General features: G+C 48.9%; 5 protein-coding genes and 1 pseudogene across 12 annotated transcripts; 4 read left to right on the top strand and 2 right to left on the bottom strand.

Moving 5' to 3' along the window:
- The first annotated feature begins 8411 nt into the window (after positions 1 to 8411).
- On the top strand, positions 8412 to 9025 carry LOC109945891 (aspartic proteinase oryzasin-1-like; annotated as a pseudogene).
- A 2568-nt stretch (positions 9026 to 11593) lies between these two features.
- Positions 11594 to 21723, top strand: LOC100273316 (RNA binding (RRM/RBD/RNP motifs) family protein). Of its 3 annotated transcripts, none has more exons than XM_008678589.3 (13): positions 11594 to 11915; positions 12173 to 12301; positions 12382 to 12587; positions 13397 to 13603; positions 13700 to 13792; positions 13936 to 13974; positions 14540 to 14629; positions 14710 to 14812; positions 20105 to 20185; positions 20288 to 20364; positions 20540 to 20620; positions 20868 to 20959; positions 21293 to 21723. In XM_008678589.3, the coding sequence occupies exons 1-13, from the start codon at positions 11813 to 11815 to the stop codon at positions 21417 to 21419; spliced, it is 1428 nt and encodes a 475-aa protein (XP_008676811.1). In that variant the 5' UTR covers positions 11594 to 11812; the 3' UTR covers positions 21420 to 21723. The 3 variants fall into 3 exon arrangements, with proteins under 3 accessions (XP_008676811.1, XP_008676812.1, NP_001141229.1); XM_008678590.3 differs by having other exon boundaries at positions 11631 to 12082; positions 21293 to 21719; NM_001147757.1 differs by having other exon boundaries at positions 11674 to 11915; positions 14710 to 14767; positions 21293 to 21705.
- Positions 21724 to 22304: 581 nt separating this feature from the next.
- Positions 22305 to 26459, top strand: LOC100275912 (uncharacterized). Of its 3 annotated transcripts, none has more exons than XM_020551413.3 (3): positions 22305 to 22612; positions 23178 to 23255; positions 23378 to 23549. In XM_020551413.3, exons 1-2 carry the CDS (start codon positions 22409 to 22411, stop codon positions 23241 to 23243), a joined length of 270 nt encoding a protein of 89 aa, XP_020407002.1. In that variant the 5' UTR covers positions 22305 to 22408; the 3' UTR covers positions 23244 to 23255; positions 23378 to 23549. The 3 variants fall into 3 exon arrangements, with proteins under 3 accessions (XP_020407002.1, XP_020407003.1, NP_001315293.1); XM_020551414.3 differs by lacking the exon at positions 23378 to 23549 and adding an exon at positions 23764 to 26459 and having other exon boundaries at positions 22326 to 22612; NM_001328364.1 differs by having other exon boundaries at positions 22510 to 22612; positions 23178 to 23546.
- LOC100279345 (uncharacterized) lies at positions 23177 to 34056 on the top strand. Of its 3 annotated transcripts, none has more exons than XM_035966868.1 (4): positions 23177 to 23255; positions 29813 to 31009; positions 31122 to 31169; positions 33657 to 34056. In XM_035966868.1, exons 2-4 carry the CDS (start codon positions 30917 to 30919, stop codon positions 33705 to 33707), a joined length of 192 nt encoding a protein of 63 aa, XP_035822761.1. In that variant the 5' UTR covers positions 23177 to 23255; positions 29813 to 30916; the 3' UTR covers positions 33708 to 34056. The 3 variants fall into 3 exon arrangements, with proteins under 3 accessions (XP_035822761.1, XP_035822762.1, NP_001351503.1); XM_035966869.1 differs by having other exon boundaries at positions 23178 to 23255; positions 30812 to 31009; NM_001364574.1 differs by lacking the exon at positions 23177 to 23255 and having other exon boundaries at positions 30858 to 31009; positions 33657 to 33820.
- On the bottom strand, positions 23952 to 26240 carry LOC101061019 (uncharacterized). Its single transcript, NM_001279927.1, has 6 exons — positions 25142 to 26240; positions 24936 to 25051; positions 24654 to 24821; positions 24390 to 24517; positions 24201 to 24300; positions 23952 to 24075 (listed from the first exon to the last, which is right to left on the bottom strand). Exons 1-6 carry the CDS (start codon positions 26175 to 26177, stop codon positions 23974 to 23976), a joined length of 1650 nt encoding a protein of 549 aa, NP_001266856.1. The 5' UTR covers positions 26178 to 26240; the 3' UTR covers positions 23952 to 23973.
- Positions 27057 to 29784, bottom strand: LOC103655790 (L-aminoadipate-semialdehyde dehydrogenase-phosphopantetheinyl transferase). Of its 2 annotated transcripts, none has more exons than XM_035967481.1 (5): positions 29071 to 29784; positions 28783 to 28915; positions 28398 to 28633; positions 27660 to 27831; positions 27057 to 27506 (listed from the first exon to the last, which is right to left on the bottom strand). In XM_035967481.1, the coding sequence occupies exons 1-5, from the start codon at positions 29193 to 29195 to the stop codon at positions 27345 to 27347; spliced, it is 828 nt and encodes a 275-aa protein (XP_035823374.1). In that variant the 5' UTR covers positions 29196 to 29784; the 3' UTR covers positions 27057 to 27344. The 2 variants fall into 2 exon arrangements, with proteins under 2 accessions (XP_035823374.1, XP_035823373.1); XM_035967480.1 differs by having other exon boundaries at positions 28398 to 28636; positions 29071 to 29782.
- Positions 34057 to 60948: the final 26892 nt, after the last annotated feature.

Here is a 60948-nt window from a genome sequence, read left to right as displayed (position 1 = left end):
CACGCCAAGAAAGGCCTCACATAAATGAACGAAAATGGAGATTTGCAGGATAGAATTGGGATTCAGATGGGTCAAGTTGAGATGGTAGAAATCAAGGAGGCCGCGGAAAAAGGGAGAAATAGGAAGGCCAAGGCCGCGGAGAAGGAAAGGAGCATAAACAACGGACTCATGGGTGTCCTCAGTTGGGACAGTAACCCCATAGCAAATCCGCCAAGAACAGAGTTCTCGCGGAGGAAGAACCCCGATGGACACGAGATGGAGGAGCTCGGGCTCAGAGATGACGGACATGTGGTTACCTGCGAAAGGCAATTGGCTGTTGGGGTCGATTGGAGGAATCACCACAGCAGACGAGCTCGAGGCTTTCCTCTTGGGCGCCATCTCGATTCTACCGGCGAGCAGAGTGGGAGGCGAATTGCGGAGAGGATCTGGAAGCAAGAAAGCAAGAACTAGGGCACGGAAAGCAGAGGCGGCTAAAAGCGCAGCACTTGTGGGATATTCCTGAGCCAGATATCGTTTCAAAAAGTGCCCAGTCAGCACCCGGCGGTTATTTCCAAAACACCGGCGTGCCACGTGATCACCCGGCAGATATTTCCAGAACACCGGTGCGCCACCTCATCACTCGGCTATCATCCTCAAAGTGGCCCACGCAGCCTGCTATCACTCGGCGTTACCTCTAAAACGCTGACGTCGCCCTCCAGTCACTCGGCGTTACCTCTAAAACGCTGACATCGTCTTCAAGTCACTCGGCGTTACCTCTAAAACGCTGATATCGCGTTCAGTCGCTCGGCGTTACCTCTAAAACGCTGACGTTGCCCTCCAGTCACTCGGCGTTACCTCTAAAACGCTGATATCGTGTTCAGTCGCTCGGCGTTACCTCTAAAACGCCGACGTCGCCCTCAGGTCACTCGGTAGTTATCTCTAAAACTCCGACATCGTATTCAGTCGCTCGGCAGTTACCTCTAAGGCGCCGACGTCGTCTTCAAGTTAATCGGCAGTTATCTCTAAAAGCTCTCTGACATCATCTACAAGTCGCTCGGCGTCTACTTCTAAAATCATCAGTATGATGCCCGAGTTATTCACTTACTGTCTCAAAGGAATCAACTTCATGAAAAAGCCGGGAAGAAGAATGATTCAAGAACCTTGGGTTATGAATATCAAAGAGTAATCATTGCAGAGAAACCAACATCGCTTCATTCATTAAAGGGAAGATAACATACTTACAAATCAACTCTTTATGAGTTGATACTTCCCTATTACTACTACTACATTACACTAAACTACACTATACTACTCTACACTACTAAATACTACTACATTATTCTAACTATACTATACTAATATCTAAAAGACCAGTGGCATCTAGCCACTGGCCCTATTGCTGCCGCCGCCACTGCCGCCCCTGGTGCTGCCTCTGCTGCTGCCGCCACCGCCGCTGCCGCCCCCACCGTCACCGTCCTTGCTGCCGCTGCCGTCGCCCCTGCTGCTGCCGTCACCGTCACCGCCGTCGTCGTCGTCGTCCTCGTCCTCGCCGCCACCGTCCGAGTCCTCCTCATCCGAGGAGTACTCCGACTCATTCGAGCCCTCGAGCCCGGAGCGCTCGACGGCCCGGATGTACGTCCAGACCTCCGCCGCGAGCCGCTAGGAGTCGTCTGAGTCATCAGACGACTCACGCAGGGGGATGGGAGCCGGAGACCCCTCAGACTCAGAGGAGAACTCCTCCTCTGAGTACTCCGAGTCACCAAACTCCTCCGATGGAGGAGTTGGCTCACGCTTGCGCTTGTTGTTCTTGCCCATGGTGGAAGCAAAAGGGAGAGAAGAAAGGGAAGCAACAGAGAACAGCGAGAGATGTGAAAAAGCCGGAGAGACAATGGCATTATTTATAGAAGGAGAAGGCAACTGCTCACCTCCAACTGCGGTCACTGAACAGTCGCAAAGCATTCAATAAGCACTTCAACCCGTCTGAAGACACGTCAGGCGACTGACGCCGTTTCACGCAACACAACACCCATTGGGACTCCAGTCAATAGCGCGGAGGATATGATTACACCCGCCGTCACATCACATTACTACTCAGAAGCAGCCGGCTAAAACACTCAGCGTACCAAGCTGTCCCTTGCCCACACCCATTGGGGGGGGGGACGCCCAAGAATTATCAGTATATATTTTCAAAACGGTCACATCTGTGCAGGGCATGCAGTGAATACCTCAAGACAAAAATGAAATATCAGTAAGGATCAGAGGAAAGCCAAATATAGCCAGTGAAGTACAAAATATGGCCGACAGAAGCGACGTGAAGACTAGACAGAGAACGTCCATCAAATGTCCAATCAGTCGCAGAGCAAATAAATTACACCACCTAGCAAGATATGGATGGATTGCGAACTCGGCTGCAAAAGACAAAATACATGCTGACCTCTAAAGCATAATATTGATGACATAATGCTGACCTTCAAAGCATAATGCGGATGGCATCATGCCGATTTTTACAAGCAGAAAGGATAATCTTCAGCAAAAAGACACAAAAGGAAGACCTTCGAATGGATTATCCTCAAAAATCCACTTGAAGGTCGGGGGCTACACCCATTGGGTGCACCTTCGGTGCACCCCATGGATCATCATTCCAAGACAAGATAGTGCCGACTTCTAAGGCATGGGACAAGATTAAAGACAAGGCTGGCCCTCAACCAAAACACAGGTGTAAAAATGGAAATAATTTCTGGTGAAGACCTTCGAGTAGATTATTTTCTAAAATCTACTCGAAACTCGGGGGCTACACCCATTGGGTGCACCTCCGGTGCACCCAATGAAGTTCAGGGTCCTACAAAGCGAAATGCCGACCTCTAAGGCACAAGCACGAAACAAAGCTTCGGTTTACGAGTGATCAAAGCAGGAGGAGACAGTAAGAAGTCGTTTTCTTCAAATCGCCTGCAAGCTGGACCTGAGATCTTTGGGCTGATTACCTCTAAATTAACCCAAAGATCGGGGGCTTGTGGGGGACAGATATCCCCCGGGTCCACTAAAAGAGTAAAAGACCTCACGAAAGGCCCAAGGGCCCAATAAATCGTAAGGTCATTCTTTCGTGGGCCTGGGGAGGGACAATCAGCAAAGCAGATCGACATGAGGCCGGATTGATGCCAGCCCGGACGGCCCACAACGTTGAGCGAGCGACCACAACAGAGATCCGACTTTCCCGCGCTGGAGCCCCCATGCAACGGAGCCATGCGGGGATAGGTCGGCAGAACTACAGGGAGATAAACTCAAACAGTTCACTATCTTTTAGCTACACATTGTTATCATATCCACGTGTATTGCCCCACGGTCGAGTATATAAGGCCTAGGGGGCACCCCTTCAGAACGATCGACCCTACTACTTAGCCACCCACTCCAACTCTCTGCATTCTCAATTCAGAGAGGTCTCTTGTAACCTCATTCACCAAGCATACTCACTAGGACGTAGGGTGTTACGCATCTCTAAGCGGCCCGAACCTGTAAACATTGTCCACTGTCCCTCGTGCAGTCGGCACGAACCATTTTGCTACAGTCGTCGACACCGTCCTACTCCTAAAAACACCTTGAGGGGCAACCCCGGGTGTGCGGTCGGACCCAAAACACCGACAGATAGCAACTAACTAAATTTAGCAAGTCTATTTAGAGAACCATTGGAAAAACATTTTTCTGTCCACTTTTTACATTCAAGGTTTAGAGAGTTGTTTAGAGAACTATTGGAGTTGCTCTTAGAGACATTAGGAAGATGAGGATGGTCTCCTCAGGGGTGTTGAGAGATAGAGACTAATCTAGGAAGAGAAATAAAGGTAAAACTGTCAACAATGTCCTCATGTTGGTGTGGTTGTTGATGAGTTGTGCAGCTCTATAGACGTTTTGGTGAGGGTCCTACGCACAAGACCCCTCATGTGTATATATGCACAAATTTAATCTAGACCTTTCATACAACAACCAGCGACTGACATGCTTTACGAACAACACTTTCAATGCACATCTCTTCGTGTCTAGTTGCATATTGGAAAAATACACATTTTTCCTTATGGAAGTGAGTCTTTTTACCTGGTATATCGGTAGCAAAATGAGATTATCCACAACAGTTTTCTCTATATCGTCCCTTTAAATCTCACTTTTTACCACCTTCTAATCTCTCTAAATCCTAGTTTCCACAACGATTCCCTCTAAATCCATCCTTCTATGCACAATACACCATATTCCTAATATATTTGAGTTTGTTTTTTTGCATATATGTATTTTTTTATAGTTTAAAAATGATTCACACATATTAATTCCATGTTTAATTCCTAGTTTAAAGTATAAAAAATTTATAGCGAAATAACATCCTAAATTTAGAGGTAGGAGGATTTGTCCCTAAACTTAGGGTATCATTTGGGAACAACCATAGATTAAGGGTGCTCCTAGGGGACCTTTAGGTGGACTTCAACGACACCCTTCACCCCACCCCATGCTACCGTGGATTGGTCACCGACTTGGTCCAACAACGCCTCCTCGCGTGGACGAGGTCGCCTGCACTCGTCGTGAAAGGGGGAAGATCTACTATCCCGTTTTCGTTAATCAGTGCATTTAACTAAAAAATTACCCCTTTTCAAATTTAATTACCCGATAACAATATATTATGGTACTATAAATTGTAGTATTATTTAGAACTTAAAAATCGATGTAATTGTTAAATAGATCAGTTAAAGAGTAAATGAGAGCTGAATAGATGGAATGGTTGTAGAGAAGGCGAAATAGAGGGAAGAGTATTTCAGGGAAGATATTTAAGGGTCTTTTTGTTTGAGATTATAATACTGTCGGCGTTTCGAGACCGGGGGGTCCCTGGACCGACGAGTGAATTGTCGCCGAATGCCCCAGCCCAGATGGGTCGGCGCGAGACGGAGCGCGAAGGGGGGAAGGCAGCCGGAGGGAGACGGGCGTGAGAGGTGGAAATCCCGCAGCCTTCGTGTTTGTCCCGCGCCCAGGTCGGGTGCGCTTGCAGTAGGGGGTTACAAGCGTCCACGCGGGAGGGAGCGAGCGGCCTCACGCGAGCGCCGTCCCGTCCTTTTTGCCCCGCGCGGCCAACCCTCCGTAAGAGGGCCCTGGTCCTTCCTTTTATAGGCGTAAGGAGAGGATCCAGGTGTACAGTGGGGGTGTAGCAGCGTGCTAACATGTCTAGCGGAGGAGAGCTAGCGCCCTAAGTACATGCCATCGTGGCAGCCGGAGAGGTTTTGGCACCCGGTTCGTGTGGTGTCGTGGCCGTCGGAGGAGCGCCGGAGCCTGGCGGAAGGACAACTGTCGGGGCTGTCGAGTCCTTGCTGACGTCCTCTTGCTTCCGTAAGGGGGCTGAGAGCCGCCATCGTCATAGAGCGTGCGGGGCGCCATCATTACTTGTCTGGCGGAGCGAGCCAGATGGGACGCCAGTCTTGTTCCCCGTAGCATGAGTCAGCTTGGGGTAGGGTAATGATGGCGCCTCTTGTTGACGTGGTCGGTCCGTGCCCTGGGTTGGATGATGTGGAGGCTCCTCCGAGGTCAAGGTCGAGTCTGTCTTCCGAGGCCGAGGTCGAGTCCGAGCCCCTGGGTCGGGCGAGGCGGAGACTGTCGGCTGAGGCCAGGGCTGAGTCCGAGCCCTAGGGTCGGGCGAAGCGGAGTTCGTCGTCTTCCGGGGCTGAGCCCGAGTCCGAGCCCTGGGGTCGGGCGAAGCGGAGTTCGTCGTCTTCCGGGACTGAGCCCGAGTCCGAGCCCTGGGGTCGGGCGAAGCGGAGTTCGTCGTCTTCAGGGGCTGAGCCCGAGTCCGAGCCCTGGGGTCGGGCGAAGCGGAGTTCGTCGTCTTCAGGGGCTGAGCCCGAGTCCGAGCCCTGGGTCGGGCGAAGCGGAGTTCGTCGTCTTCAGGGGCTGAGCCCGAGTCCGAGCCCTGGGGTCGGGCGAAGCGGAGTTCGTCGTCTTCAGGGGCTGAGCCCGAGTCCGAGCCCTGGGGTCGAGCGAAGCGGAGTTTCCTATGGCGCCTGAGGCCGGGCCTGGCTGCTTGTCAGCCTCACTCTGTCGAGTGGCACAACAGTCGGAGCGGCGCAGGCGGCGCTGTCCTCTTGTCAGACCGGTCAGTGGAGCGGCGAAGTGACTGCGGTCACTTCGGCTCTGTCGACCGGAGGGCGTGCGTCAGGATAAAGGTGTCAGGCCACCTTTGCATTAAATGCTCCTGCGATTTGGTCGGTTGGCGTGGCGATTTGGCCTAGGTTGCTTCTTGGCGAAGACTGGGCCTCGGGCGAGCCGAAGGTGTGTCCGTTGCTGGAGGGGGCCTCGGGCGAGACGTAGATCCTCCGGGGTCGGCTGCCCTTGCCCGAGGCTGGGCTCGGGCGAGGCGTGATCGAGTCCCTCGAATGGACCGATCCTTGACTTAGTCGCACCCATCAGACCTTTGCAGCTTTGTGCTGATGGTGGTTACCAACTGAGAATTAGGAGTCTTGAGGGTACCCCTAATTATGGTCCCCGACAAATATGTTCTGGTTATATAATCTAACTTATTTTGAACTAACACTTAGTTTAAATAAGTTAGATTATATAATCTGGATAGATTATAATCCAAAATAAACACCCTCTAAATATGAATAGAAAGTAGGAATAGAGGGATTTGGAAGGAAATTGTGGAATCGTCCGAGAAGGTCTTAGACTATCCACAGTGTAGGTTACTTTGTATCCTCACTCTATTTACCTTATATTACAATCCTCCGTACTTATATCCCTCTATATCAACTACTACATATTATATTTGTTCTAATCTAGCTACTATATTTTCTTCCTCTACATAACATATGCTTTTGGTATCATAAGAGTTCCTTTATGTCGTATATAGTGAAGTAATATAGCCACTAGATCATACCAAGAGGTATAGCGTAGAGCGCTGCAACATCTTTTTACACTAATGTTTCCTGTATTTAGATTTTCCATCGAGAAATAGAATTAACGAATCCTAAGACAAAGGGGCGAGAAATGCAAGGCCACTCTTCTTTCTAGCTTTCTTAGTGGAAGTTTTCCCTACAAGGATGTAGATAACCTTAGGGCAACTGCAATGGTACCATGTCAGCTTTCTATAAAGAGTTTATGTCATTACCTATTCTATGTGGGAAGAAATTAAAAGAGAGAGAAGTCGCTGCTACCTATGAACCTGCACTAAGGCTAATCACAGTGAGGATTTCATGTCCCTATTTCCAAAAAATGCCACAACAGCTTTATGGATGAATGAAATACCCTCTCTCAATGGAGAGTTTCATCTCACTATTTCATATGTCAACATACTTTATGCTGCATATAAATAACCAATAGGATTTACTCAATTATATAAAGATGAAACAAAACACTCTCAGTGGAGGTTTCACATAGTTTCTAAGACCTTGGAAACGAGTTAACATGGTTTCATCCTCATGAAACTCCATGAAACTCTTCCTTCTTAAATGATGTGACATGTCATCAAAATAGCTGATGTGACAGGCTAATTAATACATGAAATACCTCATGAAACCTTGTGATTAGTCTATATGCAGAAACCGAAGTGGTATAGAAATGATATGCAATTATTAAAAACGGTTATAGATATCTCTACTAACTATTAAGAACCTATTGTAGACTGCCCCCGCCTCTACGCCCGCCAGCCATCCAGCCCGCACGCCGCAATCCCGCCGCAGCCGCCGGGAACGCCGCGAACCGCCCGTCCGCACGCCCTACGCACATCCACCCGCCCGCACGTCGCAAAACCCGCCGCAACCATGGCGAACTGCCCTCCCGCCCGCCCCAATCTCCGAGATCCACAGGGACGCAGGACGCTGTCGATGGCGAACCCGAGGAAAACCCACACCTCGGCTCCAGATCCGCCCGTAGCAGTCGTTCGGCTTCCGGGGTGTGCTGTGGTGGGGACAGGGGCGACAGGTGACGGGGTGGCCGAGTCGGGTCGGGGTGGGGGTGCGGGCAGGGCGGTGGTACGTACGGGGTGGACATCGGCAGCGGGCTTCTCTTCTCGTGGACTTACCGCCACCTTGACCGCGACTTGAATTGCTGGTTCGGTGTCTGATGCAGGCTCATATGCTTGTTGCAATCTGCTTTCCCCCGATTGATTCTTACGATTTCCAAGTAGTTTTGTGTTATCTTCTCTCTATCTCTCTTTTGGGGAAAACTGGGTTTCAATTCTGTTGGGCATCGACTCACCGGGTTTTGAGGTTTTTCGTGGGCGGTTTGATCCTCGATCGATCCGATCTATGGCAGGCTTTCATCAGATGTTGCAAAATCCGCTCGCAACCATAATCACAGCGTTATTGTAAGCCGCAAACAGTCCTTTTCTTGGTTGTACTGTGCTTTCCCCACTGATGCATCTGTTCGATCTAACCGGCCTTCGTTCCGGCTTGGGCTGCCGCAGATCAGCGACCATGGAAACCCGCGGTGTCGCCCTGCTGCTCCTCACGGCGGTGCTGCTCCAGGCGCTCCTCCTCGCGCGGGTCGCGCTGAAGAAATAGCCCGTCGACCAGAACGGCCGCGTCGCCGCGCGCCTCTCCGCCGTGGAGAGGCAGCGCCTCCTCCTCCGCGGCACCAACGCCCTGGGCTCAGGCGGTGACGACGACTCCGATGTCATCGCGCTCAAGAACTACATAACGCACAGTACTTTGGGGAGATCGGCGTCGGCTCGCCGCAGCAGAAGTTCACTGTCATCTTCGACACCGGCAGTTCCAACCTCTGGGTGCCGTCCTCCAAGTGTTACTTCTCGGTGCATCCTGGTTCCTTCCCTTGCCTAGCCGAGGTTTTCCTTTTTCAGGACTTGGATGTGTTTTGTGCTAAGACTGGAGTGTGCTTTTGTGCTAATGTGATGCAGATCGCTTGCTACTTCCACTCGCGCTACAAGTCATGGCAGTCAAGCACTTATAAGAAGAATGGTTTGACTCTTCCTTTCTTGTCTTGTTACTGTATTGTTTTCCCGATTTACTCGTTGTGGACTGAGATCTACATCACTTTCGTCATACGTTTGTATTTCCCAGCTGGATTTTGATTGTTAGGTACGCAATACTGCACATCCTCCTTGATGTGACGTCGACGGGATCTCATCTGTCTTCCCGTCATTAGAAGGTGCTACAGCAGTCCATGTGTTATTAGGGGAAATGCGAAAGAGATTGCGTAGAGGAATAAGGGCCAGGAAGCTGCTATTCTGCAGTTTGGCACGTTTGGTTTGGTGGTGAAGTAAGGAAAGGGAAGGCAATGCAAGAAACCTTGGCTGGCCATGGACTTGTCACTTGTGAGTTGTGATGGAGAAGCAGAAGCTCCTCTCAGGAACATGTTGGACCCTTCATGAAACTTCGCGCCTCCACCGAATTTAACGACTAGGTGATGATGGCCTTTGTGAACTGTGAATTCTACAAATTGGTGGCCCAATGGCCTTCTTGAATGAATTCTACAAAAAAAGGGAAGCATCTGGTCCCTTCCCCGGAGACGTTCCAGTCAAATGACGATCGAGTAAAAGCGTTGGAATCATCCGTCGTCCCTTATTGGATGAGGTCCCAGTCAGAGCAAATAAAATGGTTTCCGTTGCTCATTTGGTTGCCCATCCTTCTAACTCCCAATGTCAACGGAGTCGTACTGTGTTGTGGCCACGAGAGTGCTAGGACGGCACATGGCAATTGGCAAACGGCAGTGGCCGGCTGGCCGCCAACCGAATCAGGCTTGTGCGCAAGCCTGCTTTGCATTCAGATTCCAATCCGCTGCGAGCCGACTTGAACCCAGAACGCGAGCATCTCACACGAATCATCCTTCGTTGTGATACCAGCGATGACCTCAGCACTGTATGCTGCATCTCGTGGATATAATCAAGCATCGCCTAGGAATAGCTTCACACACAACAAAGTTCAAGCCGAAACCAAATCATACACAGGCGGCAGTCCAAGCATTATTCACAGAGCATAAGGACAATGGCAACTGACCACAGAATATTGTTGAATTATAACATCTCTGCAAATCCACCAGTGCAAACAAAGACTAGACCATACAGGCAGGCAAAAACGAAATACTTGTCGCAGCACAAGCCAGTTGCTACACCATTGTCAGTTTGTCACTAAACTTGGAACGACAAAGAAACTTAAGCAGGCACTGTAGCCACTAACTCCATATTACCTTGCAGTGGTGTAGCAACTAACGGTTGCCTTTGTAGCACCTAACAGAAACCAAAAAAACAATAATATCAGTAAGTGGTTGCAAACACGAGAAAGAACTTTTCAAATAAATGGGGTGGGATAAATGATCCCTATATAAATTATAACTGTGTAGCAAATTTGCAACAACAAAAAAAAACACTAAAAAACCAACAGCATATTCTCATTTACTATAAAATGAAACCATATAAACTTTTAGTATCAATTTATTATAATTCTAATTTCTAAACACAGAGCAAGAGAAATCTGCCCCCAACTAAAGATTATCCTGGTTATCTGCCAATTCCAACCAGGACAAAAAAAATTAACACACAAGAACAAAACTATGCCAGTTCCATGATCAGGACAGGGAAGGCGGCTAAATGGCAAAACAAGTTTATGTTTCCAGTTGGCACTTGGCAGAATATTTGAACAAACCAGCAAGTTTAAATGGCAAGCCAATAGGTTAGAAGTTATACTTCAACTGATCAAAAATACAAGTCCATTAACGACAAGGTCTACAATGTGATCCTTTTGACTATCAATATCCATTACAAATTTAAAATATATTTTTCCTTACATAGAAAAGAGTTGTATGTTATGGTGGTGCGGGGGAGGTGGAGGTGGTGCTCTGGTACTCTGGTCCGATGGTGGTGGCGCGGTCGCGGCAATGAACGGATGAGTGACGCCGTGACAGTATTGGTTCACTCACTACGCGTAGCACACTAGCACTGCAATATCGGGACCCGCTGGGTTGCTGGGGGCACGGGCGCATGACACCGAACTTCACATGCCATTGCCTATTGGCCATTCCATCGGGTTCACGATGACTGGAGCGAATCACAGAATGACTAGAGATTCTCAAAATTTTAGATGGCTCGATCTGAATTTGCAAGACTGGAGACGACATATAAGGCTAGACTCTAGAGACATTTCTAATTTACAAGCGTGAAAAGACCACATCAAATGATACTCCTTCCTTCCAAAACTCCTCCCAAAACAGTATTTGTTTTATAGTATTAATGAATGAAAGAGTGTTAATGAATTCATACAGTATTTCATGTACGTGTATTATATGTGTCTAGATTCATTGTTATCCATTTAAATATGGACAAAAAAAAGCTAAAACAAACTATATAATAAGATAGAGTGAGTATTGACGACAGACGCTGTTTGTTGGGTTTTGATCCACCGAACCACGTGATCAGTATGTTGACGACGTTATTGGTGTAGCACTCTGTCTGATCCGCTGAACCACGTGATCCGCCGAACCATTAGAGGCTCGTCAATTTATGTAAATTTATTTTTCGTTGCAATACACGGGTACATACCTATAAGATATTAAGATCGAAGATAATATATATATTGTTTGTTTTTATGTATTACCTAACACTGTCTTATATGTTCCCGTGGTAACGCACGGGCACTCACCTAGTTTATACAGATAAAGCATTGTAAAAGTTTTTTTTTACTATAATAGGTTCTCTCGAGCCTTCGCCGCCAAGAGCCCGATACCCGCCGTCCTCCCTGCTCCTGCTGCCGCGTGCCCCTCTCCGGCCACCCGCCGCCGGCGCAGTGTCCATGAACTAGCACCTCTTTCTTCGCCCGGTACCCATTCAGTTCGTCCGCCTCCTTCTCTTCGAGTTTGGGTGCCCATGGAGACCAGCAGTGCGCCCGCCGCCGCCACCGAGGCCGGCTGGTACGTGCTTGGACCGAACCAGGAGGGCGTCGGACCCTACGCGCTTGCTGAGCTTCGAGGTGGCTGTTTCCTTCACTCTCCTAGCAATTCAACGCGTTTCAAGTTCTGAGTTTTCTCTCCGAGGTCGGCCTTAGGGTTCGGTCTGTTCTGAAAATCAAGCATCCTGCCGATTTTATTCTGGTTTTCTCTGAAGTTTAATTGCCGGCTAGGTTATCTCGCCGAGAAGGTTTCGTTTCCACGCTTTTTAAGTTTAGTTCTGTTCCTTCTGTTCCCCCAAATGACATTCTAAATGAAACGAATATCGCTCCCTTTGCAGAACATTTCGCAAACGGTTATTTCAATGAGAGCACAATGCTCTGGGCAGAAGGGAGGAAGGAATGGATGCCACTCTCGTCCATCTCTGAGCTACACTCCGCAGTCGCAGCGAAGGATCAATCTGAACAAGGTTAAATGTTGCTGCCTTGTACTGTGCCTGTAATGGAAATTCTGTAAGGTTTTCTTCTCATTCACTGAACTTCTGTGCAGATGCTCCAGATGTTGATGATGATTTTGAGAAATTTCAGAAGGAGGTTATCGAAGCCGAGACAGAGGTGAAGGCCTTGAAAGGCAATGATGTGGACCAGCAAGATGATGAGCGGCCAGCAACCCCCCCTGATGGAGAGGAAGAATTTACTGATGATGATGGCACCATTTACAAATGGGACCGTACTTTGAGGGCATGGGTTCCTCAAGTGAGTACTGCTAATCTGTCTTTGCCATGACTAGCTAAATACACTGCCTAGTTCCACCAGTCGATTGATTGACTTTCCACCATTGAATTCATGAGTCTCCTGAGCTTAGAGCCTTAGGTCTATGAATTATCAGTATATGTCATGTGATTGTTTTTGGATGTGGTGCATTTTTTTTTCAATTTATCTGTCACTATGTGGTACAATGGAGTAATGGAAAATATCACCCGCCACTCGGTAAACTCAGAAATTCTTGTTAAATTATTTATCTTTTGAACGACTATACTAGTTTGGAAATTAATGTTTGGAGAACCTTTAGTAGTATTCTCACTCACACAAGATTTGCAAGAGCTTTAATTGACCTGAGCCCTGTTCTTTAGTGAGTTATGTTTCTGAAACAGTCTGTCTCATAACCTTGAGGACTGAAGCCATCTATTTATATACACTAACCTTTCTTTATTCTCAAGCTTACTATCTCGTTGGTTTCTTGCGTCTCACCATGATACTTGTAGTTTGCTGAAGATTGAAGACACCAATGGGTGTGTTAGTTTTCAGTTTTCACATCATTTGGAAGTTCCAATACAAGGAAAAACCCTACTATATTCTGTCCCGCCAAATACTAAGTCATGGTTTAGTTTCTAATGTACTTAGGATTGCTTTGATTATGTCGGCAATAATAGTGGTATATACATTGAGAATTTTGCATTACATTTCATGTTCAGCCGTATTATTTTGAGGGGAAAATTGCCTTCTTAATACTGTTCTTCCTCTCATAATTTTTTACAATTGCCTCTTCCTGTATGTATTTATAGAATGATGCATCTGGTAGCAAGGAAGATTACGCTGTTGAAGAGATGACTTTTGCAGTTGAGGAGGAAATATTTCAGGCACCCGATATCCTGGGTCCTGCATTAGAAGAAATCAACAATCTACCTGAAAGCAAAAATAAAGGATCAGATAAAGCAGAAATGAGAGGAGACAAAAAGCGGAAATCTTATGAGAATCCAGCTGAGAAAAAGGTATAGTTTCCAAGTCATTCTTGGAGTTATTTGTAAGTTTGCGCATTTTAATTCTAGTCTTCAATAAACTAGTAACCTATTGAACTTCTGTGGTAGGAAGCTAACAAACCTCCGGACAGTTGGTTTGATCTCAAAGTAAACACACATGTCTATGTAACTGGTTTGCCTGATGATGTCACAGTGGAGGAGGTAAATTGCTTCTACCAACTAATTCTATATTTCATTTCTCTTATAGAGATCATTTTGTTTAATGACCATGTAACAAACGCTTAATTAATTGGTTATTTAAAAAGTACTTGTTCTGCACTTGTGATGCTGGATTCCTTTTGCAGATTGTGGAGGTATTTTCCAAGTGCGGAATAATAAAGGAGGTATACTTTTAGTCTGCTATGTCGCAGAGACAAAATTGTAGTGCTGTAACATTCATTCTTGATGTTGTTTTGAACTTTTGATATTTCTCACTCGTGGGAAGAATTAGTTGTCAGTATTTGGACTAATTATAGTTGCGATCTGAGAATGCAACTAATTGGAATACTGACAAAGGAACTTTGCTAACTTATCAGAGTCTTGGGACCTTAAATTAATCATGTCAAGGCTGTTCATTATTGCACTGTTCAACTCATCAATTATGTATTTTACTGTGTAACCAAGCATTTAGCAAATTTCAGTTGTCCTTGCAGCATGCGTTATAATACTAGATATTGGTGCAGCTTTCCATTGGTCATCATAGATGGATATGATATTTGTTGTTGTGGATGCCTTAAATAAACTGAAAAGATAACAATATTTATATGATATTTTATTTTGAGCAGGTATTATTGTTTCTCTTACTAATAATATGTTATAAAAGCATACAGTTGTGCTGTGGCATTTATAGTTCTTTCCTGAACTTCAAAGCATTTAGACACCTTTAAATGCTGATAATTTATAATACAGGACCCAGAGACTAAAAAGCCACGAGTGAAGATTTATACTGATAGAGAAACCGGCAGGAAGAAGGGTGATGCCTTGGTGACATATTTCAAGGTATCACCTTGTTAACGTGCTCAGATTATTTGGAATCTATGCATTTCTTTTTCATGTGCCTTCTTTTTCCAATGATTCAGGAGCCTTCTGTAGCTTTAGCGGTTCAATTGTTGGATGGGACACCATTCCGTCCTGGTGGTAAGACTCATATGTCTGTAAGTCCAGCCAAATTTGAGCAGAAAGGTATTGTTTCGTGATGCCAAAATCAAATACATCAGCTACGGTTAAGGACTTCGAGTAGCACCTCCAAGTCCTGGGTTCGATTCCTATCGGGAGCGAATTTTCAGGCTTGGTTAAAAAAATCCCCTCGCTGTGCCCCATCCACTCTCGGGTTGCGATGTCCTGTGCGCCACCCTCCGGTTGGGCCTGTAGAGAAACAGGGTTGAGGGCAATTGGCCACACCTCAATGAGAGGGGGCACCTTCTATTATATAGAGCTGGCTGGCCTGCTTTACAAGGCAGGGATAATTCCCCTGATTTATCCCTGATTTACATCTGCTATATCTAGCAACTAATCCCTGATTTACATCTGCTATCTATAGCAGCTAGGATTCTATCCCTGATTTACATCTGCTATCTATAGCAGCTAGGATATCCACAGATGGCATATTCTATTGCCTAACACCCGCCCGCAGTCGCAGCGGGAGGCTCCCGGACGCAAAGACTGGATCGAAATTCTCGAAAGAGTGCTGTCGGAAGCCCTTTAGTCATGATGTCGGCGAACTGGTGAGAGGAGGGCACATGGAGAACCCGAATTTCACCAAGGGCCACCTTTTCGCGGACGAAGTGAATGTCGATCTCGATGTGCTTCGTTCGCTTGTGGTGGACGGGGTTGGCCGTCATGTAGACGGCGCTGACATTGTCGCAGAAGACAACTGTGGCAGAAGGCAGCTGGATGTGTAGCTCCTGGAGTAACTGTCGAAGCCAGCAGCACTCAGCCACAACGTGAGCCACAGCCCGATACTCGGCCTCGGCGCTAGAGCGGGACACCGTGGTCTGGCGCTTGGAGGACCATGAAACTAGATTGTCGCCGAGATAGACACAGAAGCCAGAGGTGGATCGTCGAGAGTCTGGGCAGCCTGCCCAGTCGGCGTCAGAGTAGGCAGTCAGCTTGGTGACAGACCCGGTGCCAATGTGAAGACCCGAGGAGAGAGTCCCCTGGACGAAGCGTAAGATGCGCTTGACCAGCGCACGGTGAGGCTCGCGCGGGGCGTGCATGAAGAGGCACACCTGCTGAACAGCATATGCCAGATCAGGACGAGTCAACGTCAGGTACTGGAGAGCCCCCGCTAAGCTCCTGTACTCTGATGCATCCTTCTCAGACATTAGATCCCCGTCGGTCGCAGATAGCTTGGCGTGAGTGTCAACAGGTGTCGATGTCGGATGACACTCAGCCATGCCTGCGCGCTGAAGAAGCTCGACCGCGTACTGTCGCTGGGAGAGGAAGAGACCATCGGAGGAGCGCGTGACAGCGATGCCGAGGAAGTGGTGGAGGGCGCCAAGATCCGTCATGGAAAACTCGGAGCTCAACCGAGTCATAATGCGTTGTAGCAGGGCCGACGACGAGGCGGTGAGGATGATGTCGTCGACGTACAACAGTAGGTAGGCGAGACTTGTCCCCTCTCGTAGAACGAAAAGAGACGTGTCGGAGATGGAGGCGACGAAGCCGAGGTGCCGGACGAAGGTGGCGAAGCGCTGGTACCATGCCCGCGGAGCCTGCTTCAGGCCATACAAGGACTTCTGCAGATGGCAGACGTGATCTGGAGCGCCAGGGTCGACGAATCCTGGCGGCTGTTGGCAGTAGACGGTCTCCTCGAGGTGGCCGTGAAGAAAGGCGTTCTTCACGTCCAGTTGATGAATGGGCCAGGCGCGGGATGCAGCGATGCTGAGTACAGACCGTATGGTAGCCGGTTTGACAACCGGGCTGAAGGTCTCGTCGTAGTCAATGCCCTCGCGCTGGGAGAAGCCACGGACAACCCAGCGAGCCTTGTGGCGAGCAAGGGACCCATCGGCATGGAACTTGTGCCGGAAGATCCACTTCCCCGTTACGACGTTGGCTCCGGGGGGCCGCGGAACAAGCTCCCAGGTGTTGTTGTCGACGAGGGCCTGATATTCATCCATCATCGCGGCACGCCAGTTGGCGTCGGCCAGCGCGCTGCGGTAGTTTGTCGGAAGCGGCGATGGTGAGGATGACGTCGTGGCCGCCAGCCCCTCATAGCAGACACGAGGAATGGCACCCGTCATGGTGCGAGTGACGCGCGGCGACGGCGGAGGCGAGGAAGTCATAGGGGCTGCTGGGACAGCTGCCGGCTCGGACGTAGACGTCGTACGGGAACGACGGACGTAGACTCGTGGGAAGGGAACCACGTCGGGTCCAGGCGGGGGCACGGGACCACGCCCGCCCGGTGTCGCAGAAGGCGAGTCATGTGAGACTGCAACGTCTGGGGGCGGTTGCTCAACATCCGAGTGGGATGGAGCAACCACGGGCGTCGAGGATGGAGTCCCACCTGCAACAACAGTAGGACAGGGCACCGAAACCATATCGTCGTCGAGGAGGAATTCTAGGGAAGCAGAGGACGAGACGTCTGAGGTGGCTGCAAAGGGAAAGGTGGTCTCGTCGAATGTGACATGGCGAGAGATGATGATGCGACGGGTTGATAGGTCGAGACAGCGGTAACCTTTGTGTGAGCTAGGATATCCTAGGAAGATGCATGGCGTGGAGCGAGGGGCGAGCTTATGTTTAGAGGTTGCTTGCATGTTGGGGTAACATAGAGACCCAAAAACACGCAGATGGCTATAAGTTGGTGGTTGATTATGCAGACGAGTATAGGGAATTTCATGCTGAATAGAGGAGGATGGGCGCCTATTATGGAGGTAGCAGGCTGTCAGGAGTCCCTCGGCCCAATATGTGGGTGGTAGGGAAGCATGTAGAAGCATGGTGCGAATGGAATTGTTGAGTGTGCGGATGATACGTTCAGCCTTGCCATTTTGGGGAGATGTGTAGGGGCAGGAGAGGCGAAGGTGAGTGCCTTGAGCAGCGAGGAATTTGATGGTGGCAGTGTTTACGAATTCAGTGCCGTTATCAGCCTGAAAGCATTTGACGGGGAGGCTGAATTGTGTTTGGGCAGAGGCAGCAAGCTCGACTAAGTGTTGGTGGACATCAGATTTTTTTCGGAGCGGAAAAACCCAACAATAGTGAGTGTAATCATCCAAACAGACCAAGTAATATGAAAAACCAGACAGACTATTGATGGGTGAAGTCCATACATCACAGTGAACGAGTTCAAAGGGTGCATGAGTTATGGAATGCGAAGAACTAAAAGGTAGACGCGTATGCTTGCCTAGTTGACATGAGTGACATAGGGAGTGTTGTACTTTATTACAGGAAATAACATGAAGTTTATTGAGACGCTCTAAAACGGCGGGGGCGGGGTGACCGAGACGTTGATGCCAGAGAGTTGACGATGCAGCCAGGAGAGCATGAGGTGGAGCGCCAGGTGTGGAGGCAGGCATGGTGTATAGGTCCCCGTCGCAGTTACAACGGAGAATCACGCGTTCCGTCCTGAGATCCTTAATAGAGAAACCATGGGCGTCAAATTCAAAGGAACAATTGTTGTCGCGAGTGAATTGACGAACGGATAACAGGTTGCGGACTATGGATGGGGCGACAAGGATATTATTAAGAGCAAAATTTGTTGTAGGTGTAGGAAGGACGGAATGACCTCTAGACATAACAGGTATACTAGTGCCATTACCTACTGTTATTGAGGAGATGGAGGGGGGAAGGCGCTGAGTAAGCATACCATCCGAGGACGTCATGTGCGTAGAGGCGCCGGAGTCAACAACCCAGGGCGAGTTGCCCTGAAGTTGCATGTTTTGCAGGGCAGCGATGAGGCCTGCTGCATCCCAGGTGCTGGTGGAGGTGTTGGAGCTGCTGGAGGACGCCTGGAGTGGAGCGAAGGCGGTGTGGGCCTGCGGGGAAGACCCGAGAATGCCCAGGGTGCGCCCAGCCTGGGCACCAGAACCTCCTTGGCGGCGCTGTCCAGGAGGGGTGACGCGCTCTCCAGGGGCCACACGTTCGCCAGTCCAGGGATTAAAGCCCCAGGGAACACGTTTGTTGGTGCTGGTGTTGTCGGAGTTGTTGGAGAAGCTACCAGAGGTGTTGTAGAAGGGCTGGTGGCCGCCTTTTTTGGTATTAGGGCGCCGGCCGCCCTGCTGGTGCTGCTGCTGCGAACCACCAACATTAGCTAGGAGGGCAGCAGCAGCACGCGTCTTCTCGTCGTTCTGCAGCCGCAGCTCTTTGAGGAGTAGCTGATGGCGTGCGGTGGCGAGGGTGAGGGGCTGCTGTCCGGCGATGTTGTCGGCGACGCCGGAGTAGACCTCGTTAAGTCCACGCAGCAGGTTGAGGACGAGGTTGGGCTCAGATACGGGCTGCCCAACGTCGCGTAGTTCGTCGGCCTTCTCCTTCATGCGAACGCAGTAGGCGTCAATGGACAGGTCCCCCTGAGTCATCGAGTGAAACTCGTGATTCAGGAAGATGGCGCGGGGAGCTTTGTTTGCCTGGAACACCTCGCCGATGGCCTTCCAAAGGGCGCTCGCCGTCTGGGTGCTGTCGGTCATGGCGAGGTTGAGGACGGCGTCGGAGGTGGTGCTGTACATCCATCCGCGGACGCAGAAGTCAGCCTGTGCCCATGCCGCATCGGTGGGGCGCGAGGTGGAGAGGTGATGCAGCAGCCCAAATTTCCCACACGTGGCCTGAAACGTCGTCGACCACTTGGTGTAGTTGGAAGGTTTCAACTCCAGGGTCATGGGGACGTGGAGCTTGATGTTGATGGTGGCAAAGGGGCAGAGGACAGGAGCAGAATCGGCAGCATCGGAGATGGTGCTCATGGCGCAGGGAAGGGGAAGGAGAGGGCAGGCGGCGCGGTCTGGTTAAGGCGGCGCGGCTGGAGGGGAGAAGGTGGGGGGGGGGTTGGGAAATTAGATCGATGCCTGGGTCTCGGATACCATGTAGAGAAACAGGGTTGAGGGCAATTGGCCACACCTCAATGAGAGGGGGCACCTTCTATTATATAGAGCTGGCTGGCCTGCTTTACAAGGCAGGGATAATTCCCCTGATTTATCCCTGATTTACATCTGCTATATCTAGCAACTAATCCCTGATTTACATCTGCTATCTATAGCAGCTAGGATTCTATCCCTGATTTACATCTGCTATCTATAGCAGCTAGGATATCCACAGATGGCATATTCTATTGCCTAACAGGGCCGTCGCAGAGTGGACAGTTGACGCCGGCCCGTTAGTGATGGGGGGCCAGGTTCGGGGATTTTCTCGGCCGGGACCATTGTTTCGGTCTCTTCTTATATGGAATACCGGGAGGGCGGTCTTTCCCTCCCCGGCCGAGTTTTTTTTAAATACATCAGCTACAGAACTTGTCAGTTGTCACTGATGCCATCGCATGTGTACATGTTTTAGGTGATGTTTTCGTTTCAAAGAAAACTGACAAGCAAAAGAAGAGGAAGATAAAGAAGGTTGAGGACAAAATGCTTGGATGGGGTAATTTGGACTGCTGTTTTTTTACAGTCGCTTTAAATCATATAGCTGATTCAAGAATAGGGTTTTACTTCATTTGTTTTCTTGACAATTTCCTCTAACTAGGTGGGCATGACGATAAGAAGCTGATGATTCCTGCTACAGTAATTTTAAGGCACATGTTCACTCCTGCTGAGCTGAGAGTAAGTAGCTGAAATATGCTTGACGCCTCCTGCAATATGTGTTCTTTTGATCTGAGACAGCTCTTGTTTTGTACTTGGTTGGCCATTGGATCATTCAGGTTGCTCAGATGGGGTTCACTCTTCATAGCAGCTTTATTTTCATTCTTACTGGATTCTCACCGATAATATCCCGCAGGCTGATGAAGAGCTTCTTCCTGAGCTTGAGGCTGATGTTAGAGAGGAATGCATCAAGTTTGGTCCGGTGGATAATGTCAAGGTACACCTAACCCCCGGATATATAGTTTTTTTGTGAACTTGTCTGGAAAACAGATCTGACCAACCGCTTTCCAAAGGAAACTTCTCACCGTTTCAGTAACAATGATGAGGCACATATTTTATACTAAAGAAAATTAAGCCAAATCGGCTTGGATCAGCCATAATTTGCTTTACTGTTACTGTTGCTGTTCTCCACTAAACCGCCACAGTTACATTGATTAATATGCTTATTGTTTTGCTGCTTGCAGGTTTGTGAAAATCATCCACAAGGTGTCATATTGGTGAGATTCAAAGACAGGAAAGATGGTGCCAAATGCATAGAGAAGATGAACGGCAGATGGTGAGTCAACAACAACTCAAGTACCCAACACACACTATTCGATCCCCTTTGTTCTCTGATGTGGTGATGCGCTAGCGAGGAGGCTGAAAATGGAATTTTCGGCGCTCGCAGCTTCGCACCTTGCGTCTGTTTCCATCACAGACCATTTGGTATATATATCATTCTTCATTGGCTTTACTGTGAACTTATTTGAGTGTAGAAGATATGAGTTACCCTGAGAATCGTGCATGTTCGCTTGTCTACACGTAGGATAGAACATAGAAGGTCATCTAGTGTTTATGCGCCTAAATTGATCTGTTCTGATAACATTTGTCCTTATTTCTTGCCTTGCAGGTTTGCTGGACGGCAAATCCATGCGAGCGAAGACGATGGCTCTGTTAACCATGCTCTTATCCGTGATTACGACGCGGAGGTGTCAAGGCTGGATCGATTTGGACAAGAGCTAGAAGAGTCCACATAGAGTGTATATATACACACACACACCAGGGATTAGAGTAGGTGTGTTACCTCATTCATAGGTAGGTTCGCCTGATTGAACATGAGAAAGAAGTTATTGGATACACCTGCTAATAAGAGTAGTGACCGGCTTGCAGAGCTGGTGATATCATCACTAGCGAAGTAGCAGCACACTGCTTTCTCAAATGTGTTGTTTAATGAATGAGAAGCTCATATCGATACTATTAACCTCGGCTCCCTATGAAAGTACAGTGGGCATTTCTATCTGAAATGTGGGAATTTTTATATGCATTACTGGCTTGTTCGTACTGGTTTCTACTATTTCTACAATATTTTATCTATATGGATTATAGATACAGCAGTTTAAACAACGACTTTAATCCGAAGCGAGCAGTTATCAATGGCTTGGCTGCAATGAAGCGTCAGTTGCTGCACCTCCGGCTTCCCCAGCCGCGCTCGAACTCCGAGGTTCCGCCTCCCGGTAGCCCTAGGCCTACATCAAGCGTTTGATTTTTAAACAGGAGTATGAAATATAGACCCAACTAACTGGACTAGATTCGTCTCGTCTTTTAATCTTCGGCTGACAAATTAGTTTTATAATCCGACTACATTTAATACCCGGAACGGAGGTTCAAACATTCGATTGGACAGAGAGACTAAATTTTAGCGGGGTGTAACCTAACACCCCCTAAAAATTTATAAGAATCACTTTGCCTGTTTTATAAGAATCACTACCGCATCAGATATGGATATTACGCGTCAGTATTCGAATTTGCTCCATATAAGGGGTTGAGATTCGATCTATATTAAGTCTAGGTATTCAGTATTCGAATTTATATTCGTATCTGTATATTTAAAGTTAAATATTTAATATATCTACGTCTATTCAAATTTTATCGAACACAACCAACCAGGAATCATAGGCCCAGCCGTGCGACGGTCGGTGCCCAGCCCCAGCATCAGGACCGTCCGCTCCGCCGCCGTCGCCTTTTCATGCCTCGTGTCGTCTGCGGGTCCGGTCCCGGTGGTCTCGGTCCGACCCCAACGAAGGGCGAGGAGAGAGGAAGAGGCGAGATGCCGCACCGAGCGCGGCCGATGACGGGGCTGCTGGTGTTCATGGGCGTCAACCTCGCGCTCTTCAACACCATCACTCCCGTCTACGACTTCGTCTGCTTCCTCCCCCACTGGGAACGAAGGGTACCGGACGAGCCCCACCCTTTCTCCTTCTTCCTCACTCTCCCCGTCGCAAAGCTCCGTGCTTTATGCTCTAGCAACCCTCCTTCAGTTTACTAGTCGCGATACTGTCACTCTCGCCGAGCAATGCTTGCTGCCACGGCTTTAGTCGGCCGCACTCGCCGGTCGATGTTGTCATGCAGGAATGTCTGTGGGGCCAGGAGCCAGTGGGTTCCTTCGGTTGAGATCAACTCTACCTTGCCTCTCTGAATTGCAGACCAAGGATGTTCGTGTTGATTTAACCGGATTTCTGGTCTTGCTGTTCCGTTTTCAGACGCAGCCACCAATTGTTCGCTGAAATGCCTAGCTTGGGATGAAAATGATATTACCTGTAGTTTCCACGTTACCGTGCAAGTATAGCTCTGTAGATTTCAAGGGTCATACTTCGGGACTTCTTGCTCAGTTTTGTATCAGAATTCAGAACAGTGCCACTTTGTGTACATCTTTGTTCATCCGTGCACTCGTTCCTTGATGTGGTATGTGCATGTATATAAATTCAGCCATTTAACTTTGTGTCCCAACTATACAGAGAGAACACCGCCGAAGGGAACTTGAAGGTCTGCAAGCGAAGGGTTCTGTAGAAACTACTAACTGAACTCTCTCCTAGGTAAGGACCAAGCTTCCCAATTCCTCTGTTCCAAATTTTTATTCGTTCTTGCAGATGCAAGAAACGTGCTCTCATGATTCCTGAAGCAATTAAACTCATAACCTTTTCTTTGTCACATATAGACCATTCTTTTTTGCCGCTAGTTGTCTCAAGTATCAAGATGTTCGCAATAGCTACTCTTTTTTTTTATGTAGAGAAACATCCCCTTGTACCTTGTGATGATTTGAGATATGTTTTGACCATTTCTATTTTCTCATTTTTATTGATAAATTGACACCATTGTGTGTTCTGTCATATGGTTACCTTATCAGTTGATCTTGTTGCATGTTGTTCCTTCATTCAAATAATCAAATGTGTCATCTGCTTTTGTGCAAGGACAATGAGAGTAATAAATGCCAACTGTAGTCTTATGAAATATGCACATGCTTTTCTTAGATGGTCACAGTGGATGCAACAAATACGCATTTGCTGAATCGTCATCCTATTGTTTTCTCTCTATTTGGTCCAGGACTTCCAGACTGATCTGCACGCATCATGAACTCGTCCATGTCTTTCTCAGTCCCTAAGTATGCGTAGCATTAAAACCCCCCGCAAACAATGGCCCAATGTACACAGCCATCGGTGAACTAAGCCGTAAAAGTAGCTCCATTGCATCTGTGTACTGATACACAAATTTGCTTGCTTGAGCTCCTATACACATTACACACTTGCTGCTTCACTATAGGACTATGTCTCGCCTCTTCTTGTTGTTCATTGGCTCCGCACCAGCTGTCCCTTTCCTCATCATTGCCACAAACTCTGAATAATCTATCCTTCCGTCCTACATGTGCAAAAAGGTAAACTTAAGCCTTTTGATATAATAGGAAACTAAAACTACATATATATTGCTCAGTACGAAGAACAGCTACTATGTCAACTGAAATTTACACAAAGTTTGTTCCTTACGTTGTCGGAGTCCGCATCTGCGATGACCTCTTTGATTTTGTCGGCGTCGTACAACCCTTGCTCCTTCAAGGCATGCTCAAGCTCTTCTTTAGTAATGTACCTGTGTGGGGTAGACGATGCGCTCTTCTGTGATGTATGCCATCCAGAATTCAGGTCTATCAGCTGGTACCATTTTAGCATCCAGCTTACCCGCTGTTGTCCTTGTCAAAGTACTGGAATGCTGTGTAGAGGTGCTCTTCTCGGTCCAGCTTGTTCATGTGCACCGTTGCGGTGACGAACTCGTCGTAGTCGATTAACCCGTTGCCGTCAGCATCGGCCTGGAATTGTGTGTAAAACGTTTCAGAAGGGATGGATGTTTGCAAATTAGCTACATCTTCACTTTCAATAGAATCAAAGTTTCTTTCCTTTTTTTTTTGAAAAAAAGGGAACATGCATTGTACTCTGAAAACTCACTGCTTCCATTAGCTGCTCCATTTCGCTGTCGGACAGCTTGGGTCCATGCTTTGCCAACCCTTGTTTGAGCTCGTCAAGCGTGATGGTGCCACTGTTATCCTTGTCGATGTTCTTGAACATCTCCTTCAGCCCTGTGATCTCCTCTTCGGATAGGCACCCAGCTATGATCTGACATGATGTCATCAAGGGCATATATGTATACAGTTTTCAAATTCTGCCCTGTAAGCATTACCGTTCAGAAGGTGAATCTATATGTGTAGTCCTTAGTTCTCAGGTATGTACCCTCAGTGCAGCTTTCTTGAACTGGTTCATGGCCCTGAACTGCTTGAGCCTGTCGAGAACAACGTTGTCAAGTGGCGTGTCTGGTGCGTCTCCGTCTTCTTTGATCCATGGGTGATCTACAAGTTCTTGCGTGTTGAGGCCACATGTCCATCGATCCATATGATGAGTAGTAGTATATATATGAAGTAACCGATCTGGCTACTTACTGAGGACCTGGAACGCCGTGAGGCGCTCCTTGGGGTTGCTGTTGAGCATCTTCTTGACGAGGTCCTTGGCTCCCGGCGAGATGTGCGGCCATGGCTCGCCGGAGAGGTCAAGCTTCCCTCGCAGGATGGCGGTGAAGATGCCGTTCTCGTTCTCTGCCCAGAAGGGAGGCACGCCGGCGAGGAAGATGTAGAGCATGACGCCGACGCTCCAGATGTCGGCCTCGGGGCCGTACCTCCTCCTGAGCACCTCGGGCGCGATGTAGTAGGCGCTGCCGACGATGTCCCTGAGCGGCTCGCCCTCCTTGAAGAAGACGGAGAGGCCGAAGTCGGTGGCCTTGAGCGGCGCGTCCTCGTCCCTGCTGAGCAGCAGGAAGTTCTCGGGCTTGATGTCGCGGTGCATGACCCCCATGGAGTGGCAGGTGTGCACGGTCTGCACGATGGCGCGCAGAAGCGCCGCGGCGCCGCGCTCCGTGTAGTGGCCCCGGGCGATGATGCGGTCGAAGAGCTCGCCGCCCGCGCAGAGCTCCATGACCAGGTGCACGCCGTGCCTGTCCTCGTACGCGCCGCGGAGGCACACCACGCCGGGCTGGCCCGAGAGGTGGTGCATGATCTGCACCTCCCGCCGCACGTCCTCCACGTCCTCCTTGCCCGCCAGCTTCCGCTTCGCGATCGTCTTGCACGCCAGCTTCTCGCCGCTCGCCCGGTGCGTGCACAGGTGCGTCACGCCGAACTGCCCGCGCCCCAGCTCCTTGCCCATCGTGTAGGTCGCGCGCACGTCTTCCATGGGCCGGCCCAGCACCGTGCCCACGGCGGCCGCCGCCGGTTTGCTGGCCCTGGCGCCGCCGGTGGGTGAGGCCGGCTTCGTCGCGCCGCCTCCGCCTCCACCGCCACCGCCAGGCGCCGCGCACGATGACGACGGACGTTGGCCGTCGGCGTTGCTCGCGGACGCGCCGCGGATTGGTGCGTTCGCCTTTGCTGCCGCCGCCGCCTCGGCGCCCTTGGAGCAGCACTGGCCCTTGGAGCAGCACTGGCCCATGGCCGCGGCGGGGAACGCGTGCTGCTGCCTGCTCCGACGGAGGGCAGGCAGACACGGACATGAACGGTGAGGGACGGAGGGCGAGGCAGAGGAATTCTTTGCCTAGCTTGGAGATGCACGGTTAGGTTTGAGTTTTTTGAAGGGTCGGGAGGGAATGGCGGGAATGCAGAGGAATTTGCTTTACCTCTAAGACTGACAACTTGAGTTGGCAAATGTTTGCATTTTTATGATACACAACCTGCACATGTTTATGACATTCATTTCATAACTTGATAAATAATATATTCGTGTTTTTTTACATGTCGCATTAGCTTTAGCTCTGACCTAACTCCAACATTACTGTCGTTTGCCATCTTTTTTTTTTGTAGTTTTCTTCTGGCCACCACGAGCCAACTAAAAATGATTGTTGTTACTGTTACTGCCCTTCGTAATTTCTATCGCAATCATAATTATCTACAATCTCATTAATAAAATTCATAATTATCTACAATCTCATTAATAAAATCTTCCTTTATAAAAAAAAGGTATAACAGATATCTTCTCAAACTGCTCCTGATAGTGATAGGTCTACGTCACAAGACAATGTTTATGGCGAGTTAGCCATCGCTATTACTCTTCCTTGAAACTAGACAATGTTTGGTTTTGTTATTTTTATCCGTTTGAACATGTTATTTAGCTATATATACCAATGGTCATTAGTTTTAATTAATCACGCACATGGTTATTTGTATTTGTTTATCCACGCACATGGTTGACTATCTATCCCACTGATGAAAAGGACGCGTTCAAGAACCGCTTTTTTTCCCCCGGCAAATGATCCATACGTCGAAATGATCTATATTTCCCATTTTAAAAACTCTTAAACATAAGCATCCTAAATGTTAGAAAAAAATGCAATCACTCACGTATACTAGATATATCAAAACAACATCCATACAGCATCACTTGGTATAGAGAAAGTAGACGATTCAAAATCCCCTGGTATGGCCTTGTGTCATAGAAAATCAAAGGATATAAAGCCACTTTCTGCAATAGAAGCCCTTCCATGATTCACATGTGCCTGTATATTTAGATTATCGGAGGCTGGAGTCCTCTAGGATTCAGACACACGCTCCAGCTGTTGTAGGTCACTGTAGGTTTCAAGAATGCCTAGCATCTGTTGGCCAGTTACCCCTGAGATCGTGTAAGCTCTTCCACTGTCTGTAGAGTGAAACCTTCTTCTGGACTGTCTAGCGCAGAAGATAACTGGTTCTCTGCAATGATCACATTGGACAGTGTTTTCTTGAAGGTGTTTATAGCATCCTCTGGATCCCCTTTTGCTATAGATGCCTGCAATTTCCATCGGCTGATGGTTAGTAAATAAGCAGCCACAAGGACAAAACTGAATACACTGTATCCGTTCTCTATGCTTGAAATATACTAACTGGAACTAGATTACTATATGTGTGTGTGAAGTTGACGTCACCAGCGATCCATACGTACCAAGTGTGTCTCATCAAGTTTGAAAAGCCAGAATCTCCATTTCTTAGACACTTCTCCATCGATGCGAATAGAAATGTTAGTCCAGCCTTCGTGGTGGAATTCCAGTCGGCGCAACCCAAATCCGACGCCAGCACCTATGGCCTTGACAAATGCTTCTTTGAGACACCAATACCTATAAAGAACAGAGACACAGAGTCATGTACATACTAACTTGAAGTAACACCACGCATCATCGTTAACATTGACATGATCTTTTTGATGATTGTGTTCACATGATTTACGAAACAATAAGCTAATAATTGCATCTGAAAATTGGAATGGCGTCATGCTTTCCTGTAAACATAGGTATACATTTTTTGTAAACAGAGAACTACTCTTCTAAAGATGAAAAAAGAGGTTCGTTCTCCTTTCATCTTTCCTGATGTGGTTCAGGTAACTGAATGAGGAGCTGTGCAAGATGTACAGTTTAGTGGCAAAACTGCAAATCCAAATTTGAAGCCACATGTAGCTGCTCAGCTGATTTGCAACATCAGGAATATTTCATTTCAGCTAATTCTGAAGAAATTTTAGGAATCGTACGGTACTTTGTCGTTATAGATTTGCATAGATGATTTCAAGGATCAGCAGACAGATGTTTTAGCTCCCAACATATACAAAGCAATATGCCGTGACTGAAGTGCTGATTCTGTCAATGCATATGTCGTCTACCGATAAATCCCTATATATAAAACAGTGTACCTGTAGAACTCTGTCAGCACGTCCCTGGGAGTGCCAGCACGAACGATGCAGCTCCACTCATGGTCAGTAAGGCACGAAGAGAAGTTGCTGACGAACTCGGCGGCGGTTTCTCCATGGGGCTCGGAAACGGACACGATGTCCAGGCCGACAAGGCAAAGTGGCTCGGATGCAATACCGACGTAGTCCCCATGGTGCGAGGTGCTGAAGTTGAAGTTCGGGAAGGCTGAAGAATTATTCTGCTGCAAGATGAACCATTCCAGTATTTGGTCAGTTACTCAGTGGCAGGATGCAACCGAGCAGACAAAAAACCTTCAGGGGTGATGCTGATTGGCTGATTGAGTATGTATATGATGGAATTGAAGAGGATTTGACATAAAGTACACACTAGGTACGGTTTCCCCTCGGTTGTGCGGCGTATGTTGATCAGGTGAAACGGGATGCGGAGGAGGTGGTGCACGAGGGAGTACTGCAGCAGACGACTGACGAGCGCCCGCTTCCTGTCGTCCTCCTTCACGAACCTGCAAGGGCGAGCCTAAAAGGAGCTCAATTCGATGCCAAGCTAACTGCACCGCGTGCGAATTGGTGGCGCGAGCAACAGTGAATTTGCGAAGCTCCGATCATCGGGGGAATCATACGTGAAGCAGGCAGGTTACAGGGGCAGCAGGTACGGTACCTGGAGATGGCGGGGCGCTCGTGCGGCGGTAGGAGGGCGGCTGCAGCGTCGAACTGGGCGGGGGAAGGGCGCCAGCGGCTGATGTCTACGAGCCACCGCCGCACCCCGCTCTCCCCCTCCGTCATCCCCCACCCCAAGACCGACAGCGGAAGAATCGTGAAAATCGAGGAGCCGAGGAGGCGGGGGAACCGATGGAATCGACGGCAGCCACGGAGCCCGCTTGCTGCGAGATCGATCGCTTGCCGGAGGACCTTCTGTTGGCTTCGCTCGCCCGGACTTCCGCGCCGCGCGATCTGCCCCCGCTCGCCGACGGTGAGCTCCCCGCCTCGCCGGACTCCGTCGCCGGGAGGGCGACTGTCACATTTTAGCGTTTAAAATATCCCGCGGTCCATATAGCTGGATTAGCTGCTAGAAGAGGGCGGGACAAGAGCAACTCTAAAAGAATGTTAAAAAATTTCTCTTAAACAATAATTATTAGGGACATGATGAAAACATTCACCAGCAAATTATCCTGTACACTCCAACAGTTCATTTAAACAAATACTAAAAAACTAAAAACTAGGCTAAATTAAAAAACTGAAGACTAGCCCTATTTGCTCCAGCGTATGAGCGACGATAAATGAGTCATTCTTATCTGCTGATTCTATGGTATTTCATGTGCCTCGCACGATAAGCTGACAATAATAATCGCGACAAGATGTAAGAAATTTCCATGTGCTTTTCTTTTCTTGTCGTAATGCAGTCTTGTAGCAAACCCAAGGATGCAAGGAGGGCCATCGTTGGATTCGAACACGTGCGCTGATGTTGCAGCCCCCTCCTTCGACATTCGCCATGGCAAAAATGTGCGCGTGATGCAAATAGACGCGAGAAACAAATGGGATGGGCGCCAACGAGAGGATTAGGGGGATTTCAGCTCGCGCAAATATGCGGGAGGGATCATCACGGATGCGCGGCGACAAAAAGATTGGGGAAGCTTGCAGAAGCTGTTGGAGTGGAAGAAAACTATTTTTTCTCCGAAAAACACTTTTTCAGGTCCTTTTATCATCCTTTTGAAGATGCTATAAGATAATCATATTTTAACGTTAAACGGTCAAATACGTTAATATCCGATATTATGCCGCTAAAACCGCTAAATTCCATATGACTTAGCGTGCTAAAATCACATGGGCCGAGTGCAAGTAGGGATGGAACTAGACATCTGAATTTTTATTACAAATTTGATGTTTTGAAATAGCTATGTTAGAAATTTTATGCTAATCTTTTCTTGTATCATAAGCATATTATTACAAATAAGTATAAAAGTTTGTATAGATTTTTTATGCACTATTGGATCCCTACAACGAAAGGGTGAAAAAACATGAATCCGTATCTGAATATTTGTATTGTTTGCAGAGTGAAGTTTGAATATAGAAATATGAATTGGTAAGCTACTGGAAATATAAGGTTGTCTGTAATAGATTGTGTAAAATACATGAATCATATTGTATATTATTTTGTTTACGGAGTGAAGTTTGGTAGTGGATGAGAGATAGCTACCAGAGATAGCCTTACTCGTTTCACCTAATGTTAAATGTTTTAAATAGGAGCCATGAATTCTATTACAATGCAAATATTAATGTTTATGATACCAATAAAATATATTAGGAACCAACGTTTCATTACAAATCTAATAATATCTATTTATGTTTCATTGCAAATTTATTATACTTTCACATGACACTGTTTTAAAATTACATTTGAGGAATCCGCCTTTGATATAAAGAAGACGCTCCCGAATCCGTCTCCGCCTCCTGTCGCTCGCTCTCCCTGTCTCCCGCACGCCGACCCGCAGCCGCCGCCGTTCGCCATGGGTTTCCTCGACGCGCTCTACCGTGTGGTGATGCGCCGCAACGCCGTCTACGTTACCTTCGTCGTCGCCGGCGCTTTCGCGGGCGAGCGGGTGCGCCCTCTCTCCCTCCCCTTCTTCCCCGACCACCAGATCCCAGATCTGCCATTCCCTCTCCCCAAATGGTTGTCTCTTCGATTTCTAATCGGTTATCTGTCGTTTGTAGGCGGTGGACTACGGCGTTCACAAGATCTGGGAGATGAACAACCTCGGGGTAACATTTCTCTTCCCAGCTTCCCTTTCCCTTTGTTGTTCCACTCTTATCAATACGCTGCAATTGTCAACGGCCAATTAGCGAAGAAAATTTTGGCTGTTCTGATGATGAAACATCTGTTTGATTTGATCGGTTCTGGGTTAAGGCCGTTTGCGAGAGAATGTCGATCGTTTTCTGCGTGCGATTAGGTCGCGTGTTTAGATCCTGGTCGCGTTTTGTCCTTGTCCCTTTTGGAGTGCGGTCCTCTCCTGTTACCCTCTATGCTGAATCGCTACCCTGGACGGAAGTGTACATCTGGTTGTGGTTCTCATTTTTTCTCAACTAGCATTGTCCTGATGCCACAAGTTTTAGATGTGATGATGCGCCATTGCTTGCCTTTATATATGGGCAGATGAGTAACTGTTTTGTGCTCATTTTTCATCTCTGCCAGATTTACCATGACACGGTTTTCCTTGACAAGGACATGCATATAATCATATTTATTTGGTTCTCAGTAGTCACATAGTCTTTCTATAAGTTGTTTTATTTTAGTACAGCAAAGTGCCACATCTGGTACAGCGAATTACGCTTCTACACGATGTGTTCTTTTTTGTCATTAGTTATTTTGGTCTAAAACAACCTTAGGGAATTAGCGCTGTCACCATCACTTTCATTTATATCTCAATGTGTGTACAACACCTGCTTACCATTAGTTTTTAAAGGGCAAGGGAAAGAATAGAGCATTGGGATTTGCTAACCTGTACATATTGTGTTTTTGTTGTTCTTGATTTATCGTTTCTGTAGAGATTTCATCTTGATGTAATATGTGCAGAATTGATGTGATAATTTTTCTGACAAACAACCGGAGCTACGTATTGCCTGACACCCAGTGGAAAATAGCTGAACACTAACAGACGGTCTGTGTTGCCGTTATATTACCATGGATGTCCATTTCAAGACATTCCATGAGGATTGTATTTCCACATCACAAGGCAGATAGGCAGCAATCATGCATGTTTGATGAATTGATGTTGATGTAGAGGAGTTATGTGTCTGCACAAATTAATGAGCAATGCAAAGATTACCGCAGACCTAGATAAACGTTAACTTGCAATTACATCTGAAGTTGTAGCCCCTATTTGTTTGATTAATTAATTGTAATGTGCAACAGGAAAATATTTAGCAGAGTCAGATGTATTAAATTTATATATCATTTATCAATAAAACATTCTGTAGAGCATATAAAGCTAATTTTGAGTAGACCCCATCCAATTAAACTGATAAGATATGCATTTACCAGAGTCTAAAAATATTTAGCAGATGCCTCTTGTTTAGTTTTGAGTACAATCTAACAATTATATTATAAGCATAATGCTCTTTTAACAAAGTAACTTGAATAGTTGATGCAAAATGGAACAACACACTCACACAGGGTTGTGATGTTGTCCAGTTATTGATGGCATACCACTTATCTTATTCGGAGGATCCTGTATAGATTATTTTGGTCGAGGTCGAGGAGCCTTGCGGAGTTCTTTTTATTTATTAGCAATCAGCCATTGATTGCATACAGAGTGCATGCCTTTTGCTTCTATGTATGGTGCATAAAAAAAGTTAGGCTGCAGAATTAGATCACAGTGCAATAAGCTGTTTACCATTATCTTTTAGAGAGCAAGGAATGGAGCGTTGAGATTATCTAGTCATGTACATAACTGTGTTTTTGTTGTCTTAGTTTCCTATTTCTGTAGAGACTTCATTCCTTCTGTCGTAATACACGCGGAGTGTGATGTAATAATGTCCTGCCGAACAACTGGGGTTACTTATTGCCTGACACTGTAAAACAGTATGATTCAATGTTTCAAACACTACTAGTTCATGTGTTGTACACTTGTGTTTTGCTATTGTCACCGATTTCAAAAACATTCCATGACAGTTGCATTTTTTGGATCACATGGCAAATAGGTAGTGACCATGAATATTTTATGTTCAAGTTATTTTGACGTACAAATTAGTGTGCAAAATACTATGATTATTGCCAGACCTCAATGACTTGTAGCCCTTTGTTTGCTTATTTAATCGATTGTAATGTGCAAGAGGAAAGTTTTTAGCAGAATCGAATGTTCTTAATCTATACAGGATTTTTCAATACATCATTCTGAAGTCTGAACAACATATAAAAATCTGGAGTAGAATCATATGCAGTGAACATACACAGCCTCCTGTTTAGCTCTGAAGTCTGACGTAACAAATATACTAGGAGCATAATGGTTTTTAACGAAGATACTTGAACAGTTAACCTCAATGGAGCAACACAGGATTCTGGTCTTGTTCAGTTTTGATTTGAAACCAAACGAGAAGCTGGGTTTAATTTTTATTTTCCCCCCCAGCTGCATATATATGACTTAAGTTTAAAGACCCCTCATTGTACCCTTTACATGTGGCAGTGGCACTGTTGTCAAAATTGTTCCAGATCCTTGGCTGACGAAATTTTTTTTTGGGATGAAATTGCAGAAAAGGTACGAAGACATATCGGTTTTGGGGCAGAGGCCAGCTGAGGAATGATAAATTTTGGTCACCAGTTTGCTTCGGTTTGACCGTTTCATTTTGGCACAGTAATAAACGATGTAAACTTACGCTGCTCCTATGACCTCCTTCTCATTCGTTTACTCTGAAAATGCTTTTGTGGGGATTTCGTGGTGCATGATTGAAACCTGTTAGGGCTTGTTCGGTTAGCTCTCAATCCACATCCATGTGGATTGAGTGGGATTGGATAGTTTTGAATCCCAAACAAGTCAAACTTCTTCTCAATTTTTTCCAATCTCATCCAATCCATATGTATTAGGAATAACCGAACAAGCCCTTATATAGAACATGCAAATACTAAAATACCTTGGAGGATTCCTTTGTTACCTTTTCCCCGTTCTAGTTTTTGTCATGACCCGGAGCATGTACTCTGCCCTTCCAAAGTTCGGTGGTCGTCGACGTTCCTCCGCATCCAAAGAGGAAGTAGTGTTATAGAATGATGTAAGCAAACTAATTGGTTTGCCACATTAGTGTTATAGGATGATGTAAGTAGGCTAATTGGTTTGCCACATTAGATTTTCATTAAGTTGGATGAGAGAAAGAAGAGAAGTAGACTGCTAAGAGCAAGTTTAACCTCCGTCTTAAATTAAAATTCGTTTTAGATAATTAATAGATTCGTACAAAAATTCGTTTTAGATAATTAACAGATTCATACAAATACTTGATGTATGTGTTTTATTTATGAGCCTAGATTTATCATCATATATTTGAATCTTGACATAAAAATCAAGAGCTAAAATGACTATTATTTTGAGACAGAGGGAGTAATATAGTTGACTTTTGGCTATAAGGATCTTTACATCCTATAATTTAGTTTATTTGTATAGTAGTTAGCTTTTCACTGTTAATATTAACATGACCTGTTGATTTCTCTCACAAAGTTTTTTCTTATGTCTAAGTTGGTTTTAAGTTTACGACTCATTTCTCCTCTCTCCTTTATCTAATATTTAGCTAGTTTATAACCTCTTATTATACTTGTTCTAATTATCAGTCACTAAGACACTGTTGATTTCTCTCAAACTTTTTTTGTTCTTATGTCTAAGTTGGTTCTAAGTTTACAACTCGCTTCTCCTCTCTCTTATCTTCTCTTTCCTCAATCCTAACATTTAGTCAGTTTATAACCTCTTATTATCTAATTACTAGTCACTAAGAGCTTACTGTAGCATAGATTCCAAAATTAATGGTGAGAGAACGAGAGTATATACAGAGCTGTGTCTGGGCATGTGCGAGCCGTGGCTTCAAAAAAATTGAGGGCACCAAAAATTAGTAGATCTATTCAAGTTTTATATTTTTTATAGTACATGTTAATATGCAACATCTATCTTCCTCGCTACCCTAGTGCCATGACATATAATAGGCTCTAAATTTTACACTATAAAAATTTAAGGATCAAAATAGGATCAAACTATATTTCTATTCAATTTTGAACTAAAATTAGTTAATGACTTAAATAAATTATGAAGAAATATTTAGATCATGATCCATTGCCAATTTGCCACCCATACCTGCCGCTGTGCTGAAGCCGAACTATCGAGGGTCATGCCAAAGAATGAATCTTTACATGATCTTAACACATGTCTACCTACATAAACATAGTTTTTTCTAAATTAAAGCTACTAAAGTCATACTATTACACAACAAGATGTATTATTTAGGGTATGTTTGTTTGCGGCGGAATTCATCCAGGAATCGTTCCAGCTAATCAAACCTTATATAAATTAGACAAGCAATATAGTTAGGAATAGTTCCGGGTAGCCAATCCCTAAGAACCGAACATGCCCTTAGTGAAGCGTTGGAAAAGTTTGAATATAAACTTATCATAGAAGACTTTATTTAAAACCCCACCAAAAGAACGGCGCTATTTAGATATGTTTCGTTATAAATTTTATTGCAATATATGGTATTGCATGTTTTAGATCGATCATCTTTTATTAAAAGTACATATCCTATTGTTTTAGATTTGGCACATGGTCTCAAAATTTTTACTCGGCCCTGAGTATAGACATGGATCCAGAAATAACTGTTCAACGTAGCCAATGCAATAAAAAAAAGCCAACCTATTATATGCGATGTCTATATAGTTAATTATAAATGAGATATCAATGGCTGGCTGCCTTGCTCTAACAGGCTCAAATCAATTCACCGGCAGCTAGCTACACGTAAATTTGACTAGTACGTACAAAAACGACGGGCATTATTATTGGACGTTGCCATCCAAAATGCCGTTCTAAAATCAAGACAACATCTTCTCCGGGCAGGTGACTCTTTCAATGAATTATTACAAAAGATAAAACCTGAGAAGATCCACAGCCCGGCGAGGAAGTCGATCCACTAGGCCCGTTGACGAAGCCTAGCCACTAGCCAGGTACTCCGACGTGAGTACAACAAACAAGGCGTCAGCTGGAGTAGTGCAAGTTCATTGCGATTCTTCCTCTGCAGTGGTACGAGAGCAGGTCACATCGAAATTGAGATGCAAGGAACTGGAACGAACCTGACCTCGACCTCCGCTTATCCTTGTGTAATAAGTTTGTGACAAAATATTATTACTTTAGATGAGTCAAATATTTACCATTCACATCTTTATCATCATGTTAATATTGGCTGTTTATCATGGTTAACAAGACATAAATCTAATCCTAACTTTTATTTTACCCAAAGTTCTTCTAAGTACCATATGTGGGTACAATCTAAGCAACCATGCAAGTCTCACGAGACTGCGGAGGCGATAAACCTGGCACGACTAAAACTAGTTCATCCTGTTTTGTGCGAGACGAACGAAGAATTGATTGAGGTGACAGATGATACTTTATGACTTTTATAGAGGATTGTACTAGATATTTCTACGTGCATTTGTTAAAAATCAAACCAAGAAACATTAAATTATTTTAAGACCTATAATTGAAGACTTGTCAAGATTCACAAAAAGAAACACAACAGAGTAACACGATTATGCTATACCCTTCACTCCTCTGAATGTTTCATCAGAGAGAAGGATAAGAAAGGACGAACGAAGCTTTGCGGCTCAATATAAACATGATAGACTGAAGATGAACATAGATAAAACTTGACATTCCATTAAGCTGACCGTTCACTTAACAATTCTATATATATAATACCCTCTTTTTATTGGAACATAAAGAATACCTTGGATAACTTAGATATGAATGCCCCCATGATATAACTTCATTTATGTTATACTTTGGGATGCCCCCTTTTGAGAGAAGCAGTTACATGCACGAGATTACAAATAGCCCCTGTTGCCGTGGTACTATCCATCTATTTACATAATCATGCTGATGTACATCTTCATGGAATTACAATTTTTTTCCATCTCAATTACATAACTGTTACACACAACAATAGAGATAGTTTCATCATTCCGTATCCTCAATGTGATGTGCACGAATTCTCTTCTTCCAGGAGGGCTTTGTCTATCTTTGTTGGTCCTTCGACTACATGAATCCATTTGATGCTTCGAAGATGTTAAAGCTTCAACTTTCAGCACAACGAGTTCACGTTATGGTTATTGCCTTATCTTTTGATTTTTAGACAACACCTTGCTATTATATCTAGCTCTGATAGAACAGACAAAAGAGAAAATACAATATCACAGAAGTCACCTCTCTTTTTCTCAATTGAGTTGCTTATGAATCTCCCTGTCCTAATCAACTATGCGGCATGAAGTATTAAAAGAGAATGCCTTCAAAACCGCCTTCTGCATCTGTAACACACTTGCTTTAGTGTGTGGACGATCAGATTTCTATTCTTGTCGCTCTCGCGGATCATCTTCTTTCCATTCATCTTGTTAGATGTCCAAGAGAGACGACACAACGAATATCTGTAAATTTGACATGTTTTATGTTTTAATTAAACTAAACACGAAAATAACTAAATTTTCTAAGTACGAAACGCTGTGCCTCGCTCTATGTCGATGATGATGACGCAAGTGCTGACACCAATGTCTGGTATATATGGTACTGACGCAAGCGCTGACTGCACCGTCTGCTACATATGGTACTGTTGACGTCAGTGTACAAGTGTTGGTTGGCGAGAGCAGAGCAGGACCGGAAGCCGCGATAGCATTCATTCATTTCGACCAAAGTCCGGCAAAAGGACGGGGAGGACCATGATGCTACTGGTCACCAGTTCAGTAGCGCTAGTACTGCCAAAACGGCCCTTCTCTTAAACGTACAAGTACAAATAAATTCATATATGAGACCCATATGTAAATAAATACCTAAGGCCATCTCCAAACCCCCCCCCCCCCCCCCCCACCACCACATTTCTCCCTTACTTTCTATTATATTTTAATATTTTACCCCAAAAGATACTCTCCCATTTTTAGAACATCTCCAACCATTTACCCTATCCATCTCCCATATATACTACTCCCTCTGTCCATAAATGGTCGTGCTCACTTTTTGAGGAGTCAAACATTTTTAACTTCGACCACATTTATATAAGAAAATATTAATATTTATAGTACATAATTAGCACCATTAGATAGATCTTTCAATCTGCTTTTGTAGTAAAATTATTCGAAGATACAAATGTTGCAAATATATTATATAAATCTAGTCAAACTTAAGAAAGTTTGACCGACACGAATACCACATCGACAAATATTTGTGGACGGAGGGAGTATAATTCAATTATTTGACATTTTTTCATCGGGTTTTTGATTTTTTTAAAAAAATCATAGATTATTTGTACTACAATAATACAAATTATTATCAGATTATGATACTTAAAAATGTTAATATCACAAAGAAATAGAATAATTAAAGTGTAAGAGAGATTAGAAATCACCCCATATACAAAGGAAACTGTCTTGCTCCCCCATATGGGGTGAGGTATGGGGGCGCCTTTGGAGGGGGTTTTCACCCAAAACACGCCCTACCTGGAGGGGGAGCTATATGGTGTATTGTTGGGGCTAGCTGTGGTACCATGATAGATTACTAGTAATGCTGCCGGAACTAGGGATGGCAATGGGTCGGGTTCGGATCGGGTAGAGTAAATACCCGCCCGCGACCATACCCGTGGGGATTATCCATATCCGCCATGACTATACCTGTCGGCGTTTCGAGACCGGGGGGTCCCCGGGCCGACGAGTGAAATGTCGCCGCGTGCCCCAGCCCAGATGGGTCGGCGCGAGGCCGAGCGCGAAGGGGGGAGAAAGGTGGCCGGAGACGGGCGTGAGAGAGGTGGAAATCCCGCGGCCTTCGTGTTTGTCCCGCGCCCAGGTCGGGTGCGCTTGCAGTAGGGGGTTACAAGCGTCCACACGGGAGAGGGAGCGAGCGGCCTTACGCGAGCGCCTGTCTCGTCCTCGTCCCCGCGCGGCCAACCCTCTGTAAGAGGGCCCTGGTCCTTCCTTTTATAGGCATAAGGAGAGGATCCAGGTGTACAATGGGGGGTGTAGCAGAGTGCTACGTGTCTAGCGGAGGAGAGCTAGCGCCCTAAGTACACGCCGTTGTGGCAGTCGGAGAGGTCTTGGCACCCAGTTCGTGTGATGTCGTGGCCGTCGGAGGAGCGCTGGAGCCTAGCGGAAGGACAGCTGTCGGGGCTGTCGAGTCCTTGCTGACGTCCTCTTGCTTCCGTAAGGGGGCAGAGAGCTACCGTCGTCAGGGAGCGTGCAGGGCGCCATCATTGCCTATCTGGCGGAGCGAGCCAGATGGGACGTCGGTCTTGTTCCCCGTAGCCTGAGTCAGCTTGGGGTAGGGTAATGATGGCGCTTCCTGTCGACGTGGTCGGTCCGCGCCCTAGGTTGGGCGATGTGGAGGTGAGAGCACCTAGAGGGGGGGGTGAATAGGTGATCCTGTGAAACTTGAAAACTTAAGCCACAAAACTTGGTTAATCGTTAGCACAATAATTGCCAAGTGGCTAGATAGGAATCCTCAACAAAATACAATAACCAACAAAGATCAATCACAGAGATGACATAGTGGTTATCCCGTGGTTCGGCCAAGACCAACGCTTGCCTACTCCACGTTGTGGCGTCCCAACGGACGAGGGTTGCAATCAACCCCTCTCAAGCGGTCCAAAGACCCACTTGAATACCACGGTGTTTTGCTTTGCTTATCTTTATCCCACTTGCGAGGAATCTCCACAAATTGGAGTCTCTCGCCCTTACACTTAAAGTTCACAAAGAAGCACGGAGTAAGGGAGGGAAGCAACACACACAAATCCACAGCAAAATGCGCACACACACGGCCAAGAATCGAGCTCAAAAGACTATCTCAAAGTTCTCACTAGAACGGATCTCGAATCACTGAGAATGACAAACGAATGCGCAAAGACTGAGTGTGGATGATCAAGAATGCTCTAAGGTTGCTTGATGTGCTCCTCCATGCGCCTAGGGGTCCCTTTTATAGCCCCAAGGCAGCTAGGAGCCGTTGAGAGCAATTCTGGAAGGCTGATCTTGCCTTCTGTCATCGGGCGCACCGGACAGTCCGGTGCACACCGGACACTGTCCGGTGCCCGATCTCCTTCCTAAAATGGCACATACGACCGTTGCAGATCTGGGAGCCGTTGGCGCACCGGACATGTCCGGTGCACACCGGACAGTCCGGTGCCCCCTTCTGGCCGTTGGCTTGGCCACGTGTCGCGCGCAGATTCCGCGGCCGACCGTTGGCCCGACCGACCGTTGGCTCACCGGACAGTCCGGTGCACACCGGACAGTCCGGTGAATTTTAGCCGTACGTCGTCGGCGAATTCCCGAGAGCGGCCACTTCGCTCGAGCCAGCCTGGCGCACCGGACACTGTCCGGTGCACCACCGGACAGTCCGGTGCCCCAGACCGAAACAGCCTCTTGGCTGTACACAGCCAACTCTTCTCTTTTCTTCTTCTTTCTGTTTCTGATACTTAGACAAGTATATTAGTACACAAAACCAATGTACTAAGACTTAGAAACATACCTTTGCTCTTGATTTGCACTTTGTCCATCCATGGGCATAGATTCACATTTAAGCACTTGTGTTGGCACTCAATCACCAAAATACTTAGAAATGGCCCAAGGGCACATTTCCCTTTCAATCTCCCCCTTTTTGGTGATTTATGCCAACACAACATAAAGCAACTAGAACAAGTGCAATATCACTTCAAATAAAAACTCAAATTCATTTTGATTCAATTTGGCATATATGGATCATCCTTTGCCACCACTTGGTTTGTTTTTGCAAATCAAACTCAAAATCCTATCTCTAAGTCAAATCCACTTGTAGAGACATAAAGAGAGGTTTTCCATAGAAAATTGATTCAAGATTCCAAAAACTCCCCCTTTTTCCCATAATCAACACTTCTCCCCACAAGAGGCCAACTTTTGACAAAAGAGACAATGCAAGAGTTTTGACAAACCAAAAGCTCTATCCTACTGTTTTCAAAGTTTCTCAAGTGGTAGCTGATCCATTTATTGCTTTGGCCTTTATTTTCTCCCCCTTTGGCATCAAGCACCAAAACGGGATCAATCTTGGCCCTTTAACCCCATTGCCTCACCAAAATCTTCAATTAAGAGCAAATAGGCAATAGGAGTTAAAAGATGAACTTGGAAAAGTTACTCTTTTCATCGGAGTGCAGTGGAAGTCTTGCATGGTCCAAGTCCACCTTTTCCCTTTTAATTCTCCTTCGAGACTAAAACAATCAAACTCAAGCATATGGTTAGTCTCAAAGGGTCAAGTTGTAACACATCTCCCCCTAAAACTGTGCATCACTTTGCAACGGACTTGTGAGGTCCAGGGAGTGTTTGTACAACTTGAGCACCATACTAAACAACAAAATGCAAAAAGGAACATGATCAAAAGCATAAATACATGTATGCTACAAGTCAATCCAAGTTCCGCGAATCTAAGACATTTAGCTCACTACGCAGCCTGCAAAAGGTCTTCTCATCTAGAGGCTTGGTAAAGATATCGGCTAGCTGGTTCTCGGTGCTAACATGAAACACTTCGATATCTCCTTTTTGCTGGTGATCTCTCAAAAAGTGATGACGGATGTCAATGTGCTTTGTGCGGCTGTGTTCAATAGGATTTTCCGCCATGCGGATAGCACTCTCATTGTCACATAGGAGTGGGACTTTGCTCAGATTGTAGCCAAAGTCCCTGAGGGTTTGCCTCATCCAAAGTAGTTGCACGCAACACTGTCCTGCGGCAACATACTCGGCCTCAACGGTGGATAGGGCAACGGAGGTTTGTTTCTTAGAGTTCCACGACACCAGGGACCTTCCTAAGAATTGGCACGTCCCTGATGTACTCTTCCTATCGACCTTACATCCAGCATAGTCGGAATCTGAGTATCCAACCAAGTCAAAGGTAGACCCCTTTGGATACCAGAGCCCGAAGCAAGGCGTAGCAACCAAATATCTAAGAATTCGCTTCACCGCCACTAAGTGACACTCCTTAGGATCGGATTGAAATCTAGCACACATGCATACGCTAAGCATAATATCCGGTCTACTAGCACATAAATAAAGTAAAGACCCTATCATTGACCGGTATGCTTTTTGATCAACGGACTTACCTCCTTTGTTGAGGTCGGTGTGTCCGTCGGTCCCCATTGGAGTCTTTGCGGGCTTGGCGTCCTTCATCCCAAACCGCTTCAGCAAGTCTTGTGTGTACTTTGTTTGGGAGATGAAGGTGCCATCTTTGAGTTGCTTCACTTGGAACCCAAGGAAGTAGTTCAACTCGCCCATCATCGACATCTCGAATTTCTGCGTCATCACCCTGCTAAACTCTTCACAAGACTTTTGGTTAGTAGAACCAAATATTATGTCATCGACATAAATTTGGCACACAAACAAATCACCATCACATGTCTTAGTAAAAAGAGTTGGATCGGCTTTCCCAACCTTGAAAGCATTAACAATTAGAAAGTCTCTAAGGCATTCATACCATGCTCTTGGGGCTTGCTTAAGTCCATAGAGCGCCTTAGAGAGCTTACACACGTGGTCGGGGTACCGTTCATCCTCGAAGCCAGGGGGTTGCTCCACGTACACCTCCTCCTTGATTGGCCCGTTGAGGAAAGCGCTCTTCACATCCATTTGAAACAACCTGAAAGAATGGTGAGCGGCATATGCTAGCAAGATACGAATTGATTCTAGCCTAGACACAGGAGCAAACGTCTCCTCAAAGTCCAAACCTGCGACTTGGGCATAACCTTTTGCCACAAGTCGAGCCTTGTTCCTCGTCACCACCGCGTGCTCGTCCTGTTTGTTGCGGAATACCCACTTGGTTCCCACAACGTTTTGCTTGGGACGAGGCACCAGTGTCCAAACTTCATTTCGCTTGAAGTTGTTGAGTTCCTCCTGCATGGCTAACACCCAGTCCGGATCTAGCAAGGCCTCTTCTACCCTGAAAGGCTCAATAGAAGAGACAAAGGAGTAATGCTCGCAAAAATTAACTAATCGAGATCGAGTAGTTACTCCCTTGCTAATATCACCCAGAATTTGGTCGACGGGATGATCCCTTTGAATCATCGCTCGAACTTGGGTTGGAGGTGCCGGTTGTGCTTCTTCCTCCATCACATGATCATCTTGTGCTCCCCCTTGATCACACTCCTCTTGATGAACCTGTTCATCGTTTTGAGTTGGGGGATGCATCATTGTTGAGGAAGAAGGTTGATCTTGCTCCAATTGTTCCTGTGGTCGCACATCACCAATCGCCATGGTGCGCATAGCGGCCGTTGGAACGTCTTCTTCATCTACATCATCAAGATCAACAACTTGCTCTCTTGGAGAGCCATTAGTCTCATCAAATACAACGTCGCTAGAGACTTCAACCAAACCCGATGATTTGTTGAAGACTCTATACGCCTTCGTATTTGAGTCATAACCTAACAAAAACCCTTCTACAGCTTTGGGAGCAAACTTAGAATTTCTACCCTTCTTTACTAGAATGTAGCACTTGCTCCCAAATACACGAAAGTAAGATACATTGGGTTTGTTACCGGTTAGTAGCTCATACGAAGTCTTCTTGAGGAGGCGATGAAGGTAGACCCTGTTGATGGCGTGGCAAGCCGTGTTCACGGCTTCCGACCAGAAACACTCGGGGGTCTTGAATTCTCCAAGCATCGTCCTCGCCATATCGATTAGCGTCCTGTTCTTCCTCTCTACCACACCATTTTGCTGTGGTGTGTAGGGAGCGGAGAACTCGTGCTTGATCCCTTCCTCCTCAAGGAACTCCTCCACTTGAAAATTCTTGAACTCGGACCCGTTGTCGCTCCTTATCTTCTTCACCTTGAGCTCAAACTCATTTTGAGCTCTCTTAAGGAAGCGCTTGAGGGTCCCTTGGGTTTCAGACTTATCCTGCAAAAAGAACACCCAAGTGAAGCGGAAAAAGTCATCGACAATAACTAGACCATACTTACTTCCCCCTATGCTCAGATAGGCGACGGGTCCGAAGAGGTCCATATGCAGCAGCTCCAGGGGTCTTGAAGTGGTCATCACATTCTTGCTGTGATGCGCTCCTCCCACCTGTTTACCTGCTTGACAAGCTGCACAAGGTCTATCTTTTTCGAATTGTACGTTAGTCAAACCTATCACGTGTTCTCCCTTTAGAAGCTTGTGAAGGTTCTTCATCCCCACATGTGCTAAGCGGCGATGCCACAGCCAGCCCATGCTAGTCTTAGCAATTAAGCATGCATCTAGACCGGCCTCTTCTTTTGCAAAATCAACTAAGTAAAGCTTGCCGTCTAATACACCCTTAAAAGCTAGTGAACCATCACTTCTTCTAAAGACAGACACATCTACATTTGTAAATAGACAGTTATATCCCATATTGCATAATTGACTAACAGATAACAAATTATATCCAAGAGACTCTACTAAAAACACATTAGAGATAGAGTGCTCATTAGAAATTGCAGTTTTACCTAACCCTTTTACCTTGCCTTGATTCCCATCACCGAATATAATTGAATCTTGTGAATCCTTATTCTTGACGTAGGAGGTGAACATCTTCTTCTCCCCCGTCATATGGTTTGTGCATCCGCTGTCGATAATCCAGCTTGAACCCCCGGATGCATAAACCTGCAAGACAAATTTAGGCTTGGGACTTAAGTACCCAACTCTTGTTGGGTCCTACAAGGTTAGTCACAATTTCCTTAGGGATCCAAATGCAAGTTTTATCACCCTTGCATTTTGCCCCTAACTTCCTAGCAATCACCTTTCTATCCTTTCTACAAATTGCAAAGGAAGCATTCAAAGCATGATATATTGTAGAAGGCTCATTAACTTTCCTAGGAACATTAACAACATTTCTCCTAGGCATATTATGAACAACATTTCTCCTACCAACATTCCTATCATGCTCATAGAAAGAACTAGAAGCAACCATGTCATGATAAACATATGAATCAAAAACATTATAACTTCTATTTGCATTTCTAGTATGTCTCCTATCATGATACATAAAAGCATGGTTCTTTTTAGCACTACCAGCCATAGGGGCCTTCCCTTTCTCCTTGGCGGAAATGGGAGCCTTATGGCTTGTTAAGTTCTTGGCTTCCCTCTTGAAGCCAAGTCCATCCTTAATTGAGGGATGTCTACCAATCGTATAGGCATCCCTTGCAAATTTTAATTTATCAAATTCGCTTTTGCTAGTCTTAAGTTGGGCATTAAGACTAGCCACTTCATCATTCAATTTAGAAATTGAAACTAGGTGTTCACTACAAGCATCAACATTAAAATCTTTACACCTAGTGCAAACCATAACATGTTCTACACAAGAGTTAGATTTACTAGCCACTTCTAGTTTAGCATTTAAATCATTATTAACACCTTTTAAAGTAGCAATGGTTTCATGACAAGAAGATAATTCACTAGAAAGCACTTCATTTCTTTTAACTTCTAAAGCATAAGATTTTTGTGCCTCTACAAATTTGTCATGCTCTTCATATAAAAGATCCTCTTGTTTTTCTAAGAGTCTATCCTTTTCATTCAAGGCATCAATCAATTCATTAATCTTTTCTACTTTAGTTCTATCCAATCCCTTGAACAAACTAGAGTAATCTATTTCTTCATCACTGGACTCATCATCACTAGAAGAATCATAAGTGACATTGTTTTGATTGTATACCTTCTTCTCCCTTGCCATAAGGCATGTGTGACGCTCGTTGGGGAAGAGGGATGACTTGTTGAAGGCAGTGGCGGCGAGTCCTTCATTGTCGGAGTCGGAGGAGGAGCAATCCGAATCCCACTCCTTTCCGATATGTGCCTCGCCCTTGGCCTTCTTGTAATGCTTCTTCCTTTCCCTCTTGCTCCCGTGTTCCTGGTCACTATCATTGTCGGGACAGTTAGCAATAAAATGACCAATCTTACCGCATTTGAAGCACGAGCGCTTCCCCTTGGCTTTGGTCTTGCTTGGCTGTCCCTTGCGACCTTTAAGCGCCGTCTTGAAGCGCTTAATGATGAGGGCCATCTCCTCATTATTTAGCCCGGCCGCCTCAACTTGCGCCACCTTGCTCGGTAGCGCCTCCTTGCTCCTCGTTGCCTTGAGAGCAAGGGGTTGCGGCTCGTTGATCGGACCATTCAAGGCGTCGTCCACGTATCTTGCCTCCTTGATCATCATTCGCCCGCTAACGAATTTCCCAAGTACTTCTTCGGGCGACATCTTGGTGTACCTAGGATTTTCACGAATATTGTTCACCAAATGAGGATCAAGAACAGTAAAGGACCTTAACATTAGGCGGACGACGTCGTGATCCGTCCATCGCGTGCTTCCGTAGCTCCTTATTTTGTTGATAAGGGTCTTGAGCCGGTTGTATGTTTGAGTTGGCTCCTCGCCCCTTATCATTGCGAACCGTCCAAGCTCGCCCTCCACCAACTCCATCTTGGTGAGTAAGGTGACATCGTTCCCCTCATGAGAGATCTTGAGGGTGTCCCAGATCTGCTTGGCATTGTCCAAGCCGCTCACCTTATGGTACTCGTCCCTGCACAAAGAGGCTAGCAACACAGTAGTAGCTTGTGCATTTTTATGAATCTGTTCATTAATAAACATGGGACTATCCGTACTATCAAAGTGCATTCCACTTTCTACAATCTCCCATATGCTAGGATGGAGAGAGAACAAGTGACTACGCATTTTGTGACTCCAAAATCCGTAGTCCTCTCCATCAAAATGAGGAGGTTTACCAAGTGGAATAGATAATAAATGAGCATTAGTACTTTGAGGAATACGAGAGTAATCAAAAGAAAAGTTCGAATTGACCGGTTTCTTTCTCTCGTATTCGTTGTGGTCGTCGTCCTTTTGGGAGGAAGTAGACTCATCGCTGTCGTAGTAGACGATCTCCTTGATGCGTCTTGTCTTCTTCTTCTTCCGATCTTTGCGTCTGTGGCCCGAGCCCGAGTCATTGGACTTGTCATCCCTTGGCTCGTTGACGAAGGACTCCTTCTCCTTGTCGTTGATCACGATTCCCTTCCCTTTAGGATCCATCTCTTCGGGCGGTTAGTCCCTTTGTGAAGAGAACGGCTCTGATACCAATTGAGAGCACCTAGAGGGGGGGGGGGTGAATAGGTGATCCTGTGAAACTTGAAAACTTAAGCCACAAAACTTGGTTAATCGTTAGCACAATAATTGCCAAGTGGCTAGATAGGAATCCTCAACAAAATACAATAACCAACAAAGATCAATCACAGAGATGACACGGTGGTTATCCCGTGGTTCGGCCAAGACCAACGCTTGCCTACTCCACGTTGTGGCGTCCCAACGGACGAGGGTTGCAATCAACCCCTCTCAAGCGGTCCAAAGACTCACTTGAATACCACGGTGTTTTGCTTTGCTTATCTTTATCCCACTTGCGAGGAATCTCCACAAATTGGAGTCTCTCGCCCTTACACTTAAAGTTCACAAAGAAGCACGGAGTAAGGGAGGGAAGCAACACACACAAATCCACAGCAAAATGCGCACACACACGGCCAAGAATCGAGCTCAAAAGACTATCTCAAAGTTCTCACTAGAACGGAGCTCGAATCACTGAGAATGACAAACGAATGCGCAAAGACTGAGTGTGGATGATCAAGAATGCTCTAAGGTTGCTTGGTGTGCTCCTCCATGCGCCTAGGGGTCCCTTTTATAGCCCCAAGGCAGCTAGGAGCCGTTGAGAGCAATTCTGGAAGGCTGATCTTGCCTTCTGTCATCGGGCGCACCGGACAGTCCGGTGCACACCGGACACTGTCCGGTGCCCGATCTCCTTCCTAAAATGGCACAGACGACCGTTGCAGATCTGGGAGCCGTTGGCGCACCGGACATGTCCGGTGCACACCGGACAGTCCGGTGCCCCCTTCTGGCCGTTGGCTTGGCCACGTGTCGCGCGCAGATTCCGCGGCCGACCGTTGGCCCGGCCGACCGTTGGCTCACCGGACAGTCCGGTGAATTTTAGCCGTACGTCGTCGGCGAATTCCCGAGAGCGGCCACTTGGCTCGAGCCAGCCTGGCGCACCGGACACTGTCCGGTGCACCACCGGACAGTCCGGTGCCCCAGACCGAAACAGCCTCTTGGCTGTACACAACCAACTCTTCTCTTTTCTTCTTCTTTCTGTTTCTGATACTTAGACAAGTATATTAGTACACAAAACCAATGTACTAAGACTTAGAAACATACCTTTGCTCTTGATTTGCACTTTGTCCATCCATGGGCATAGATTCACATTTAAGCACTTGTGTTGGCACTCAATCACCAAAATACTTAGAAATGGCCCAAGGGCACATTTCCCTTTCAGGAGGCTCCTCCGAGGTCGAGGTCAAGTCTGTCTTCCGTGGCCGTGGTCGAGTCCGAGCCCCTGGGTCGGGCGAGGCGGAGACCGTCGGCTGAGGCTAGGGCTGAGTCCGAGCCCTGGGGTCGGGCGAAGCGGTGTTCGTCGTCTTCCGGGGCTGAGCCCAAGTCCGAGCCCTGGGTCGGGCGGAGCGGAGTTCGCCGTCTTCAGGGGCTTAGCCCGAGTCCGAGCCCTGGGTCGGGCAGAGCAGAGTTCGCCGTCTTCAGGGGCTTAGCCCAAGTCCGAGCCCTGGGTCGGGCGGAGCAGAGTTCGCCGTCTTCAGGGGCTTAGCCCAAGTCCGAGCCCTGGGTCGGGCGGAGTGGAGTTCGCCGTCTTCAGGGGCTTAGCCCAAGTCCGAGCCCTGGGTCGGGCGGAGCGGAGTTCGCCGTCTTCAGGGGCTTAGCCCGAGTCCGAGCCCTGGGTCGGGCGGAGCGGAGTTCGCCGTCTTCAGGGGCTTAGCCCAAGTCCGAGCCCTAGGTCGGGCGGAGCGGAGTTCGCCGTCTTCAGGGGATTAGCCCGAGTCCGAGCCCTGGGTCGGGCGGAGCGGAGTTCGCCGTCTTCAGGGGCTTAGCCCAAGTCCGAGCCCTGGGTCGGGCGGAGCGGAGTTCGCCGTCTTCAGGGGCTTAGCCCGAGTCCGAGCCCTGGGTCGGGCGGAGCGGAGTTCGCCGTCTTCAGGGGCTTAGCCCGAGTCCGAGCCCTGGGTCGGGCGGAGCGGAGTTCGCCGTCTTCAGGGGCTTAGCCCAAGTCCGAGCCCTGGGTCGGGCGGAGTGGAGTTTCCAATGGTGCCTGAGGCCGGGCCTGGCTGCCTGTCAGCCTCACTCTGTCTAGTGGCACTGCAGCCGGTGCGGTGCAGGCGGCGCTGTCCTTCTGTCAGGTCGGTCGGTGGAGCGGCGAAGTGACTGCAGTCACTTCAGCTCTGTCGACTGAAGGGCGCGCGTCAGGATAAAGGTGTCAGGCCACCTTTGCATTAAATGCTCCTGCGATTTGGTCGGTCGGCGCGGCGATTTGGTCAGGGTTGCTTCTTGGCGAAGACAGGGCCTCGGGCAAGCCGGAAGTATGTTCGTCGCTGGAGGGGGGCCTCGGGCGAGACGGAGATCCTCTGGGGTCGGCTGCCCTTGCCCGAGGCTAGGCTCGGGCGAGGCGTGATCGAGTCCCTCGAATGGACCGATCCCTGACTTAATCGCACCCATCAGGCCTTTGCAGCTTTGTGCTGATGGGGGTTACCAGCTGAGAATTAGGAGCCTTGAGGGTACCCCTAATTATGGTCCCCGACAGTAGCCCCCGAGCCTCGAAGGGAGTGTTAACACTCGCTTGGAGGCTTTTGTCGCACTTTTTTGCAAGGGGACCAGCCTTTCTCGGTTTCGTTTTGTTCCGGTGGGTGCGCGCGAGCGCACCCGCCAGGTGTAGCCCCCGAGGCCTCGGATGAGTGGTTTGACTCCTCCGAGGTCTTAATGCCTCGCGCAATGCTTTGGCTGGTCTGGTCGTTCCCTCATGCGAGCTGGCCGTAGCCCGGGTGCACGGTCGGGTCCCAAGTTCTCGGGCTGGTATGTTGACGCTGTCAACGGTTTGGCCGGAGCCGGGTTTGCGAGAGCAGCCCCCGAGCTTCTGCACAGGGCGAGAGGGCGATCAGGGACAGACTCGACTTTTTTACATACGCCCCTGCGTCGCCTTTCCGCAAGGAGGAGGGGGGAAAGCGCCATGTTGCCCTCGGCGGGTGCCGAACATGGTGTCTCCGGTGAGCTGCTGGCGGGTAATCCGAGCGGACGTCCGTGCCCCATTTGCTAGGGGTCGGCTAGAGGCCCAGAGGCGCGCCCAAAAGTACCTGCGGGTGATCTGTCGGACCCGGTCCCCTGTCGACGGGGTCCGAGGGCTCGATGCCTCCCTCTGATGGGATTCCGTTACAAGATCGTTCCCGCTGGTCTCGGAAATGTCCTAGGGTACCTCGGGAGCGCAGCCCGAGCCTTGGTTATGTATCGAACGTACCCATGGTCATCCCTCGCTCTGTGTCTGAGGCGACTGTGAACCCTTCGAGGGCCAGCCTACGAACTCCTGATCAGTAGTGGGCGCGGAGCCCGAGTGGCCTGAGGCAGCCGTTGAACCCTTCCGAGGGGTCGGCCTTCGAACCTCTGACCAGTAGTGGGTGTGGAGCCCACGTGCTCTGAGGCGGCTGTTGAACCCCTCTGAGGGGCCAGCCTTTGAACCTCTGATCAGTAGGGAGGCTCGGAGCTTGGTTCCTTCACGGAGAAGGGTCCTTTTCGGGGTATCCCCCTTTCCCGGTCCCTGTTGTAAGAGAGAGAAAGAGGAAAAGGAAAAGGATACGAAATCGAATGACATGGCGTACCTTTTTTGACGCGGTCATTATGGCGAAGGTGAAGCGTCGCTCGCTTCTCCTGCCAGAGGCGCCGCCTATCCCGCCGCGGAGTTAATGCAACGGGGCGAGCGGTTTGCGTGGCGGCCGTTGCGCGTGCGCGAGCCGTTCGAGGAACGACCGTTTCGCCTTGGGTTTTTGAATCCCGCGGCGAGTCCGGACGAAGCGTTGAACGGGTCTCGCCTTAGTCTTTATATACTCGGGGGAGGGCTTGGCGACGGTCCTTTGCTCCGCTTCTTGCCTCCTTCTTAGGTTTTCGCAACCTGAGAGGTTTAGCCGGAGAAAAGGAGAACCATCCACCCAGTCTTTTCCGCCGCCACCCCTTTCGCTCGGCGATGGCCGACCGGGTGACCATCATCTCGCCGTGCGATCCATGGCCCTTCTCCACAGTCACAGCGGGGGACCTGGAGGATCTTGTTGCCGAGGGTTTACTTCGCCCTCTCTCTGATGAGAGGCAGCCGGAGTGGATTCCTCCCACGAGCGGAACTGCCCCGTCCCCGTCGCCGGGGTACGTCGTGAGCTTCATCTCCTTCCACGAGCGGGGGTTCGGCGTACCGACAAGCCGCTTTATGCGGGCGATCCTGTACAACTATGAGGTGGAGTTGCACAACCTCAGTCCCAACTCCATTTCGCAGGCCGCCATCTTCGTAGCGTTGTGCGAAGGGTACTTGGGGATCGCCCCCCACTGGGACTTGTGGACCCATCTCTTCTCCGCGGAGCTTTTTGCTTCGCCGACGGGAGAGAGAAGGGTTCGCGCGGCGGTACGGGCCGGCGGTTGCATTCTCCAGCTGAGGCAGTCGCGGGCGTCGCTGTACATCCCCGCCATCCTCGCGTCCTCGAACAAAGGGTGGCAGCGCCGGTGGTTCTACCTCCGGAATTACGGCGAGATGCTTCCGCCATTTTCCCAACGAGTGGTCACCGCCGCTGCCGATACCTGGCGCTACGGGACCCCGCACGACAGGCAGAAAAACCTCGAGCCCCTTCTCAAGGCCATGGAGGTGTTGCGAAAAGGAGGACTTACTGCCGCGGGAGTGATTGCCACCATTCACCGCCGTAGGGTGCTTCCCTTGGCGGAGCGGTGGTTGCCGCTTTGGGAGATGACGCCGGAGGCTGACTTGGAGGGCTCGCGGATGTCCTCGGATCCTCTTCCCGTCGACGTTCTCCACGGGCGGGTGGCCGTCGCGTTGGGGAAACCGGACGCTAGCGCCCTTTCCTAGCCCTTGATGCGCCCTGACCAAGGGTGCGTGACTCTGGTGAGTGTCCACTCCTTCCTTCTTCTTGCGTCGGGTTGCCCCTAGTTCTTACGGTCGGGATCTCCATCCGTCTCCAGGAGGTAGGGTGGCACAAGCCTTCCCTACCGCGAGTCCCGGAGGATGCGGTGGACCGAGCAGCGCGGCGGGTTGCCACGGAGGAGAAGAAGAGAAAGAAGGACGCGGAGAAGGCCCGGGCCCGCGAGCGGATGCGGGCTCGAGACGCCTTGGAAAAGCTCCGTCGTCGGCAGGAGAGGGAGGGGCTCCTGAGGGAGCCGTCGCCGGAAACGCCTGACGACGACGACGATGATGAAGATGATGACGAGGATGACGGCATGGCTGCCCGCCTCGGCTTTAGCCCGGGCTTGAAGTTAGGCCAGGAGCCGTCAAGCCAGCCCCCGAGTGGGCTGGTGCTGCCAATCCCCGAAGTCGGGACGCCGAGGTCCCGGCCCGAAGAGCGGGGGCAGACCGAGAGGGTACTTGACCCCTCGGCCGGGGGAGTTGAGGTGACCCCGGGGAGTCAGGCCAAGGCGTCTGTTCCCCGAGAGTCGTCGCCCATGCCGGCAGCGCAGGAGAGCGACCCTCAGGTCGCCATGGCAGTGCCTGGGCAGTCCGTCTCTCGGGCGTCCAAAGCGCCCAAAGCAAGGGTGGTGCCGAAGCTGCCGGCGAGGCGGACCTCGGCGGCGCCTTCGGGGGTCGAGATTCGAGAGACCTCCCCTCAGGCACGGTTGATCATGGCCCGGAGCGGGTAAGTATCTTGGAACGTCTTCGTCCTGGCTTTTCATTCGTATGTCCCGACCACGACTTTTCTTTCCTCCTCAGCAAGCGAAGCCATGGCCTGACCGATCTGGCTCCCCGAAAGGCCCTTAAGACGGCGTCGGCCTCCGCAGCCGGTGCCGCTCCGGGCCTTGCTGTTCAGCTGACATTCTCGCAAGGCGCTCCGCAGCAGGGGGCTCAGGCGGCACCAGTCATCGTGGAGCGAGTTCCCGAGGCCAGCTCTTCTGTCGAGGCGGCCATCGTGCTAGAGGAGGCGGCTGACGCGGACGTGGCCCTGGCCCCACCGGACGTGCCAGCGGTGCTGGCACCTGTTGCTACTGAAGCCGCTGCCGTCCCAGTCGGGGAGCGACTTGTTGCTGCCGACGCTGAGATGGTCGAGGCGTCGGCGCTTGGTGCCTCGGAGGAGGGGGGAGCGGAAACGCGATCCGTCCCGCCCAGCGGCAGCCTTGTCACTGTGCGGCGGGGCTCCGAGGGTCGGCGCCAGTTGCTCCGGTTCCGGACCCGTGGGGCCTCGGATCCCTTCTTCGTTCTTGACGATGAACGGGAGGAGCAGTCTTGGGACGAGCTCCGCGAGTGTGCCGAAGCAACGGTGGGGTCGCTCCGGTCGTCGCTGGAGGTTTTCTGCAGGGACGTCCCCAAAATTCTCCAGGTAATGGTTTCAGGCATACCTTTTTTTGTGACCAAGGCGTCTTTTGTGACGCCCCGCTTCCTTCCCTCAGGATCTGACGGATCTGAGCGCCGCCAAGTCGTCGTTCATCCGCCACGAGGTCGACGTCTGGGGCTCGTTGCGATCCCTGAGGACCTCACTCGCCGGAGCTACTGCGTGCCTCTCTCAGCAGGGCGCCGAGGCGGCGGACCTTCGGTTGCTCTGCACCGATCTGAGAGCCGAGGCGGCAGTGGCACGCGCAGAGGCGACAGCGGCACGCGCAGAGGTGCGACGACAGCAGTCGGAGTTCGACCAGGTTGTCAATGAGCGAGACCAATCTCGGGGCCGGGCTGCCGAGGCCGAAAGCGGGGCTGGAGCCCTTACAGCCGACCTAGCCATAGCCCAGGTCGCAGCCTCGGAGCAGCGTGCCCGAGCCGGAGGTACGCCCTGGCCATTTTCGGTTTTCGTTTCAGCTTGTTTCCTTCGCTTGTGTTTGAGATCTTTCGTTCTGGCTGTTCGCAGAGCTCGAGTCCGCCCTTGATGAGTCCGCCAAGGCACTTGCCGAGGCGCTTGCCGGGGCAGCCGAGCAGAGGGAGGCCGACCACGCGGCCATGTCCGAGGCCGTCTCGGGCTTCTGCCGGGTCCTTGGCTTCGGCGACGTCCCCTCAGGAAGCTCCCCTCAAAGTCGCCTGCAGGCCTTGGGCGATCATGTGCGCGGCAGACTCCACGAGGCGCTACACCACGGCGTCAGGCGGGCCTTCGCCGTGCTCGCTTCCCACTACGTCGTGGACCTGGAGCGGGTCAGCGAGGGGTATTGCCTTCCTGACAAAGATGAAGCCGCCCTGGCAGAAGTCCAGAGGCTCGACGCGGCCGCCGCGGGTCCGAGCGCAGCGCTGGCGACCACCTTCGAGGCAGAGATCCTCCCGCCTGCGCCGTCGTACAAAGCCGGGATGGACTTTGCCGAGGGCGGGGACGAAGCCGAAGGCGCGGCTCCTTCCCCGGGCGACGCCTAACTCTGTCGGAGCAGTTTCTGTTGGATGCACGTGTGTCTTTCTGCGGCCACTGAGGCCTGAACACTTTATTACCGTTGCATAAAGTCGTGCTCCTTTCCCTTTCATTTTGCGTGTCCAGCTCCGCCCGTCAGTAGCAGGGTGGCTTCCCCAAGTAGGAGTCAATTTTCATGGTGGGTGACGAGTGAGGTGTCCGTAACCCAGAGGCGTAGGAGTCCCTCGGCTCAGTCAGCCTTGCCACTTACATGCACCCGCGTTCGCTCCTTGGGGTCCTGCTTCCGACATAGCCGGGGGAACGCAAAAGCCTTTTCGATTGAAAATGTTGACGTAGAGGGGTTCCCCCCTTTTTAGCCCCCGAGGGAGGGTCGGGCTCTGTCGAGGCAAGGCTGACCCTTCCTTGATGACTAAAACTTGCGTGGGGGCGAGGTATGCGAACAACTTGAAAGCATCTTAAGGGTAGAGGCGACGTAGCTGTTAGACGTTCCAAGTGTTGGTGCAGACCTCACCTTGACTGTCGGCCAGTTTGTTTGTTCCGGGCTTTAGAACTTTGGCGATGACGAGCGGCCCTTCCCAGGGGTGCGTGTAGCCCCCGAGTGTCTCCAACTAGGGCTGGAAAAAAAGCTCGAGGCTCGCGAGCCGGCTCGGGCTCGATCAGGCTCGGCTTGGCTCGGTGAGGCTCGCGAGCCTAAACGAGCCCGAGCCGAGCCTAATTCCATGGCTCGCTACACTAACGAGCCGAGCCGAGCCGGCTCGGTGAGGCTCGCGAGCCGGCTCGAGGCTCGGTCCAAACTTTTGCAGCTATCACCTGTCAGTTGTCAGTTTGTTTATTAGTGTCCAGTTATCTAGATCCAGTGACCAATGTGTTGTTTTGGTCACAACTCACAAGGAACTAGAGTGCAGGGACATAATTTTTTATTATATGGAACATATTGTGCTTCAAATTTAAGCTAATGACCATAATTATTGTTGTTGAGTACTTGAGTGTACAGGCTCGCGAGCCGAGCCGAGCCGGCTCGCGAGCCTATATCGAGCCAAGCCGAGCCTCATCATCGAGCTCGCGAAGTGACCGAGCCGAGCCTGGCTCGGCTCGCTATTCCACCGAGCCTCACCGAGCCGAGCTGAGCCTGGCTCGGCTCGGCTCGTTTCCAGCCCTATCTCCAACAAGGGCTCGGGGTGTTGCGTGATGGTCGCAAGCCCCCCGAGTGTACCTCTCGTAGGGGCTCCTGGCCTTTGGCGATGGAAATGCATCACTGGGGGAAGCCTGAGGGGCTGCGGTGATGGAGCTCCTTCCCATCTCCCAGCAAGACGAACGTCTTGGCGCGCCGCGCCAACCGCCGAGCTTTGGCTCGGTCGAGGGGTAGCTCTCCTCGGTGGAGATATTGCAGGTACGGGGTCTGCCAGTTTCGATTAGGCGTGACCCCGCTTCGCTCCTCCTCGACGCGCAGTGCCTCACCCTCGGGGGCCGAGGGTACCTCGGGTCGAACCGTGGGTACCTCGGACCGAGCCAAGGGTACCTCGGGCTAGGCCGAGGGTGCCTCGGGCTCGGGCGTGTCGTCGATCTTGACGGAGGGTTGATGCAGGTCTCGGGAGGAGGCTTCCGGGGGAACCGTTATTCGCCTCGAGGCAGTACAGAGGCAGGCCTCTTTCGCCGAGGTGCGAGATGAAACGGCTCAGGGCCGCAAGACATCCCATGACTCTCTGTACGCCTTTCAAGTCCTTGATGGGCCCCATGCTGGTGATGGCTGCGATCTTCTCTGGGTTGGCTTCGATGCCCCGCTCGGAGATAATGAACCCCAAGAGCATGCCTCGGGGTACCCCGAAGACACACTTTTCGGGATTGAGCTTCACGCCTTTCACCTTGAGACATCGGAATGTCACTTCAAGGTCAGAAAGGAGGTCGGAGGCTTTCCTCGTCTTAACTACGATGTCATCGACGTAGGCCTCGACCGTCCGGCCAATGTGTTCGCCGAACACATGGTTCATGCACCGCTTGTACGTCGCGCCCGCATTCCTCAAGCCAAACGGCGTGGTGACATAGCAGTGCATGCCGAAGGGTGTGATGAAAGAGGTCGCGAGCTGGTCGGACTCTTTCATCCTGATTTGGTGATACCCTGAGCAGGCATCGAGGAAAGACAGGGTTTCGCACCCAGCAGTGGAATCCACGATTTGATCGATGCAAGGTAGAGGGTAGGGAACCTTCGGACATGCTTTGTTTAGACCAGTGTAGTCTACACACATCCGCCATTTCCCTCCTTTCTTTCTCACAAGCACAGGGTTGGCAAGCCATTCGGGATGGAATACCTCTTTGATGAACCCTGCCGCCATTAGCTTGTGGATCTCCTCGCCTATGGCCCTGCGCTTTTCTTCGTCGAATCGGCACAGAGGTTGCTTGACGGGTCGGGCTCCGGCTCGGATGTCCAGCGAGTGCTCGGCGACATCCCTCGGTATGCCGGGCATGTCCGAGGGACTCCACGCGAAGACGTCGGCGTTCGTGCGGAGAAAGTCGACGAGCACTGCTTCCTATTTGGGATCGAGTTCGGAGCCGATCCGGACTTGCTTGGAGGCGTCGCTACTGGGGTCGAGGGGGACGGACTTAACCGTCTCCGCTGGCTCGAAGTTGCCGGCGTGACGCTTCACGTCTGGCACCTCCTTAGAGAGGCTCTCCAGGTCGGCGATGAGGGCCTCGGACTCGGCGAGGGCCTCGATGTACTCCACGCACTCCACGTCGCATTCGAATGCGTGTTTGTACGTGGGGCCGACGGTGATGACCCCGTTGGGGCCCGGCATCTTGAGCTTCAGGTAGGTGTAGTTGGGGACGACCATGAACTTCGCGTAGCATGGCCTCCCCAGTACCGCGTGGTAGGTTCCTCGGAACCCGACCACCTCGAACGTGAGGGTCTCCCTTCGGAAGTTGGAGGGCATTTTGAAGCAGACGGGAAGGTCGAGTTGTCCGAGGGGCTGGACGCGCTTCCCGGGGATGATCCCGTGGAAAGGCGCAGCGCCTGCTCGGACCGAGGACAGATCAACACGCAGAAGCCCGAGGGTCTCGGTGTAGATGATGTTGAGGCTGCTGCCTCCGTCCATGAGGACCTTGGTGAGCCTGACGTCGCCGATGACGGGGTCGACGACGAGCGGGTATTTCCCCGGGCTCGGCACGTGGTCGGGGTGGTCGGCTTGGTCGAAGGTGATGGGCTTGTCGGACCAGTCTAGGTAGACTGGCGCCGCCACCTTCACCGAACAGACCTCCCGACGCTCTTGCTTGCGGTGCCAAGCCGAGGCGTTCGCCGCTTGCCCACCGTAGATCATGAAGCAGTCGCGGACCTCGGGGAACTCTTCTGCCTGGTGATCTTCCTTCTTGTCGTCGTCGCGGGCCCTGCCACCCTCCGCGGGTGGCCCGGCCCTGTGGAAGTGGCGTCGAAGCATGACACTGAGAGCACCTAGAGGGGGGTGAATAGGTGATCCTGTAAAACTTGAAAACTTAAGCCACAAAAACTTGGTTAAGCGTTAGCATAGTAAATGCCAAGTGGCTAGAGAGGAGTCTCAATAAAATACAATAACCACAAGAAATCAATCACAGAGATGGCACGGTGGTTATCCCGTGGTTCGGCCAAGACCAATGCTTGCCTACTCCACGTTGTGGCGTCCCAACGGACGAGGGTTGCAATCAACCCCTCTCAAGCGGTCCAAAGACCCACTTGAATACCACGGTGTTTTGCTTGCTTTTCTCAATCCCGTTTGCGAGGAATCTCCACAACTTGGAGCCTCTCACCCTTACACTTGAAATTCACAAAGAAGCACGGAGCAAGGGAGGGATTAGCAACACACACAAGACACAAGAATCAAAGTGTCAACACGCACACAAGTCGCAACAAGAGCTCGCAACACAACCCAATGAGTTCACAACTCCACTAGAGCTCTATATGCTATCACAATGAAACAAATGCGCGGAATCGAGGTCTTGATGCTTAGGAATGTTGTAGGAATGCTTGGTGTGCTCCTCCATGCGCCTAGGGGTCCCTTTTATAGCCCCAAGGCAGCTAGGAGCCGTTGAGAGCAATCTAGGAAGGCTGATCTTGCCTTCTGTCGACTGGCGCACCGGACAGTCCGGTGCACACCGGACACTGTCCGGTGCCCGATTTCCTTCCAAAAATGGCGTAGTCGACCGTTGGCAGTCTGAGAGCCGTTGGCGCACCGGACATGTCCGGTGCACACCGGACAGTCCAGTGCCCCCTTCTAGCCGTTGGCTCGGCCACGTCTCCCACGCAGATTGCACGGCCGACCGTTGGCCCGGCCGACCGTTGGCCCGGCCGACCGTTGGCTCACCGGATAGTCCGGTGCACACCGGACAGTCCGGTGAATTATAGCCGTACGTCGCCGGTGAATTCCCGAGAGCGGCCACTTCGCTCGAGCCAGCCTGGCGCACCGGACACTGTCCGGAGCACCACCGGACAGTCCGGTGCTCCCAGACTGAGCAAAGTCTTGGCTGCTCGAGCCAAGGCATTTTCAATTAGATTTTTCCTGTTTCCAGCACTTAGACACAATACATTAGTCCATAAAACAATGTACTAAGTCTGAGAAACATACCTTTATCCTTGATTTGTACTTTGTCCACCTTTTTACACTTAGGCACTTGTGTTGGACACTAAATCACCAAAATACTTAGAAATGGCCCAAGGGCACATTTCCCTTTCAATCTCCCCCTTTTTGGTGATTTATGCCAACACAACATAAAGCAAGTAGAACAAGTACAAAATCAATTCAACTAAGAACTCAAAATTGTTTTGATTCAAATTTGACATATATGGATCACTCTATGCCACCACTTGGTTTGTTTTTGCAAATCAAACTCAAATTCCTATCTCTAAGTCAAATCCACTTGTAGAGACATAAAGAGAGGTTTTCCAAAGAAATTTGATCAAGGATTTCAAAAACTCCCCCTTGTTCCCATAATCAACACTTCTCCCCACAAGAGGCCAACTTTTGACATAAGAGACAATAAAAGAGTTTTGACAAACCAAAAGCTCTAATCTACTAATTTCAAAATTTCTCAAGTGGTAGCTGATCCATCTATTGCTTTGGCCTTTATTTTCTCCCCCTTTGGCATCAAGCACCAAAACGGGATCAATCTTGGCCTTTTAACCCCATTGCCTCACCAAAATCTTCAAATAAGAACACAAAGGCAATAAGAGTACATGAGATGAACTTGGAATAAGTTACCCTCTCATCGGAGTGCAGTGGAAGTCTTTCATGGTCCAAGTCCACCTTTCCCTTTCAAACCTCCTTTGAGACTAAATCAAGCAAACTCAAGCAAACGGTTAGTCTCAAAGGGTCAAGTTGTAACACACCTCCCCCTAAGTATGTGCATCACTTGCAAAAAGGACTTGTGAGGTCCAGGGAGTGTTTGTACAACTTGAGCACCACAATAAGCAACAAAATGCAGAATGAACATGATCAAAGGCATAAACACATGTATGCTATAAATCAATCCAAGTTCCGCGAATCTAGGACATTTAGCTCACTACGCAGCCTGCAAAAGGTCTTTTCATCTAAAGGCTTAGTGAAGATATCGGCTAGCTGGTTCTCGGTGCTAACATGAAACACTTCGATATCTCCCTTTTGCTGGTGGTCTCTCAAAAAGTGATGCCGGATGTCAATGTGCTTTGTGCGGCTGTGCTCAACAGGATTTTCCGCTATTCGGATAGCACTCTCATTGTCACATAGGAGTGGGACTTTGCTCAGATTGTAGCCAAAGTCCCGGAGGGTTTGCCTCATCCAAAGTAGTTGCGCACAACACTGTCCTGCGGCAACGTACTCGGCCTCAGCGGTGGATAGGGCAATGAAAGTTTGTTTCTTAGAGTTCCACGACACCAGGGACCTTCCTAAGAATTGGCACGTCCCCGATGTACTCTTCCTATCGACCTTACATCCAGCATAGTCGGAATCTGAGTACCCAATCAAGTCAAAGTTAGACCCCTTTGGATACCAGATCCCGAAGCAAGGCGTAGCGACTAAATATCGAAGAATTCGCTTCACAGCCACTAAGTGACACTCCTGAGGATCGGATTGAAATAGCACACATGCATACGCTAAGCATAATATCCGGTCTACTAGCACATAAATAAAGCAAAGAACCTATCATGGACTGGTATGCTTTTTGATCAACGGACTTACCTCCTTTGTTGAGGTCGGTGTGTCCGTCAGTTCCCATCGGCGTCTTTGAAAGGGAAATGTGCCCTTGGGCCATTTCTAAGTATTTTGGTGATTTAGTGCCCAACACAAGTGCCTAAGTGTAAAAAGGTGGACAAAGTACACATCAAGGATAAAGGTATGTTTCTCAGACTTAGTACATTATTTTATGGACTAATGTATTGTGTCTAAGTGCTGGAAATAGGAAAAATCCAATTGAAAATGTCTTGGCTCGAGCAGCCAA

The sequence above is a fragment of the Zea mays genome, chromosome 4, assembly GCF_902167145.1.
Source record: "Zea mays cultivar B73 chromosome 4, Zm-B73-REFERENCE-NAM-5.0, whole genome shotgun sequence".
NCBI lineage: Eukaryota > Viridiplantae > Streptophyta > Magnoliopsida > Poales > Poaceae > Zea > Zea mays.
This window is presented reverse-complemented; position numbering and strand designations above follow the sequence as displayed.

Excerpts from the sequence above, each read along its gene's own strand:
- LOC100273316 (XM_008678589.3), top strand. The coding sequence starts at position 11,813 with ATGGAGACCAGCAGTGCGCCCGCCGCCGCCACCGAGGCCGGCTGGTAC. Across the intron at positions 11,916-12,172 it reads CGCGCTTGCTGAGCTTCGAG|AACATTTCGCAAACGGTTAT; the intron begins GTGGCTGTTTCC and ends CTCCCTTTGCAG. Across the intron at positions 12,588-13,396 it reads TGAGGGCATGGGTTCCTCAA|AATGATGCATCTGGTAGCAA; the intron begins GTGAGTACTGCT and ends ATGTATTTATAG.
- LOC100275912 (XM_020551414.3), top strand. The coding sequence starts at position 22,409 with ATGCCTCGTGTCGTCTGCGGGTCCGGTCCCGGTGGTCTCGGTCCGACC. Across the intron at positions 22,613-23,177 it reads TCCCCCACTGGGAACGAAGG|AGAGAACACCGCCGAAGGGA; the intron begins GTACCGGACGAG and ends CCAACTATACAG.
- LOC101061019 (NM_001279927.1), bottom strand. The coding sequence starts at position 26,177 with ATGGGCCAGTGCTGCTCCAAGGGCCAGTGCTGCTCCAAGGGCGCCGAG. Across the intron at positions 24,822-24,935 it reads TCAAGAAAGCTGCACTGAGG|ATCATAGCTGGGTGCCTATC; the intron begins GTACATACCTGA and ends ACATCATGTCAG. Across the intron at positions 24,076-24,200 it reads CAGATGCGGACTCCGACAAC|GACGGAAGGATAGATTATTC; the intron begins GTAAGGAACAAA and ends TTGCACATGTAG.
- LOC103655790 (XM_035967480.1), bottom strand. The coding sequence starts at position 29,195 with ATGACGGAGGGGGAGAGCGGGGTGCGGCGGTGGCTCGTAGACATCAGC. Across the intron at positions 28,916-29,070 it reads GAGCGCCCCGCCATCTCCAG|GTTCGTGAAGGAGGACGACA; the intron begins GTACCGTACCTG and ends TCGCCCTTGCAG. Across the intron at positions 28,637-28,782 it reads CCGAGGGGAAACCGTACCTA|CAGAATAATTCTTCAGCCTT; the intron begins GTGTGTACTTTA and ends TTCATCTTGCAG.
- LOC100279345 (XM_035966868.1), top strand. The coding sequence starts at position 30,917 with ATGGGTTTCCTCGACGCGCTCTACCGTGTGGTGATGCGCCGCAACGCC. Across the intron at positions 31,010-31,121 it reads GCGCTTTCGCGGGCGAGCGG|GCGGTGGACTACGGCGTTCA; the intron begins GTGCGCCCTCTC and ends TGTCGTTTGTAG. Across the intron at positions 31,170-33,656 it reads GGGAGATGAACAACCTCGGG|AAAAGGTACGAAGACATATC; the intron begins GTAACATTTCTC and ends ATGAAATTGCAG.